Source organism: Bubalus kerabau, chromosome X (assembly GCF_029407905.1).
Source record: "Bubalus kerabau isolate K-KA32 ecotype Philippines breed swamp buffalo chromosome X, PCC_UOA_SB_1v2, whole genome shotgun sequence".
Taxonomy (NCBI): Eukaryota; Metazoa; Chordata; class Mammalia; order Artiodactyla; family Bovidae; genus Bubalus; species Bubalus kerabau.
This window is the reverse complement of record NC_073647.1, coordinates 8,580,457-8,651,795: the sequence shown is the minus strand read 5'-3', so window position 1 is coordinate 8,651,795 and position 71,339 is coordinate 8,580,457. Positions and strand designations below refer to the sequence as shown.

Genomic DNA, 71,339 nt, shown 5'->3' with positions numbered 1-71,339 from the left:
TCTGACTTCTATACTCTTCTGCCTGCATGAAGTCACCCTATAAATGTTCTTCAGTATTCTTAAAATAACTTGAGTTTAGTTCAGCCCAGTTGACGCGAGAGTGAATGTGGTGGCAGTGTGCGTTGTGAAAGATCAAACCAAGGCCAGTTTGTGCTGCACCTCGTTAGAGATGTTAAGCCCTGAATGTCACTGTTCTTCAGAGTGGCTTCATCTAGTTATTCTGATCACGTATCATTATCATTCTGTCCTCAAACTGTTCTGCACCATGAATCATTCTGACCGTGCATTAGTGTGTTTAAGAGACTAAATGGATCTGTCTCCTCACTTTACCTAAATTAATGTCATCCCTACCCCCCAGCCATCCCCTAACTTTAAGTGCAGTGTAGCCATGACACTTGGCAGTCCTTGCTGGATGGTTCTGAGCCCCAGTATGCAGTTCCTCCTATTATCTAGAGCCTTTCTGAGAGGGCATTGAAACATGTATATCACCATAGGTAAAACAGATAACCAGTACAAGTTTGATACATGAAGCAGGGCACTCAAAGCTGGTGCTCTGAGACGACCCAGAGGGATGGGGTGGAGAGGGAGGTGGGAGGGGGGTTCAGGATGGGGGGACACATGTATACCTGTGGCTGATTCATGTTGATGTATGGCAAAAACCACCACAATATTGTAATTAGCCTCCAATTAAATAAACAATTTTTTAAAAAAAGAAATCCTCATTCACATTTGTTGTTGGTTGCTTAGTCATGTCCAACTCCTTGTGACCCCATGGACTGTAGCCTGCCAGGTGCCTCTGTCCATGGGATTTTCCAGGTAAGAATACTGGAGTGGGTTGCCATTTCCTTCTCCAAGGGATCTTCCTGATCAGGGATCGAACCCACGTCTTCTGCATTGCAGGCATGTTCTTTACTGCTGAGCCAACAGGGAAGCCCTTATTCGCCTACTTATTTTCCAGCCATAATGTGCAACTCTTCGCTCCCACCTTATCTGCTCTCCTGTACTCCCTCCTCTCCAGCCATACTGGCCCTCTTGCTACTCCTCAAAGACCCTCAGGGTGTCTTCCCTTCAAGGCCCTTGTGTTTGCTCTGCCTTCTACCTGAAAAGATCCCCTAGCTATCCTCACGGTTCATCCTCTAGTCCCATTTGCTGCTGCTAAGTCACTTCAATCGTGTCCGACTCTGTGCGACCCCATAGACGGCAGCCCACCAGGCTTCCCCATCCCTGGGATTCTCCAGGCAAGAACACTGGATTGGGTTGCCATTTCCTTCTCCAATACATGAAAGTGAAAAGTGAAAGTGAAGACGCTCAGTCGTGTCCGACTCTTAGCGACCCCATGGACTGCAGCCCACCAGGTTCCTCCGTCCATGGGATTTCCCAGGCAAGAGTACTGGAGTGGGGTGCCATTGCCTTCTCCACTAGTCCCATTTAGGTTTCTTCAAATGTCACCTAGTCAGGGAAGCATTCCTTGACCACTCTATAACTCCAGTGTTCCCCCCTACACCACTTCCCATCCCCTTTAGTCTGTTTCACTTACATTACTTACCACCCGTTACCATCTGACATACTATTTATTTTACTTGCTAATCTGTATTTCATGTATGCTTCCCACTAGAAGGTAAACTTCATGAAAGCAGGAATCTGCAATGTTTACTAGGCTGTTCCAGTCTCTAGTGCCTGACACACGGTTCACACTGAATAAATATTTGCTGATGGATAAGTGGTCATTTTTTGTAGTAATAGCTAAACACTAACTCCTTAATACCTGTTTTGTCAAATCTAAGATGCTATCAGTTGTAAGATAAATACTTGTTAAACTGGGAGAGGCCTACTGTTCTCAAAAATGTGAAAAAAAAATGTACATCTTAGAGTTGATATGCATCAGGCACTGTGGAGAGTACTATTCCTGCATTGTAACACCTACCATTAATCCACTGAATGCATCTGGGATTCAGAGCCAAGCCGTAAGCATGCTACCATTACAACCTCCCTTCAGTATGACATACTGCTTCTTGTGTCCTCTTCAATTCCAAAAACAAAAGTCTGGCGGCTATGATTTTCCACTTTAAGGCAGACAGTATTTAATATTCATGTTTCCTTTTTAAATGCTACATAGCATAGCATGGCAGGTATATCAGAGAAGAATTTTCATCCTTGCTCTTGACACACATCAGGGTGATAAGTAACTTGGACAAGTTATTCAACTTCTCTAAGCCTAGGTTTCTCCATTTGTAAGATGGAGATGGTACTGCCTTCTACTTACTATCTTGTAGGGTTTTAAAGGGAATTAAATAAGATAATGCCACCAAATTTACAAAGTAAGCTCACATAAACATGAGCTTTTAAAAAAATCATATAGGTTGGAATCTTCTTCCTAAAGATGATAGATGTCAAATGTTTAGACAAGATCATGGAAAGAGGAAGTGAAGAGAGAATAGGGCTGAGATAAAGCCTTAAGGAGCAGAAATCCACTCAAACTAGGTTATAAAAAGAGCAACGAATTTTGAAGTGATTGTATAAGTCTCACAGAATCCAGTTGAAGAAGTACATTTGAGACTCAGGAATAGAGTTAAATTATAAAGCTTCAACTGAGAATAAACAGGTGATAACTACCAAGAAAATTTAGAAAAAAAATGAGTGATAACTTTACTGCATTTATTAAGATGTGTTACAAAGCTCAGATCAAGTGTTAGATGGATATAATAATAGACCGACAATTTAATGGACAACATATATACACACACTGTATTTGGTATTTGATAAAGATGGTCCTTTCAGATCAGTGGGAAAAGACTGGAACATTGAAAAATGATGCTGAACTACTAGGTTGATTATTTTTGGGAAAAATACATTGAGACCTACCTCATAAGTACCAGTACTTCTATCAAAATGCCACCACACACAAAGATAATCTACAAACAAGGGAAAATACTTGGCATCCTAATTATGACAAAGGGTTAGGTTAATATCCTTACTATGAAATAAAAGCAAGGTGAGTATTCCATGAGTAAACTTAGGACATGAATAAATCATGACAGAAGAAATACAAATGGATAAGTAATTTCAAAAAAATACTCCATCTTTCTATGTAAGCAAAGAAATGCAAATCAAACTAAGATCTTTCAAACTGGTTAAGATTTTTTAAATGATTATATTTACTATTAGGTTTTCTTCTTGTAGCTCAGCTGGTAAAGAATCCACCTGCAATGCAGGAGACCCATTGGGAAGATGGAGAAGGGATAGGCTACCCACTCCAGTACTCTTGGGCTTCTCTGGTGGCTCAGCTGGTAAAGAATCTACCTGCAATGTGGGAGACCTGGGTTTGATCTCTGGGTTGGGAAGATCCCCTGGAGAAGGGAAAGGCTACCCACCCCAGTATTCTGATCTGGAGAATTGCAGGGACGGTATAGTCCATGGGCTCGCAAAGAGTCGGACATGACTGAGTGACTTTCACATTCATATTTATTCTTGGGCATGGTACAGAAGACTCTGCACACTAATATTGTTGAGAGTGAAATGAAAATTTGAAAACAATCTAAATGCCCAGTGAGAACTCCTTAAGTACAATAAATTGAAACACTGACATGACAGAATTTTACATGACCATTTAAAGTTACATTCTCAAATAATTCAGATATGAGACAGTGTGCCCTACTGCTAAGTGAGAAACAGATGCAGGAAGGGAATATGTACTGAGTTAATCTGTTTTGGTAAATAAGTCTCTATGTAATCTGTAACTGCTCTGCCACCCAAAAAGTACTTCTCTCAATTCCTATACCTTCCCGCATGTGGGGTGCAGAGCCCACCATAGAAGGGATCCAAATTTGAGTCACTACTTTTACAGTTGAGGAGGCTTCAAAAAAATATGTACCATACTGTGTCTTGGTGTATATAAATATGTGGTTCTATATATACCTAAGTATGTGTGTGTGTAAAGTAAATACATTATAAACAGTAGTTACCTCCAGGTTTGGGGATTGTACATGGTTTCAATTGCTTTTCCTGCTTCTGTTTTGGTGAATCCAGTTTACTTTGATAGTCAGAAAGGGCCTCAGGAAAATAATTTCCCAAGAGAGTGAGTTATGAATCTCCTTGGTTCTCTCTTGCATCTTGCTCATAAATAAGGGTTGACTCGGTGAGAGGACAAAGCCTCCACTCCTGCCAGGTATCAGGGCTCTGCCCTCATTTGAAACTTGTTTTTATTAGAGAAAACTTGAACATTGCTCACTAGTCTGGCTAGCTGGCATGTGCCATGCACTGGGCACAGCTCTCACCTGCAGAGGGATGCAGCACACCTATCATGGAGCAGTCTTTTGTTGCCTCCTGCAACACCTGCCGGAGAAGGCAATGGCACCCCACTCCAGTACTCTTGCCTGGAAAATCCCATGGATGGAGGAGCCTGGTAGGCTGCAGTCCATGGGCTTGCTAAGAGGCGGACACGACTGAGCGACTTCATTTTCACTTTTCATAAATTGGAGAAGGAAATGGCAACCCAATCCAGTGTTCTTGCCTGGAGAATCCCAGGGACAGGGGAGCCTGGTGGGCTGCCGTCTATGGGGTCACACAGAGTTGGACACGACTGAAGTGACTTAGCAGCAGCAGCAGCAACACCTGAGTGGGGCTTCTCCCCATCCCAACACTTACCACGCGCTGCCTGCAGAGGCCCCCGGAGGAAGGGTCAGCTTGGAGCCACTACTTCTGCAGCTGTATGAGACACAAGTGTTCATGGCAAGGGGCTCTATGGAGGTGGGGCAGGGAGCATAGCAGCCACCCTACGCTGCTCTGCTTTCTGCATCGCTGTCCCTGTAACTTTCAGCAGGCTGACACCCCTAGAAGCCATGTCCACACTCCTTCCAGCACCTTCTTTTGTAGCATCAACACTCCACACCAACCAACCCTGACTCTTTGGCCACCTCCACTCACTTCCCTCTCCACCAAACTGGCTCTATGATTCAGAGTCCTTCCATTATAGTCAGATACATCCAGCAAGGTATTGACAGACCCTGTTAACTGCTAGTAACTGGTAAAGGTACAAGGTTGAGGTTCTGATATAGCAGAAAGGGCATGGAGTTCAGTGCCAGGCAACTGGGGTTAGAACCCACGCTTCACCAACTCCCAACTAAATGACTTTGGGTAATTTACTGAGTTGCCACATTTGTTAAAATGGGAGTAAAACCTCCTTGAAGCACTATTAACAGAGGCATCTATTATACCTATACTTTATAGAGCTGTCACCAATGAGAATAATAGCCATACAGTGTCACACGGTGGCCACTCTGTGGTATGAGAAGTCACACCATGGGCACCCTTTATACCCATTACCCCAGCATCACAGAGATCCTAATGGTGGGGGAAGGGAGCCAACACTTTTTGGGGATCAGAGAAATTCAGTAGCTTGTTTTAGGTTACACAGCTGGTAATTGGTAGAGCAGGTGTATGAGCCCAGTCACCCAGGCTCTTAAACAAATTACTGCCTTTACCTGCGTGTGTCCAGCTTGGGCACAGCCAACTTTAATGATTCTGGCCAAAGATTCATGCAGGTTGCTATGAAAAAAAGTCACCCCTGAAACATTAGGTGATTATATTGAGCTACAGAAGAGTTGTACCTGGAGAGTCTGGTTTCTTACAGTTCTACAGACATTCCAATGGACATCAGAGTGTGTTGTGGAGCCTTAAGTGAGCCAGCCATGATGAGATCCAGGGTGATTTGTTCCCATTACACTATGGGTACAAACAAAGGTTCTCAAACTTTAGTAAGCACCAGAAACACAACTTATGGAGTCAGGAGGTCTGAGGTAGAGCTTGAGAATTTGCATTTGTGATTAAGTTCCCAGTTGATCCTGATGCTGCGGGTTCAAAAGCCATGCATTGAGAACCACCAGATTAAAATGTACTATAATATTCCCATCTCATCTGTGTCCTGTCCTCCCAGAATTCCAGGGAGTAATCAGCATACACAAGTGTATCACAAAACCAGCCTCCAACCCAGAAAACTTAGCTTTGTGATGATGCCCTCGACGGTCCCCTTCCTCCCCAGCACCCTCCCGAATAACCAAGGCCTCCCGGTAACCAGGACCCTGGGAGCGAGGACACTGGTGGGGCAGCTTCATGTCTGTTCTCTGCCCCATGTGTCTACACCAAGCAGGGAGCCAGACTTGACCCCTTTTGCCTCTGGAAACATTTGCCACATTAGCCAACTGGCTAAGCCTGGCTCTTCTCCAGAATCCTGAGCACCTTGATGGGACTGTGCATAGGAGGGAGGGGAGAGTGCCCTGCAGGGCAGAAATTTCTGCTCGAGGCACTTCTGGGAGAAAGGGCCTCAGGGAAATGGCTTCTTGGTGCAGATAGGGAGGCTGGACACATCCCAGCCTAGGCAGAAGCCCCCTCCTCACCTCACCTCACCTCTCCTCTCATGCCCCATGGGCCCAGGACTAGAAGAGAAGCCCACCTTCAAGGACACGGACAGTGAGGGGAGCAGGCACAATCACAATGGACTGAAGGCCCCACGGAACTCCCTCCCCCCAGCTCTTGAGTAACTCACAGGAAGAGGAGGGGCCCTTCCATAGTGAATGAGATGGAATTCTCTAGTCACCTCAATGGGATGGAGGGAAGAGGCAGATTTAAAACACCACTGCTGAGCAAACCTGCCCCTCGGTACACACAGCACAGAAGACACAGCAGGTAAGTGAACACTCTATTACTAGTTAGAAGCAGAAAACCTCGGACAAATGCTGATCCTGGTGAGCTGGAATCTCTTGGAGGAACTTGAGGACGCCTCTTGTTCAGACTGGAGCCTGAACTGACCTCCAGCCCCTGGGTGGACCCTGGCTCCCCTTGGCTTGCAGCAGCTGCCTCAGGGAAGCAGAGCGCCTGAAGACACCAAGTGGAAGAGAAGGACCCAGGGGCATTCTCAAGAGTGCCTATCCCAGTCCAGTTCTATTTTTTTTTTTATTTTATATTTTTTTTTCTTTTTGGCTGCACCCAGCAGTATGTGGGAACTTTATTCTCCGGCTAGGGATTGAACCCAGGCCCTCTGCAGTGGAAACATAGAGGCTTAACCACTGGTCTGCGGGGGAAGTCCCCAGTTCTATTTTTAATTTAGTTCAAGAAAGCACAATTCATAGCACAATGCCTGTCCTAGAAAATACATGTTATTCTTCATCTACTCTTGACTGAAAAAGGGCTTGGGATGGGAGCAGCCTGAGGCTAAGTGTGGAGCAAGACAACCCAGTGGTCTTTTAGAAAACCAGGGAAAGTTGCCCTTCTCAGGGGGGAATCAGCAGGAGTATGAGAAAAGTACTGCTGTACTTTTGTGAGGCTACATTCCCAGTATATGCCCCTGCTCATTTATTTCCACTGGGATTAATGTGATAAGCAGTTCAGTCATTCAAATTCTTCCATGAAAGTCTGATTTTGCTCCCAGAATTGTAGAAATGAATCTTGACTTTATTTCAATTGGATTTACTTAAAAGCCACACTATATGTAAGGCAAAGAAGTCATACCTGATATAATTGATATGCCAAATTAGGCTCTCTCCTGTCATGTAGCCTCTTTCACCCAATTGAGTTAAAATGTGTGCACCAGATAACAACATACAGTAGTAATTACTAGTACATGCTAGGCAATAACTGCTTGTTCAATGAATTAATGAATGCAATTTGACAAACATGCTAAATCCCTAAAATCTACTACTACACTCCCACCCCTTTGAAACTTTGTCATTCATTAAGCTTAACAAAATCTTGTCTGCCCTCCCTTGTTAAAAGATGTGTGTCAGAATATCTTCTTTCCTCTGATTCTTCATTCTTTTTTTCTGCTCCAGCCAGCTGAGATCTCACTGAGGCGAAGGCTGCTGAGAGCTGGAAGGGCATTTCGTGGTGATTCACACATAGGGAGCTGGACTTCCTTCAGTCTCAGATGAAGATCCTGGAGTTTAGAGACACAAAGAACAGGCCCAAACCAATGAATGTTATAAAAACAAATCAAGGAACAAATATGAACATGGCTGCAGTATACAGCATAACGAGAGTATTCTCAAGGAAAAGCAGTGTTCCTAGAATAAAACTTATCTTATGTTCTAAAAACACAGTTATTCTCAGCCAAAGACCTGGTATCATGGGAGAGAGGGGCTAAGAAGAATACAGGAAGGAGAAAAAGAATGTTTAATCACATCAGCTCATATACCTTAAGGTGTCAACCAATCGGTAGCAGCCATCAACAGTCTACCACCTGTGAATTTAAATGCCATTGGAGAAATTTTCCTTTAAAAATTAACATATTCATTAGAATCTCATCTTTCTTTGAAACAATACACATATATACACGTATACATGTATAATATGAAAGTAGGGAAGAGATCCATATGTAGAAACATATTGTTGTGTTAAAATGGTTATGGGTCATTGGTAGGATAATGAAAATTTTTGTTTGATGGATTTTCAAATTTTTTATGATGTAAATAAAATTTTTTGATCAGAAGCAGACCTCCAGAAATTGATTTCTCTTTAGAATATGTCTCCATTCTTTTTCTACATCCCTGAATCCAGTGAGGAGCTTCTTTGGGGCAAGACTTCCCACCTCAGTTAGTATCTAGATTTTTTGCATTCATCGCAAGCCAAACATCAGGAAAAGTTAATCCCATTCTGTACCTTAGGCAGTCCCAATCCCTCCTCCTGAGGATCCCTCTTCCTAGGGTTTAAAGGCTTTCTTACCATCTGGAGTCCTGGGCATCCGATCCTGAGATTGTTGATACATTGGGTCATCTTGGAAGTGCCCCACAGAGTTTCCGAAGTGGGGACCTTCCCCTTGGCCTTCGATCCTCTGGTCCCACGGCAGGGCTACCTCTTCCTGGGACACAACTACAGGCCACATAGCAGGTGCACACATCACCGGAGCAGGCATCTGGGGGGCCGGGTATGCTGCTGCTGTGGCGGCAGCTCCTTTGGCTTCTGAGAGTACCCTAGGTAGGGGAGGTGGTGGGTATGGGAATGGCATGGGGTATGGCATGTGCCCTGGGCATGGCATGGGAGCTGGGGGTTGAACAACCTGGGCCCAGGGACCCTGGGCCCCCTGCACGTACTGCACACCGCCTGCCGAAGCATACTGCGCCTCCTCCCTCTGGGCCTCCAGCTGCCTTCGCTGCGAGGTCGCGACCAGCAACTTGTTGCGCTCCTCAACGGTCAGGGGCCACGTGTCAGCCCGGAGCTGCGGGGATCGAGAGCTGACTGCTCTCTGGGCCTCCATCTGCCTTCGCTGCGAGGTCGCGACCAGCAACTTGTTGCGCTCCTCAACGGTCAGGGGCCACGTGTCAGCCCGGAGCTGCGGGGATCGAGAGCTGACTGCTCTCTGGGCCTCCATCTGCCCTCGCTGCGAGGTCGCGACCAGCAACTTGTTGCGCTCCTCAACGGTCAGGGGCCACGTGTCAGCCCGGAGCTGCGGGGATCGAGAGCTGACTGCTCTCTCGGCCTGCAGCAGCTGCCCGCGCAGGGCCTCGCGCTCGCTCAGCGCCTGTTGCAGGTCTTGGTGCGTGCGGCGCAACTGCACGATCATCTGCTTATGCTCCTCGCGCAGACGCTGCAGCTGCGAGGCCAGGGCCCAGGTGGCCGTCTCGCGCTCCTCCACCTGCTCCTTCAGCCGCTGGACGCGGCGGGCCTGCTGCTCTCGCTGCCTCGTGGCCACCCGCACGCTCAAGGCCAGCGCGCTCCAGGCACAGGCCCTCTTGAGGTTGAGAGGTATATGTATGTCGGCCAAGACGGACTGCAGCTCGTCCTCGATCTCATTCCAGGGCCGCGAGCGGTAGGTCACGTAGAAATCTGGGCCGCCGCCGTTTCTGAGTACTTCTTGGTTGATGAATGTAACTACGTCGCTGTGGCGAAAACCGCTCCTGGGATCTTCGCCGTCCAAGGCCATGACCTCCGCGGCCTAGTCTGCAGAGATGCAGCAGGTCTGGTGAGAGATGGCCGCTAAACCGATCCGCCTCTCGGCTCCTCACTCAATCCTCCTTCAGCCCTAGCTCAGTCCTGGCCTCTTTCGCCTCCTTCCCCTCACACCCACGAGTCCCCTAACGAAGAGCGGTGTGAGGAGTGGCTCCTCACACCGCGTGACTTATCAAAACTGTGGGCCTCGAGTGAGGCTGCAAGGCATGGTGGGAACCCCCGTCCTCGGCATGGCGCCTCCCGTATGACGGGAAGTGGGGCGCCTGCTCCTGGATCCACCGCGGACGCACCTACCTTGGCACACCGCCCCCTGCAGGGCGGGCTGGCTAGTGACTGCAGTGTGTCGCACAGTGAATTCCGGTTCCCAAGAGATTCTAAAGCAACCGGATACTAAAGAATTTCAAATCTGGGAGTCATTTGAGTGGGCCGGGCGCGGGGGTCGGGGGTTGGGGTGGGGTCTTTTGGTTCAGCGCCCTCTCGCTTTACGTCAGCCGTTATCTCACATTTTCTATATGGTTTCAAGCTGTCTATACTCTTCCCTAATCCTAAAGCAGACAGCCTTGGACTTCAGCTAGTCAAGAAAATCAAGTGGTTGAGCCATGAAGCCCCTTGGTTTTCCTTGCTGAACCCTATCTTCAAGCTCTAGATCCCAGTTCCTCCTATTCCTTTTTTTTAGGGACTTCACTACGTCTTCCCACCGCTCCCCCCACCCCCACCCCCACCCCACCCCACCCCACCCCACCCCCACTCCCCGTATTTCCTGCATCTCAGCCAGGCTGCACCACCCCTGTGCTACTGGGTATTTTTCTCCCAGACAGTAAGCCTGTTCAGGTTCCCTATGTGCTTGGAATAATTTCCTCCCTCTAACCTATGTCCTGGACTTTCTTTCTTCTCATTAGAATAGTCTATACTAGGTCCAGAATAGTCTATACTAGGTCCACTTCGCGGTGCTCCCCTTACCGTTCAACCTGCTGCACTTCGGTTTTCACTCTACAAAAACTTGAGTGAAAAATCTCTGATAAGGTCACCAATAGTCACTATCTCACTACAAAGCAAGTGGATACTTTGATAGTTTTTATGTGTTTTTTTCAGTAGGCTTTGAGCCTTTTGACCATTCCCTCCTTGGCACTCACTCTATGCTGTCTTGCTTTCTGTGACATCAAATTCTTCTGATGCTCCTCCTGTCCCTCTGGCTTATCTTTCTGTTTCTTTCAACTGTTTGTTCTTCTCTGCCCACGGCTCCAAAGTTAGTATTTTCCCAGTTTTGTCTTCAGACCCCTCCTCTTCATTCTATATGTTCTCCTTGAATGATCTTATTCACTCCTATACTGTTATTTTATTTTCTCTGAACTTCAACCCCATCGGCTGTAAAATGGGAATATAGGTAGGATCTACCTTATAAGGTTGTGAAGATTAAAATGTTTAGAGTATGTTAATTCTTATTACAATGATTACATAGTTGCTGCTAATAGAAGTCATAATAGTGGTGGGGTGATAGTTTTAACAGTCTATGCCCAGTTGCAGCCCCAGATCCTGTCTGGTTATATATATGCACATATATGTAGAGAGAGAGCTGATTTATAATATGATATTAGTTTCAGGTATATAACATAGTCCTTCAACATTTTTATAGATTATATTCCATTTATGGTTATAAAATATTGGCTGTGTTCCCTGTGCTGTACAATAAATATATCCTTGTAGCTTATTTATTTTATACATAATAATTGGTACCTCTTAATCCCCTACTCCTATCTTGCCTTTCCCCCTTCCCTCTCACCACTGGTAATCACTAGTTTGTTGTCTGTATCTGTGAGTCTATTTCTTTTTTGTTATAATCACTAGTTTGTCTTAGATTTCAGATTTTTTAGATATAAATGATAATATACAGGATTTTACTTTCTCTGACTTATTTTACTAAGCATACTGTCCTCCAGGTCCACCTACGTTGTTGCAGATGACAGAATTTCATTCTTTCTTATGGCTGTGTAGTATTCCATTGTGTGTGTGTGTACCTCAGATCTTCTTTATCAATTTGTCTGTTGATGGACACTTAGGTTGCTTCCATATCTTGGCTATTGTAAATAATTGTAGGTAATGCTGCTATGAACATTGAGGTGCATGTCAATTTTTGAATTAGTGTTTTCATTTTCTTTGGATATATACCAAGGAATGGAATTGCTGGATCGTTTGGTAGTTCTATTTTTAGTTTTTGGAGAAAACTCCATACTATTTTCCATAGTGGCTGCACCAATTTACATTCCCACTAACAGTGTACCACAGTTCCCTTTCCTCCACATTCTTATTTGTGGCCTTTTTGACAATGGCCATTCTGACAGGTGTGAGGTGGTAGCTCATGGTTTTGATTTACATTTCTCTGATGATGAGCACTGTTGAGCATCCTTTCATGTGTCTGTTTGCCACCTATATGTCACCTCTGGAGAAACTATTTAGGTCTTGTGCCTATTTTTTGAATGGGTTGTTTTTTGATGTTGAGTTGTATGAGCTATTTATATATTTTGGATATTAACCCCTTATTGATCATATCATTTGCAAATATTTTCTCCCATTCAGTAGCCTGTCTTTTCATTTTGTCAGTGATTTCCTTTGCTGTGCAAAAGTTTTTAAATTTAATTAGGTCCCATTTGGAGAAGGCAGTGGCACCCCACTCCAGTACTCTTGCCTGGAGAATCCCGTGGACAGAGCAGCCTGGTGGGCTGCAGTCCATGGGGTCGCTAAGAGTCTGACACGACTGAGCGACTTCCCTTTCACTTTTCACTTTAATTCTTTGGAGAAGGAAATGGCAACCCACTCCAGTGTTCTTGCCTGGAGAATCCCAGAAGACGGGGGAGCCTGGTGGGCTCCCATCTACGGGGTCGCACAGAGCCGGACACGACTGAAGCGACTTAGCAGCAGCAGCAGCAGCAGCAGGTCCCATTTGTTTACTAGCCAGAGCTGGTGCCAGCCTGCTGGTAGGTAAAGCCAGGTCCTGGGATCTGTCTACAGGGCCTTGGTGGGGGAGGGGGAGGGGTCCCAGAATTGGTTCCTGACACAGCTGGCAGCAAGACCCAGAGTGTCTTGAAGCTTATATTGACCTGCTTGTGGGTGGGACCAGGGCCCAGTCGATCCTAGTGCTGGTTCTGTCCTGATGGTGATTGATCTGAGTCTGTAGGCTTCAGGACTATGGTTTTCCTGGGGCTGGTGTTCAGCTGTGAGGGGTGAGGCTTGTCTTGAGGCTAGAGGAGGCTTGCTGGTGGGCAGGGCCTGGGCCCATCTAGTACTAGGGCTGGAGCTGGCCTGCTGGTGTGTGACTTGGGTACATAGGTTGGGGGGCTGTGATTTTCATGGAGCTAGTGTCCGAATGCTGGAGGGAAAGTCTAGAACAGGCTTGCTGCTGGGCAGGGCCTGGGATTCTGGGGCTGGTGTCTGCCCACTGTTGGGTAGAGCTGTGTCCCACTATCTTTGGCCACAGGAACCTGATGGTCCCTGATCTATTACATGTGCACTGGTGTGTGGGGCCTGCTTCTGGGCCCTCTCATGGACAGGGCCTAGACTAAGGGTGGCTGTGGGCTCAGAGGACCTTAAGGCAACCTGTCTACTAGTGCATAGGGCTGTGCCCCCTCACAGTTAGTTGCTTGGCCAGAGGTATCCCAGTACTGGTGCCTACAGGCTGTTGGGCATGAGTGGGGCTGGGTGCTGAAGCTAATAAGCTAGAGGGAGGATTCCAAAATGGTGCTTGCCAGCACCAGTGTCCACATGGTAGAAAGAGCTCTCGGAAATGGCTGCCACCAGCGTCTGTGTCCCCAGGGTGAGATATAGTTGCCTCTTGTCTCTCCAGGAGAGTATCCAGATCAACAGGTAGGTCTGACCAAGGCTTCTTTCAAATTAGTGCTTCTGCCCTGGGTCCCGGAGCATATAAGATTTGGGTGCACACTTTAAGAGTGGAGTCTATTTCCTCCAGTCCTCTTTGTCTTCAGAAATTGAGCCCAGCTGGCCTTCAAAGCCAAACCTTCTAGGGGATCATCTTTCCCCATGCAGGACCCCTGGACTGGGGTGTCCAATGTTAGGCTCAGACCTCTCACTCCTTGGGGAGAACCTTTGAAGTTATAATTATTCTCCCTTTTGTGGGTCACCACTTGGGGGATGAGACTTGATTATATTGGACTTCACCCTTCATACCCCTCTTGTTGTGATTTCTTATTTATATCTTTAGTTGTAGATTATCTTTTCTTGTAGGTTCTGGGCTTTTTCACTGATAGGTGTGCTGTAAATCATTGTAATTTTGATGTGCCTGTGAGAGGAGATGAGCTCAGGGTCTTTCTACTCTGCCATCTTGGCCCAATTGCACAATTTTATTTTTTCTAATTTAATTTTATTATTATTTTTGGCCACACTGTGGGGCATATGGGATCTTATGTGGGATCTTAGTTCTCTGACCAGAGATCAAATCCACATCACCTGCAGTGGAAGTGTACAGTCTTAACCACTGGACCACCAGGGAAGCCTCTCTATAATTTAAAATACTACTTGCATCCACCACAAGTCGAAGTATTCCCAACCTAGACATCTCTCTTAAACTTAAGATCCATTCATTTTTCTTCCCTTAACTTGTAGCTATTGAACGCATATAGAGTCACTTTTGGAAAGTAAAATTGAGAGATATTATAGATTGTTTGGATGGGGGTTGTAAAGATTAAGAGGGAAAAAAGGAGACAAGGATGACCCCTAGTTTTTAAGTTTGAGCAATTGTTTCAGAGATGTGGTTTGTGATGTCTTTTAGTGACCAGACTAGAGATATCAAGCAGGCCTTCTGGGATATACAGGTTTGGAGCACAGGGAAGAAATCGATGGTACTTAATAACCAAGGACTTGAATGAGATCTCCTAGGGAGAGAGGAGAATAGAAAATAGAGGACTGAGTCTCAGGGCACTCCAATTTATAAATACACAGTTATAGTATAGTCAGTTATTAAAAGCACAAAAATGAATCTGTGTTAATTCCTATTTAACCTTTCAGTTCAGTTCAGTTCAGTTGCTCAGTCGTGTCCGACTCTTTGCGACAACCAGGTAATTATGATGTATGCCATTTCAACCATAGAAAAATATGAAAAACTCCCCCAGATCATTTTGTATAGCCATTATTATATAATATCTGATGACAAACATATAGTACCAAAAACAATACTATTGACCCATCTCATTTATAAATATAGCTGCAAAGAGATTGGACCAACATTTATATGTTACTTTTGGTTCATATCCAAGAACAATTCCTTGTTGTGAGATTCTTGTATTATATATGAAGGAGTATAATAACTCTTAAAAGTATATTAAAGATGCATATTGTAAGTTAAAGATATATATTCCACACCATAGAAAAAGATGGGCAGCTCCCCAGTTCATTTTGTGAAGCTGATAAAACTAATAGCCAATCAGAAAAATAGTGTGCAAGTTAATATTGTATAAATATACTGACCCATTTGCAAAAATCCTACATATCTGAAAATGGACAGTGTCAACATTCCTAGGACAGCAAACCCTACTTTCTTCCTTGCTGACAGAACCTCTACATTGCTTCGTCAGTGGCGTATGAACCCTGGGTAGGGTCTTGTGATTGACTTAGGGGTGGACATGTAATCCTGTGCTCGTCAGTGAGATATATCAGGAAATTTGCTGGGAGTTTCAGGGAAAGATTTTCCTTTGTGATTAGATAGAGGACCAATGAAGTGAAAACCTTTTACCACGAGTCCTCATCCTTAGGATGCCAGGATGGGGTTGTGTTGTTTGCAGCTGCAACAGTTACCTTGAGACCAGGAGGGGAGACATGGCAGACATATGTTGTGACCATCATGTAGGGTGAGCCTCCATCCCAAATTTGGTCCAGATGTCCAGACTGATGACATCACATGCACAGTAAGAGGGTTTGAAAATGTTTATTCTATTAAGGAGCTTTCTGGGGAGAACAGCCAGACCTCCCGAGTTGGTCCAAAAATGGCTTGAGAGAGCAAAGAAAGACTGGCTGGGGATTCTAGTTGTAGTTAGAGTTGGGGCTGTGGTGACAGTTCCTGTGTGTAGGTGGGGCTTGTGGTTTGAACTCTTGCCATCACCAAGGGAGAAAGCACTGAGGCTTTCTTCTTAGCTTTCCCAGATGAGGGGGTACAAGGGGAGAGTGAGGGTTGAGGCCTAAAAGCTGTCCGCAAATATCAAAAAGTGAAGTCAGACTCTTCATGATAATTCACCCCAATGTTTGAGTGATGACAAAAGTGTATGACACTTCATTCAACTGAAGTTGATTATGGCCCTCTATGTGGCCTGAGGGCTTCCCAGGTGGCTCAGCAGTAAAGAATCCATCTGCCAAGCAGGAGACACGGGTTTGATCCCTGGGTAGGGAAGATCCCCTGGAAAAAGAAATGGCAAACCACTCCAGTATTCCTGTCTGGGAAATCCCATGGACAGAGGAGCCAGGAGGCATGAGAGAAGGTTGCTAAAGCTTCTATTTGTGAAAGGAGTCTAGCCAAGGGGCACCAATGAGAGTGGCTGTTGTATTGCAATTTTGACAGAATCTAGAGCCTTTGTTGGAAGGGGCTCCATTCAAGGTGGGCTGATTTGCAAATAATTGCATAAATGGGCTAAAGGAAAAATTGTAAATAAGGAGTATGTAACCGCCAGAACCCAAAAGGCCTAAAAGATACTGGGCTTGTTTTAACACTGTGGAAGCTGAGAATTCATAACTATTTCTCGACAGTGTCAGGTATGGAGAGGTCCTCCGTTTACCAAATAATTTTCAGGAATTTACAGAGGTAGTGGGGTCTTGCACTGTTTGTGAGGCAATGGCCTAGCCCCCTTTTTGAGCTCCCTATGTGATTGTGTTCATCCTGAATAAATGTGCCTAGTGAATAGCCTCGGAAAACGCAATGGTACCCCACTCCAGTACTCTTGCCTGGAAAAGCCCATGGATGGAGGAGCCTGGTAGGCTGCAGCCCATGGGGTCGCTAAGAGTCGGGCACGACTGAGCAACTTCACTTTCACTTTTCACTTTCATTCATTGGAGAAAGAAATGGCAACCTACTCCAGTATTCTTGCCTGGAGAATCCCAGGGAAAGAGGAGCCTAGTGGGCTTCCATCTATGGGGTTGCACAGAGTCGGACATGACTGAAGCAACTTAGCAACAGCAGCAGCAGCAGCAGTGAGTAGCCTCAGAAGAGGATGTCAGGAGTATAAAGCCATATCTGTGCCCCTGGAGAAAGCTGGATGCAGTTAAGATCATTTTGCAAAGACTGTGTGCGATGGCAAGACCGTTGATGTGCTCCATAGATAACCAGGTAAAGTGTATCATGTACCTTAGGAGGTGAAGGCAAACTACAGTTGAGAGACTTTTGAAATAGAGACTGAACAGAATGTATTAGTCAAATCTGTTACAGAAAAATATCTACCATTTGCTTGGAAAGAGTCAGTAGTTTCAATAATTTTGAGTATGGAAACCTTAATGGGTGGGACCACAGCACTGAGGCTACAACAATCTACTGTGGGGCATCATTCATTCTTTTTTCACTTGAAAGTTTTTAATAATTAATACTAAAAGTTATACATTTTTATTTATTCACTTAAGACTTATATAACATATTTTTTACCCGTGGTGGATAATTGCTTTACAGTGTTGTGTTGGTCTCTGCCATACATTAACATGAACCAGTCTTAATTATTGTTGTTGTTCAGTTGCTAAGTCATGTCCAACTCTTTGCAATCTCTTGGACTGCAGCATTCCAGGCTTCCCTGTCCTTCACTATCACCCGGAGTTTGCTCAAACTCATGTCCATTGAGTCGGTGATGCCATCCAACCATCTTATCCTCTGTCGTCCCTTTCTTCTCCTGCCTTCAATCTTTCCCAGCATCAGGGTCTTTTCCAGTGAGTCAGTTCTTCTCATTATGTGGCCAAAGTATTGGAGTTTCAGCTTCAGCATCAGTCCTTCCAATGAATATTCAGGGTTGATTTCCTTTAGGATCAAATGGTTTGATCTCCTTGCTGTCCAAGGAACTCTCAAGAGTCTTCTCCATCACCATAGTTCAAAAGCATCAATTCTTTGGCGCTCAGCCTTCTTTATGATTCAACTCTCACATCCATACACGACTACTGGAAAACCATAGCTTTTTGACTATATGGACCTTTGTCAGCAAAGTGATGTCTCTGCTTTTGAATATGCTGTCTAGGTTTGTCATAGCTTCTCTTCCATGGAACAAGCATCTTTTAATTTCGTGGCTGCAGTCACCATCTGCAGTGGTTTTGGAGCCCAAGAAAATAAAGTCTGTCACTGCTATCACTTTTTCCCCTTCTATTTGCCATGAAGTGATGTGACTGGATGCCATGATCTTAGGTTTTTGAATGTTGAGTTTTAAGCCAGCTTTTTCACTCTCCTCTTTCACCCTCATCAACAGGCTCTTTAGTTCCTCTTTGCTTTCTTCCATTAGAGCGGTATCATCTGCATATCTGAGGTTATTGATATTTCTCCCAGCAATCTTGATTCCAGCTTGTGCTTCATCCAGCCCAGCATTCGCATGATGTACTCTGCATATAGGTTAAATAAGCAGGGTGACAATATACAGCCTTGACGTACTCCTTTCCCTATTTGGAACCAGTCCATTGTTCCATGTCCCGTTCTGTTGCTTCTTGACCTGAATACAGGTGTCTCAGGAGGCAGGTAAGGTGGTTTGGTATTCCCATCTCTTTAAGAATTTTCCACAGTTTGTTGCGATCCACACAGTCAAAGGCTTTAGCATAGTAAATAAAACAGATGTTTTTCTGGAACCCTCTTGCTTTTTCTATGATCCAACGAATGTTGGCAATGTGATCTCTGGTTCCTTGCCTTTTCTATATCTACCTTATACATCTGGAAGTTCTTAGTTCATGTACTGTTGAAGCCTAGCTTGAAGGATTTTGAACATTACCTTGCTAGCATGTGAAATGAGAGCAATTGTACAGTGGTTTGAATATTCTTTGGCATTGCCTTTCTTTGGAATTGAAATGAAAACTGACCTTTTCTAGTCCTGTAGTCACTGTTGAGTTTTCCAAATTTGCTGATATATTGAGTGCAGCACTTTAACAGCATCCTCTTTTAGGATTTGAAATAGCTCAGCTGGAAGGAATTCCATTACTTTCACTAGCTTTGTTCATAGTAATGCTTCTTAAGGCCCACTTGAGTTCACACTTCAGGATGTCTGGCTCTAGGTGAGTGACTGCACCGTCGTGGATATCTGGGTCATTAAGATCTTTTTTGTATAGTTCTTTGTATTCTTGCCACCTCTTTTTAATCTGTTCTGCTTCTGTTAGGACCTTGCTGCTTGTGTCCTTTATTGTGTCCATCTTTGCATAAAATGTTCCCTTGGTATCTCCAGTTTTCCTGAAGAGATCTCTAACCTTACCCATTCTATTGTTTTTCGCTATTTATTTGCATTGTTCACTTAAGAAGGCTTTCTTATCTCTCCTTGCTGTTCTTTGGAACTCTGCATTCAGCTGTGTATATCTTTCCCTTTTTCCTTTGCCTTTCGCTTCTCTTCTTTTATAATTATGACTGATTCACATTGATGTATGATTTTATATATATATATATATGGCTTCTCTGGGTCAGGAAGAGCCCCTGGAGAAGGAAGTGACGACCCATTCCAGTATTCTTGCCTGGGAAATCCCATGGACAGAGGAGCCTGGTGGGCTACAGTTCATGGGGTCGCAAAGAGTCAAACACGACTTAGCGACTCAACAACAGCATTAGTCACAGCTTAGGCTGGAATCAAGACAGATGATTCATTCTAAGACACACAGATAGGTCTGGGCCAAGACACACAACCCAGGGTCATTCACTTTAAAGAGGACTCTGATCCCATACTTCTAAATGCCAATTAATTATTGAAACTTCTGACTTAGTTAAATCTATAACAGAGCTCTGTAGGACTCAGCCAATGTAACAGAAAAGAGCACAACTCAAAGGGCAAGCTAGCCAGCAGGCATCAGAGTCAGTTAGCAAGCTAGAGCAAGAGAAGACACACCCCTGGTGGTGGTGATCATTGTCTCAGCATTCTGCTCACAGTACTGACTGTGGACACCCTACAGAGACAGCATGGACCCCCACCCCAAATTTGGTTTTGATGTCAACACTGAAATTTCTTACATAATGAGGCTTTCTGGGGCAACCAGGGCAGGCATCTCAAACTGATCTGAAATGATGTGAGAGAGGAAGGAAAGAAAGACTGGCTTGGGATTTTTTCTTTCTTTTTTCTTTTCTTTTCTTAATACTGGAGTGGGTTGCCATTTCCTTCTCCAGGGGACCTTCATGACCCAGGCACCAAACCCGCATCTCCTGCGTTGGCCGGCAGATTCTTTACCACTAGTGCCACCTGGGAAGCCCTGGCTGGGGATTTTTATGGTGGTCTGCGGAGTGGTGGGCTGGAGTGAAGGTTTTTGTCCATGAGTTGGGGCCCGGGGGTTTGAATCTATGGCTGGTGCCAAACAAAGGAGAACCCAGGCTTTCTTACCAACTTACCAAGATGTGAGGCACAAAGGGAAGAGGGAGGGTGAAGCTTAAAAGCTGTCAGCAGTCAAACATTGAAAAAGGGATTCGACTTTATTAGAGCACACTTCTAATGGCAGTATGGAAAAGTGAGAGCGCTGGGTCCTTGATGAGTTTATTCAGCCTCTCAAAGGCCTTGGAAACACCTGCTCCAGATTTCCACTGTTGCTGAATAATTCAGTGTCTTTATGGTTAACAGGCTATTTTTAATTAGGCTTTCTGTTAGTTGCAGTTAATTCTGAACTGATTTAGTGTTGAAAATATTGTATAATCCATTATTATCATTTTAGATATATTCAAGGAATACAAAGGCAGTTCAGTATAAATAAACCTGTACTCGTAATTCATAACAAAGTGAATTAAAGAAGAACATCATGGGTCATATTAGTAATATACTTTAATTGCTTTCATAAAATCCAGTAACTATCCCTAATAAAAACACAAGGTAAAAGAGGAATAGAAAGACCTACCTAAAGGCTCCTTACTAAAAACAAACAACAAATATCATTCTGAAGAATGAAACACTAAAAACATTTCCAAGATAACCAAGAATTACACAGGAATGCTATTATAATTATTCTTCCACATATTCTTATTCTAATCAATGCAATAAAGGAATAAAATGATTTAGTACAATAAATATTGAAAAAAATCATAACTTTTTCTGGTGTGAGTGTATACCCAGAAAATCCAAGAGACACTAATAAATACTAATACGATTGATGACATCATCAAGGTTTCTGGATAAATATTTATTCAGTCATTTGTTTATTTATTTTAAAATATCTATTTATTTATTTGGCTGTGCCAGGTCTTATTTGCAGCATGCAGGATCTTTACTTGTGACATGCAAATTCTTTAGTTGTACCATGTGACCTCTTAGCTGTGGCATGTGGGATCTATTTCCCCTACCAGGGATCAAACCTGGGCCCCCTGCATTGGGAGCACAGAGTCTTAGCCACTGGACCACCAGAGAAGTCCCCAAAGTAAATATTTAAAAGTTAAATTTTCTTTGTATTAGGAACAAATGAGGATAACTAGAAATGGAGAAAATTCTTCATTCACTGAAATAACTTAAATTATAAAATACTTCATAGTAGATTGGTAATGAGTTAATTCATTCAGGTTCAGCTACATTTCCCAGAATTCCTTCTCCTTTATGTTCCCAGCTAGGGTGGGACACAGGAGAGATTATTGTGGGGGACTTGGAGGACTGAAGGGAATCAGTAGCCATTTTGTAGCTTGAACACATTGTTTCTTTCTGCTGACTGACTTCAGTGGTGCAAGACAGCAACTGGGTTTGAAACTGTCCGACCTTGCCCTCAATTCTCCTTTCACTTTTCTGAGTCCTGGGTCAGGTGTGAGAGTTTAGTTTTGTGACAGTGTCTTGGCCTCTACAAGATACACATTCCATTAAGGTCAGAGGAAACAAGAACTGACACAAGTTTCAGTTCATCCTTGGGAATGCTAGCTCATGCTTGTGAGGTCCAGTTTGTTTTTGTTCTTTCCCATACTTCATATCTACCTCCATCTTGCCTTCCTGACTGTCTGCACTGTGGACTTCAAGTTCCAGCATCAGATGTGAAGACAGGAGCCTTACAGAGACTTCTTAACTAGTTCTCATAATTGTGTAAGGTAAAATCTCTATAACGAATGCCTTAAAAACTACACACATACACTCACATGCACACTCACATGTGTGCACATGTACACATACACGCAGAGTAGTCCTACTACTTTAATTGAAGCCTGACTGAAATACTTTGAAATAAAATTTAACAAAAAAGGAGATAGATTTTTGCTACCGGCCAAGATGGTACAGTAGAGACTGGATTCACTCTCTTATTACAAAAAGATTACTACATTTTTACAAATGGACACCAGATATGAAATAGCAGTTTTCAAGTCACTGGACCTTAAGTAATGAAGGACAGTGATCCCTCAGAAATGGGAAACAAATGAGGTGATCCCCATGTTTGCTCAGCATACTGTCTGGAAAGAGTTTCCAGGACATACTATAAGGAGAGGGAATCAGGTAGAAATGGAAAAACTCCATGAGTTGAGGAGAGGGAGTGAAGAATCTGGGGGACACTAAGGCAGCCAGTATTTGCAAGACAGAGTAAGACTGCTGCTGCTGCTGCTGCTAAGTCATTTCAGTCATGTCCTACTCTGTGCGACTCCATAGACGGCAGCCCACCAGGCTCCCCCCTCCCTGGGATTCTCCAGGCAAGAACACTGGAGTGGGTTGCCATTTCCTTATCCAATGCATGAAAGTGAAAAGTGAAAGTGAAGTCGCTCAGTCGTGTCCAACCCTTAGCAACTGCATGGACTGCAGCCCACCAGGCTCCTCCATCCATGGGATTTTCCAGGCAAGAGCAAGTCTATATATATATATATATATGTATATAACTTCAGAGACCTTCAGCGAGTCCTCTCAAGTATTGATGTGCTCACATGTGAAAAAACTACTCAAAGCTAAGGAATTAATCACAAAAAAGGATTAGAACACAAATAGACATGGAAATAGTGCCTGTTCCCTTAGCCAGACTGGTAGTAATCTCACAATTCATGCACCATTGGGTAGAATACTGAGGTTCTGGCCTAGGTAGTGGAGGATATTTAGACTCAAACTGAACACTGCTCTCAACCCACCTAAAATATCATAAAAGCAAGCTCCTAAAGGATTTAACTGTTTCCATGTAATAACTTAAGTGTCTCTGAGGGAAAAGCTTCAATAATTGTAGGATTACAGAGACAACTAGTACTCAACAAGTTAAAATTCTCAGTGTTGGTTATCTAATAAAAAATGGCTAGGCATGCAAAGAAGCAGGAAAACTTAAGTCATAATGAGATGAAAAAAAAAATCAACCCATCAAAAGCAGCCCCAAAACAACAGAGATGGCATTAAAAAACAGACAAGGGCATTAAAACAGTTGTTATAGCTACTAAAATTGTTATAACTATAACTCTGTATGTTCAAAAGTCATAAAGACATGTATAATATAAAAAGACAGAAATAAAATCTATGAAATTGAGAACTATGCAATTTGAAATAAAAATATACTGAATGGGACTAACAGTAAATTAGACATTGAAGAAGAAAAAAATAGTAAACTTGAAAATATAGCAATGGAAACTATCCAAAATGTCACACTCAGAAGAAAAAGCATCCAAAAAAATGAACAAAGCATCACTGAGCTATGGTAAAACTGTATTTGTGTGATTGGAGTTCTCAAAGGGAGTACAGAAAATGGTTAAAAACTTTCCAAAAGTTCATGAAAGCTATGAACCCACAGATCCAAGAAGCTCAAAGAACCTCAAGCACACAAAATATTAAAGAACACTACACCAAGGCATATATGATTAAATTTGCTCATGAGTGAGAGAGAAAATCTTTTTTTTTTCACCCCACTTTTCAGCTCACAGGAAGGATCTTAGTTCCCTGACCATGGTTTCAGCTGGAGTCACAACAGTGAAAGTACTGAGCTGTAACCACTGGACCACTAGGGAATTCCCTGAGAAAATCTTAAAAACAACCAGAACAAGGCATGTTACATAAAAGGATGATAGTAAATTTCACATCAGAAATTATGTAAGATGACAAAGGAGCAAAACCTTTAAAGTCTTGAAATTAAAAAATGATTGTCAACCTAGAATTTTGCCCAGTGAAAATATTGTTAAAAAACAATTTTTACTCTGTAAAAATTAAAGATCTTATTGGCTTTATTCAGTGATTCATGAATCGGACAGCATCCCATCTAGTAGAAGGGCATTTCCAGGAACTGTACAAAATGAAAGATTTTTATAGGCAAAAGGGAACAGGAGCAAGGAAATTATGCTAGAAAATTCACTGTGGCAAGGTCACTCCTTTAGGGGATGGCAGGGGTCTATCAGAAAAATTGCCTTACTAGTAGTGATCAGGTAATTTCTGACTGATTGGTTTAAGATTCCATTTTTGGGAAAGCTGAAACTGTAGTTAAGTTTTGTTTGCTGATGTGAGACTTAGCATAAGTGACTCCATTTGTGACCTGTTGTCTTATTTTTAACAATATCAAGAAAGAAAGTGAAATACTTATTCAGATATACAAAAGCTGAAATAATGCATTATTAGCTGACCCATACTGTAAGTGTTAAAGGGATTTCTTCAAGCAGAAGGAAAATGATAAGATGGAAATGTAGATTTCTACAAAGGAATAAAGAACACTAGAAATTATTACAATGAGATATACATACATATATGATTTTTTCTTATTATTTAAATCCTTAAGATAAAATTGACTTAAAATAATATTAACAATCTAGTGTAGATAAAGCAACCCTAAAATAACAATAGAGAGCAAATGCTAATAAAACCAACAAAGGCAAGAGTGAAATAATAAACAATATGCAATTCATCAAAAAGAAGGCAAAAAGAGGAGAAAAAAGAATAAATGGGGCAAATACACCACGGAAGTTGTACCCCAGTTAAGTCAGAGATTCTCAAGAGAGTGGATTTAAAACCAAGGCCCAATTATAAGTTGCCTGCAAGAAACACACTTTAAATATAAAAACGCAAATAATTTAAAAGTAAAAGAATGGATTTAGCAATGATTTCTTGGATTTGCCACCAAAATATGGAGGCATCAAATTTTTAAAAATATATAAATTGCACTATGTCAAAATTTAAAACATCTTTGCATTAAAGGACACAATCTTTGCATTAAAGGACACATTAAAAACACAGATTGAAAAAAAATAAAATAAAAACACAGATTGAAAAGGAATCCTCAAGGAAAGGGAGAAATATTTATAAATCTGATAAGGGGTTAATATGCAGAATATATAATGAACTTCTACAACTGAATAATTTAGAAAACCTGATTTAAAATACAGGCAAAGGTAACAAGATGGTGGACTAGGAAGTTACAGACCCTCCTTTCCCCACAGAGACACTGAGTTACACTGAGTTAACAGTAATACACAGACCATAATACCTCTGTGAAAACTCTAGAGACCAGCGGAGAAGCTACAGCAACTAGGCCCTTATAAAACCAAAAGGGATTCCAGTGAAAGAGTAGGAAAATTCATGCATTTTGGTTACTCGTTCATGTCACTCCCTCTGTGTAGCATAGTACAGAGTAACCTAGAGGAAAACCTCCAAACCAGAGCACCTCCCCCCAGAAGGAATAAAAAAGGAACATATGTCCAACATTCTGACTTGTTTGGGACTGCCAGAGGGACTAGTTTCTGTCTTGCCTCATTCAGAACACTGATGGGACCAGCACCACGGTTTGGAAGCCACTGAGAGCTGGTTTGGGCTTCTCAGGTGGAGCTAGTGGTAAAGAACCTGCCTGCAAATGCAGGAGACATAAAAGACGTGGGTTCGATCCCTGGACTGGGAAGATCCCCTGGAAGCGGCATGGCAACCCACTTAAGTATTCTTGTGCGGAGAATCACATAGACAGGGGAGCCTGGAGGCCAAAGTCCATAGGGTCGCAAAGAGTCAGGCACGAACGCATGAAAATAGATTTGAAAGTCACTGAGAATAAAGACGGAGAAGGCAATGGGGACCCCACTCCAGTACTCTTGCCTGGCAAATCCCATGGACGGAGGAACCTGGTAGGCTGCAGTCCATGGGGTCGCGAGGAGTCGGACACGACTGAGCGACTTCACTTTCACGTTTCACTTTCATGCACTGGAGAAGGAAATGGCAACCCACTCCAGTGTTCTTGCCTGGAGAATCCAAGGGACGGGGGAGCCTGGTGGGCTGCCGTCTCGGGTCGCACAGAGTCGGACACGACTGAAGTGACTTAGCAGCAGCAGTATAGAATAAAGAGCATGTTAGGACTGTAGTTCTGCAAGCAGACACCAGGGAGAGCAAGAGATCGGAAAAGGTTTGAGAGGTTTCAGAACTTTCAGCAGCGAAGCTTGGAGAACGTCTTCCCTTGCAAGAAGCTAGCGCTTAAAAATTGGGAGAAGTGGTTGTTTTTCAAATGCCCAAAGCCCAGCAAAAAATTACAAGAAACAGAGAAACATGGCCCAATCAACGGAACAAAATAAAACTCTAGGCATCAACCCTAATGAAACACAGATCTATGAGCTGCCTCACACTCATTAGCATGGCTGCTATCACAAAACAGAAAATAACATGATGATAAGGGCGTGGAGAAATTGGAACCTTTGTGCACTGTTGAAGGGGCTGTAAAATGGTGCAACTGCTATGGAATATTATACGGATGTTCCTTTAAAAATTAAAAATAGAACTATCATATGATCCAACAGTCCCACTTCTGGGTGTGTACCCCAAAGAATTGAAAGCAGAGTCTTGATATTTGTTCACCCATGTTCATAGGAGCATTATCCATAATGGCCAAAAGGTAGAAACAGCCCAAATATTCATCAACATATGAATGGGTTAACAAAATGTGGAATATGCATACAATGGAATATTCAGTTCAGTTCAGTCGCTCAGTCATGTCCGACTCTTTGCGACCCCATGAATCGCAGCACGCCAGGCCTCCCTGTCCATCACCAACTCCTGGAGTTCACTCAAACTCACATCCATCGAGTCGGTGATGCCATCCAGCCATCTCATCCTCTGTCATCCCCTTCTCCTCCTGCCCCCAATCCCTCCCAGCATCAGAGTCTTTTCCAATGAGTCAACTCTTCACATGAGGTGGCCAAAGTATTGGAGTTTCAGCTTTAGCATCAGTCCTTCCAAAGAAATCCCAGGGCTGATCTCCTTCAGAATGGACTGGTTGGATCTCTTTGCAGTCCAAGGGACTCTCAAGAGTCTTCTCCAACACCACAGTTCAAAAGCATCAGTTCTTCGGCACTCAGCCTTCTTCACGCTTCAACTCTCACATCCATACATGACCACTGGAAAAACCATAGCCTTGACTAGACGGACCTTTGTTGGCAAAGTAATGTCTCTGCTTTTGAATATGCTATCTAGGTTGGTCATAACTTTCCTTCCAAGGAGTATGCGTCTTTTAATTTTATGGCTGCAGTCACCATCTGCAGTGATTTTGGAGCCCCCAAAAAATAAAGTCTGACACTGTTTCCCCATCTATTATTATTCAGCCTTAAAAGGGAGGAAATTCTGTCTTATGTTACAACATGGATGAACCTTGAGGACACTATGCTAGGTGAAATAAGCCGGCCACATGAAGACAAATACTGTATAATTCCACTTATATGAGGTATCTAAATTCATAGAGACAAAGTAGAATGTTTGTTAACCAGAGGCTGGGAGGAAGGGGAAAAGAAGAGTTGCTGTTTAATGGGTACAAATTTTCAGATTTGTAAGAGTAAAAAGTTTTGAAGATCTGTTTCACAAAAATGTGAACTCACTGAATAGTACTGGACTCTACACTTAAAAATAGTTAAGATGGCAAATTTTATGTTGTGTATATATTTTTTTTGGCCACAAAAAATATCCTAAAGGAATAATCAGAAGTGCACAAAGGGATTTTAGCACAAGAATGTTCATTGATATTTATAATTTTTAATATCAAGGAAAAATAAGTAACAACCTTAATGCACAATTTGGAATTGATTAAATAAATTTTGATGCATCCGTACTCTGGATAGTACATAATGCTATTTAGCTATTAAAAGTCATGTTAAGAACAAAAAAATGATACATGTTAAAGCAAACATAATAGTTATAACAATGAAGTGTGGTGTTTATAACATACATAGAAGAAAAATGTATGATAAATAGCACAAAGATGAAATGGAAGTTAATTGTTGTAAAGTTCCTATACTATACATGAATTGGTATAATGTGACTTGAAGGTAGAGAGTGATAAATTAAGGATTTCTACAATGAAACCCTAAAGCAATGTCTAAAAACACACACACAAGAAATAAATGAAGCAATAATAGCTAATAAGTCAATAAAGTAGAATCATTTTAAAAACAATTAATTCCAATGGAAGACAGAAAAACAAGAAAGGGAGAACAATAAACAGATGGGACCAACAGAAAACAAATGGCAAGATAGTAGATTTAAATACAACCAAATTAATAATCACATAGTATATAAATGGTCTAAACAACTCAAATGGTAGAGGTTGTCAGTATAAAATATATGATAACTACATAATTAAATATATAATAATTTTTTCTTATTACTGAAATCTCTTTAAAAATAGTTTACTGTTTAAATAAAATAATAACAATGTGTTGAGCAGCTTATGATATATGAATCAGTAAAATGTATGATAACAATAGCAGAAAAACCCACAGGGGAGAAGTTGAACATATGGTTCTGTGGTAAGGTTCATATACAATATGTAAAGTGGTGTGATATAACTTAAAGGTAGATTATGATGTTAAAGATATATACTCTAAACCAGTGGTTCTCAATCAGGGGTGATTTTTTTTAAATTTTATTTTATTTTTAAACTTTACAAAATTGTATTAGTTTTGCCAAATATCAAAATGAATCCACCACAGGTATACATGTGTTCCCCATCCTGAACCCTCCTCCCCCCTCCCTCCCCATACCATCCCTCTGGGTCGTCCCAGTGCACCAGCCCCAAGCATCCAGTATCGTGCATCGAATCAGGGGTGATTTTGACCCCTGGAAGACATTTTGGAATGTCTGGAGACATTTTTGGTTTCCTCAACTGAAGAGGGTACTACTGATGTATACTGGGTAGAGGCCAGGGATGCTGCCAAACATTCCAAATGCACAGGATGGTCCCTGAAACGAAGAATTACCTGGACCAAAACGTCAACAATTTTGAGATTGAGAAAACCTGCTATAAACTGTAAAGCAACCATTGAAATAGAATCTTTCTTGCAGAAATTGACAGGCAGGTCAAAAAATTTACATGGAAATTAAAGGTATGCAGAAAAGCTAAAAAAAAAAAAATTTTTTTTTTAAAGAAGAAAAAAGTTGGAAGACTCACACTTCCTGAGTTCACAACTTGCTCCAAAGATTTTGGCAAATCTTGTATTTGATAAAGGCATATAAATAACCCTAACAAATGGAGAGTAGAAAGACAACCAAACTAAAAATGAGCACAGGATCTAAATAGACACCTCTCCAAAGAAAATATACAAATGGCCAATGAGCAGAAGAAAAAAAAAATGCTCTCTGTCGTTAGTCATCAGGGAAATGCAAAATACAAATCAAAACCACGATAAGGGGACTTCTCTGGTGGTTCAGTGGCTAAGACTTCAAGCTCCTAATGCAAGGGGCCCGGGTTCGATTCCTGGTAAGGGAATTAGATCCCACATTCTGTAACTAAGACTCAGAGCAGCTAAAGAAATATATATTTTAAAAAAACATGATAAGATGCCACTGCACTCCCAGTGGGATGGCTATAATAAGAAAAAAATAATAAAAGTGTTGGCAAGGATATAAAGAAGTTGGAACCCTCATACTTTGCTGGTGGGACTGTAAAATGGTGCAACTGCTTTGGAAAACAGTCTGACAGTTCCTCAAAAAGTTAAACATAAAATTACCATATGACCCAGAAATTTCTTTTCCTCTGTATATAGATGGATAGATGGATATATAGATAGATAGATAAGTGATACGTGGATAGATATTCTCATCCCTATTAAAAGACGCTCTCCATTCCCCTTCCTTCCAGCCCTTGGCAACCACAGATGTATTGTATGTTTATGGATTTGCCTATTCTGGATACATCATATAAATGGAATCAAGCATGTGACCTTTTGTTTGGCTCTTTTAGCATAATGTTTTGAGATTCATCCATGCTGTGACATGGATCAGTATTTCATTCCTTTTATGCCTGAATAATATTCCACTGTATAGATATGTTATATTTTGTTTATCCATTCATTAGTTGGTGGACATTGGGGTTATTTCCATTATATATTATTCCAACAATATTATATAGTTTTCAGTGTGTAAGTCTTACACTTGTTTTGTTCATCTTTTCCTAAATATTTTATTCTTTTTTATTCTATTATAAATGGAATTGTTATGTTAATTTCATTTTTAAATTGTTCACCACTAGCGCAGAGAAAGACAATCAATTTTTTTGTGCTGATATTTTATCTCGCAATCTTAGTGAACTTATTCTCTAGCTGTCATAGTCTTTTAATAGATTCCTTGGATTTTCTATATACAAGATGATGACATCAGTCAGAGGATTGGAGGGGAGGGAAAGGATGTTACCCTCATCCTGCGTCTTACTTGTGAACAAATTTGTTCTGATGCAAGTCAAATACTTTTATGATTCAAGTTATTAATAACTATTTTATGAAGATTGTATCAGTCTATTCTGAGAAGAAAACGTTTTATGGAAGCCAGACTTTGAATGCAGATTTAAATTATGGAATTCTCTTTGGTAAAGACAAAGTAGAATAAATCAAGATGGTTTCTTTCTCTTTCCACCTTGCTTTTTTTCCAAGCCAAAGGCGTTGACAAAATGCCAGAGTAGAGTGAAAGGACTGTCTTTGGAGACCTTAATGGTAAAATTTTGAAAAGATTTTAGTCTAAAAGTACAAGAACAACCATAAGCAGATGTAGGGTTTGACAGGACACTGACAAAATGCAGTGGACAGCTATTCTATCTTCCACTCATTCACCTTTCTTTGGTAAAATCACTTCAGTTTTCCTCAGGAGGATCACCTCTCCCTGACTTTCATTCCAGGCAAGCTGAGTGGTATTGATATCATCCCAAGCTCCAGGGCTGGGCATGTGACTAAAGCCTGGCCAACTAGAGAAGTTTCTCCTTGTGGCCACAGAGGTAGGTTCAGGGATGGACACAGAATCCAATTCAAGCCAATGAGAGACTCAGAATTTTTATTTGAACTATCAGGGAAGAGAACCTACCTTTTCAAAGGGAAAGTGAAAGTGAAATAAGTTGCTCAGTTGTGCCAGACTCTTTGTGACCCCATGGACTGTATAGCCCGCCAAGCTCCTCTATCCATGGGATTCCCCAGGCAAGAATACTGGAGTGGGTAGCCATGCCCTTCTCCAGGGGATCTTCCCTACCCAGGGATCAAACTTGGGTCTCCCAAATTGTGGGCAGATTCTTCACCGTTTGAGCCACCAGGGAAGCCTTTCGAAGGAAAATTAGCCTTTGAGGACATAGGCCTGATAGTGCTGGCAGCCATTGTACATATCTTGATTTGTGGAGCCTTAAAATGAAGCCAACGTGATGGAAAGCAGTATAGAGAGATGGAGAAAGACTGGTTCTTAATGACATAGAGTTCCAAGACTTGGCTATGCCTCAAACCAAAGTAACCAGAACCTGGACTTTTTAGTTATATGATTCAGTAAATTTCTTTTTATCCTCAAGTCTATTTGAGATCGTTTTTATTCATTTGTTTTGTGACTTACAAGCAAAAGAGTTTTAAATGACATACTAAAGGATACCAGATTAGGAAAGTATGAAGGAGGAAATTGGAAAAGGGAATGAATATTAAAGAACAGAGAAAAGAGTTTCTATCATGGGAAAGCCTACTGCCTCTGACCCCAAAGCTGTGGAGCAGAGTATGCATGAAGACAAAATGCCCTGGTCACTGGAGTCGGTTCAGTAGATGGTTCTAGCACTCTACCAGGCTCCCAGGAGTCTGTGCTCAGAATCTCAAAATCTTGGTGTCTGCATTAATGTTTTGTGTTTGACGCTCCAAAAGTAGTCTCCCCTCCCCTTTCCACCCTGCTTTCTTCCTTGGGAGACTGACCTGTATGGACCACACCAGAGGGCTTACTTGCCCTCTGACTTTTGGTTGGGTTTGGGCAATGAGAATTACCAGCAGGAGATCAGAAGGAGGGAGGAAGATTAAGTCAAGGTATTTATTCTCCTGTTTCCCTACCTACTAGGTCACCTTGAGATAGCTTAGTTCTCCAGCAAGTTCATCACTTCTCTCAAGGTGGTCAGCTGTACCCTCTCAGTCCTTCTGGGTTTTGGAAACCACTTCCTAACCCCATCCCTTAGGGCCTAGGGAAGGTTAAGAGTTTAGCTTGAACTAGCCTGGGTTATTGTGCTATTCTTTATGGTTCCCTACATTGACACATTTATAATTAATATCTTTGTAAATAAATCCTCTACCAATTATTCTATTTTGTCAACATGCTGTCTATTTCTTATTGGAATCCTAACTGATGCTACGGCTAATCAGGGGCCTGCAGAGAAGTATATCTTGAATACAGGGCTGTCAGATTGAGAGCCTACCACATCCTTCTTAAAGCTTTTCGATCCCTCTATCAGCTTTTCTTCTTTCCTAGCCTACAACTAAAGAACTGTGTGAAGTATGCAGGGCTGTTCTGCATTTCAACTCCATTTTCCTTGCCCTTTGCCTCCATCTATCCTAGCCCCCCTCAAACCCCTTAGTACATACACAGACACCCAAAATTATTTTCTGCCTGGATAAAATCACACTGTAAATCACACTTCTGCATGATTTGGTTAAACTGCTTTATCATGTTTGAAGTTAGTAAGGAAACAGGACTCTAACACAGAACCTAGATGGGGGAAATACATTGGGATCATAGACCGCCCCCCAGTCAAACCATATCTGCCTAGTAGACCTTAGCCCAGGGCAGCTTGCAAAGAAAGAAGGGGTTCCTACTGCAGCCTAGCCTCTGAGTCAAAGAAGGGAATGGAAATATTTATGTCTTTAGCTGCAATCACCACTAGAGATTTGCTCTGGGAGACAGTCTGTGGTCAGATGTGCCCTGAAGTCACTTAACTTGCAGTTTCTCTTTGAATTTCTATTCCTTTTCCCTGCCTCAAAGTTTCTCGTCGCGTTCTTCTCCTGTGCGAACAAACAGAATAATTAATACCAGAAACTCAACCTTGATGAAGAAAGGCAGTTTACTCTGACAAAATAGTCTTCCAAGAAACTGGAGCATGAATGTTGCAAAAGGAAAAACACTTAGAAATGGAACAACTTTTAGTCTCATTCTCCTGTGGCCGAATCCCAAGAGTCAGGAAAAAAAGGTGGGAAGGAGAAGAAAAAACAGTTTTAAACTAATAGGCTGTCAGTTGTCAAGTTTTCCACCCACATGTCTGCCCAATATTCCTGTGGGGAAATCAGTGGTACAGTTTAGAAAGAGGAAATCATACACTCCTTTTTTATTTTAATTTATTGCTGTCAACATCTCCCCAAGACAATATTAATGTTTTCTACATGAAGATTCCAAGCAAACAGATGCCTAAGAAAGGTAACGTTAGAATAATAATTTCAAGGGCTAAGAAGTACAAAATCCTAAGTCTAGCATGGACAAAAATCATGAAGGCATTTGGAAGTAGTATTTCTCATTGACAATCAAGTAAAACCAAGTGCAGTGCAACAGATGGTGTACAAATCAAATCCTGATACAGCACCATTTAGGGGACTATTTACATTAGTCCACTGGAAGTTTCTTCAATTGTTAGAATCCAGTTTTAATAAATATAATATCCAGTTCTGTATAATAAAGCTATTTTTAAATGTCCTGGCTGACATCCCCAAGTATCCTACTTCTATTCAATATTGCTTTGAAACTGTGGAAATGATGGATTCCATTGAATGAGAAATACTGTATGACAAAAGATTCATAATTCCTTGTCTGTTTAATAGTCAACGTATTTAACAGGATAATGTATTATGTATAATATATAGCACCAGTTGAATTCCTGTGAAATGTTAACTATTCTAACTCAAATTTGACATATGTTTTAAAATGTTTGGGATATCTATCAGTCATCGATTTTTTGAAAGATGGTACCTCCTGGTGAGCAGCGGCTCAGAGTAGAGAGAGCACTGGACCTGGAGTCAGATGCAATGCCGCTTGTTTTCACTAAACGCTCTCTAAGCTTCTTTCCAGATCTACTGTTCTATTACCTGTTACTACTAAATCTTGAGACTTTGATCATTTGAGCTGATTGTTAGGTTTTCAAGTTGTTATCTTCAAGTTGGTTTCTTTTTAAAGGTTAGTTCTGAAAGTCGAATTTGGTAAGGAAAGGAGTTGAGGGGAGACAGTTTCGTTGTTTTTTGTGTTTTCCACAGGTCTGCTGTTGCATGTCTTTGAATCACTTGTTAATAGCAGTCAGCCCCCCTTTACTGTCACTAAGAGTTGGAAAGGTGTGTGGGAAGGAGATTCCAAAGAGCAGCAGCAGTCCTTTCTGCCATAAGCCAAGAGAGAAGCACTACCTGAGAGACCAGATTGCTGTGATATGTTTACATAAGTGGCTCAAATTCCCATGATTAATACCGTGGACTTTCTTAAGAGAGTTCACTTAAGCAAATGTTGCTTTTGTTCTCAGATTTCCTTCTTCGCCAACCCACTTATATTTACAGCTCCACATCAGTGTCTGACAAGTAGAAATCACAAGCCTAAAATGTCCAGAATTGATCTCAACATCTTCCTCTCCAATCCTGCTTCACTCATGTATTCCCAGGCTTAATCGACAGTATCACCATCCCAGGGGTTCTTGCCAAGCTCAGAACCTTAGTGTCACTCTTGATTCCTTCTCCCTCACTGCCCATTCCCCAGTCTTGTCCCTCTGCAATGCACCCTTCACAATGTGGCTGCCAAAGTGCTTTTTCTGAAAAGTAAGTATGATCACAAAGCTTCCCTGCATAAAATGCTTTTGTTTGTTGTTGTTTAGTCACTAAGTCGTGTCTGACTCTTTGTGACCCCATGGACTGTAGCCCGCCAGGCTCCTCTGTCCATGGAATTTTTCAGGCAAGAATACTGGAGTGGGTTGCCATTTCCTTCTCCAGGGGATCTTCCCCACCCAGGGATTGAACCCGTGTCTCCTACGTGTCTTCTGCTTAGCAGGTGGATTCTTTACTACTGAGCCATCTGGGAAGCCCATAAAATGCTTTAATGACTCCTTTTCTCCTACTGGATAAAACTTGAAGGCCTCTTTCAGTACCTGTATGCCTTTCTAGCCCAGTCCACTGCCCCTCCCTGCTGTTGCTCTGAGCCCTTTACATTCAAGTTACATGAGCTGCTCCCAGTTACCCAAACACAGTTGCATGTGAAACTTCCTCTGCTACTTTCTCAGCTTGAGTTATTTTTCCTCATGTTCCCATAGCATTCCCACATACTAATATTAAAACTCTTGTCACACTATATTGTAGTTACTTCTTTACTTGTTTGTTTTCACTACCAAACTGTCAGTTCCCTGTTTTGGGAGAAGGTAAACACTGTAGAGGAGGTTCCGACTCTGGATATTTCCAGGTGGCCTTTAAGCTTGCTTTGGACCCTGAGACACTATACTCTTCTCTGACACTCTCTTTTTCTCCTGGTCCCAGCCCTCCCCCTAGTAGAGACAAGCAGCGGAATGGTCATATGGCCAAAGATAAGACAAAGCAGCCTGGCTGATCCACAACCTGGATAAACATCTGCCTCGTACCATTTTTTTTTAAGAAAATGAAAAGCTGGCTAATGGGACTTGAATATAGGGTGGCCTGGCAGGAGATTTCTGTCTTACCATGTATCAGTCGGGAGACCCTGACTTCAATCTCCAAAGGTGTAGCAGAGGGTGTGAGGGTGGTCAACACATCCATCCCTGAGGTCTCAAAAGAACATCACACTACTTTCAGACAAATAGCCCAAGAAGAATTAGGTGGTGGAGATCATCCTTGTCTTTTCCTTTGCCTGAAGCTGAGACAACCTTTCTGCGGGAACATTTGCCTTTGGATGACTACACCATAAAGCAAGGAATCTAATAACAGTCACATCCACGTGGTAGGTGTTCTCCCCAGTTGCACTGGGCCTCACTCCCCAGAGAAGTCATAGGGAAGGTCTATGTTCTGGTCTATCCCAGAACAACATCCAGTTATCAGTGACTTCTGTTCCAGTTGGAGATAACCCAGTTGGTGAAGCAGTATTTAGTTGCCCAGGAAAGCCTATTTCACAAGCACCCTTGGATACAGACTTCCTGGGCATGATGGCCCTAGGTGTATTCTGGATTGGTCTGCTTGGTGATTCTCAGGGCAGGACCTTGCCAGGCAGGTTAACAAAAAGGGTTAGTTATCAGCCTGGTTGGGAGGAATCTCACCTCTAAAAACAACACATTTTTAGAAAACATGATGAATTTATAATCATTACAGAAATTGTCCTTCATGGCTACTGTGAATTTTATCAGATACTATGTTTACACTACAATGAGACTTCTAGCAGCAAGTATGGGTTTTGGTTTTAAGTGGGGGAAAAGGAAATGAATATCATCTATTTGTCATCAGGAGAGACTACCTTTAAAAATGAAATAGTTCCCACAATGCCATTTTGTACATATGTCAAAGGCAAGGAAAAATGGTCTACTGTCTCAGGTGTCCATCTGGCTGTGTCCTGATTGAAGAAAAGAATTCAGGTGCTACCAGGGTAACATGAAATAAAACAGAAACAGAACTGGTGGGAGTGGCCCCCTGAAGTTCTTAGGTTTCTATGTTTAGAGTAAAGATTACCCTACCCACAAAACGATCATTGATGACGTCATTTATGATGCCTTTGCCCTTCAGTTGGCACTGCACAGGCACCGCTTGGTTCTTCACTACATCTGTAAAGTGCATTGCCACCAGCGGGGAGGTGTAGTTAACCTGTAGGTGGAAGAACAATGAATTCTAAATGGGAGGAGGGGCAGGGTCGTGGGGAAGGATGGCAGGATGGATGTGATTGGATGGTCAGTGCAGGATGGAATAACCTCCACAAAGGGAACTGTGTAAATCCCATGATGCCAAGTCACAGGTGGCTGAAGCAACTGAGATGCTCTCTCTGCCCTGGGACTTGGGGGAAATTACACGTTTCTCTCATAAGTCAACGTCAGTTGTCAGACTGTCCTCTGGGGAGAAGCAGTTCTAACTCAGCATGATATGGTTTTCTGGGTATCAGACCATGAATCAAACCAGAACTGGTATTTATTAAGTCTCCATGCTGGTGTTGAAGCCTTCACTGCCCCAAGACGCCAAGCAGGAGAAAAAGGAACCCAATTATTTGGGCATCATTGAGTGCAATGGTTAAGTGATTAGTCTGCTCCTGGCTCTGCCACTAATTAGCTGTATGACCTTGGGCAAGTCACTTCCTCTCTCTGAACCCTCATTTTTCTATCTGTAAACTGAAGGAGTGAGGCCACACCATGTTTGAGATTCCTTCAGATTTGGCAAGGAGTGGTTGGGATAGGAATTGGTGGAGTGAACTCCAGGTCTGGGCCAGCAGCTGTTTACCCCGTTGTTATTATTACCTGCTGCTCCCTGATTCTCACTGATCCCAGTCAGCCCTGCCTCTGAGCCCTTTCTGACAGCAAAGACTAAAGGGGAGTACAGACTTACATGAGTCAGTTTGCCATAGTAAGGGTAGTAGCGGAGGTCAAAAGAAGCCGACTCTGGGTAGTAATTGATGGATCGGATGTCGTTTTCATCACCTCTCTGTAAGTAGAAGCAAGTATGTATCAGGTGGTGGGTCCCTGAGTTGGAGCCTGAGCTAAAGGGGCCTGAGGCCCAGGTAGAAACACTGTGTGTCCATCTCAGGAAGATCAGGAAAGCAGAGTGAGGCATAGCTCAGGCCAGACTTATTGCCAGAGGAGTGTTTCCAGGGAGAGACTGGGCTTTGGCTTTGCAGTTCAAAGAATTCTGAATAGAAGGCCCAGACATGGGAGGCTGAAGGTTCTCAGTGTAGCTCTGTGCTGGCTCCTAGGAGACTCAGGCGGAAGGGTTCCGAGGGGCTCTAAAGGGCTTGCAGTACCTGGTGTTGCTCTGGCAAGAGGGCCTACCATGCCAGTCCCTCTGCAAAGAATCATACTGGACCTGGCACCCAGCCTTGGACTCTGGAGCCGAGGCAGGTGTAAATTAGAACATGCTCGGTAAATCCCACTCTACAACACCATGCACGTGGTGTGCTCGATTCTGGTGGAGGTCAAACCAGGTGCACAGGGACACAGCCTGGATGTGGCTCACCTAAACGCATGTCTCTGACCACATTCTCTGAGGGGCTTCATTACAGGGGGTGGGGTCAGGAGGATAAGCAAAGGGGGAATGACTAAATAAACAAGTCTACCCTCATTTAACTTCTATGTAGAGTACATCATGTGAAATGCTGGGCTGGATAAAGCACAAGCTGGAATCAAAATTGCCGGGAGAAATATCAATAACCTCAGATATTCAGATGACACCACCCATATGGCAGAAAGCGAACAAGAACTAAAGAGCCTCTTGATGAAAGTGAAAGAGGCGAGTGAACAAGTTGTCTTAAAACTCAACATTCAGAAAACTAAGATCATGGCATCCGGTCTCATCACTTCATGGTAAATAGATGGGGAAACAATGGAAATAGTGAGAGACTTTATTTTCTTGGGCTCCGAAATCACTGCAGATGGTGATTGCAGCCATGAAATTAAAAGACGCTTGCTCCTTGGAAGAAAAGCTATGACCGACCTAGACGGCATATTAAAAAGCAGAGACATTACTTTGCCAACAAAGGTCCGTCTGGTCAAAGCTATGGTTTTTCTAGTAGTCATGTACAGATGTTGAGAGTTGAACCATAAAGAAACCTGAGCACCGAAGAATTGATGCTTTTGAATTGTGGTGTTAGGAGACTCTTGAGAGTCCCTTGGACTGCAAGGAGATCCAACCAGTCCATCCTAAAGGAAATCAGTCCTGAATATTCATTGGAAGGATTGATGCTGAAGCTGAAACTCCAATACTTTGGCCAACTGATGTGAAGAACTGACTCACTGGAAATGACCCTGATGCTGGGAAAGATTGAAGGCAGGAGAAGGGGACGACAGAGGATGAGATGGTTGGATGGCATCACCAACTTGATGGACATGAGTTTGAGTAAGCTCCGGGAGTTGGTGATTAACAGGGAGGCCTGGCATGCTTCACATGGGGTCACAGAGAGTCAGACACGACTGAGCAAGTGAACTGAACTGACCCTCATCATAGTATGTCAGGCAGGGCTTTCTGCCCATGCATTAGGTTTGCCCTAGATAGCCGAGGTCTGGAGGTAAGAGACAAATAGTGAATCACTACTAGCAAATCACTCACTCGGGTCGTGTGATTACTTCTATTAATATACTATAATGGCTTAGTATAAACTGAACTCTCCTTAATTTATTCTAGTAATTACTTCATCCTGCTTGACTTCCACAAGTGGGTGTGGATTTGACCAGTATTGATTATTATAGAATGTATAATGACTCAATTTTTTTTTTTTAAAGACAGTTCTCAGCAAGGTTCGATGTAAGCTAAAAAATGAATGACTTCCACTAGGGAACTCTCAGTTCATTTCAGTCACCCAGTCATGTCTGATTCTTTGTGACCCCATGGACTGCAGCACACCAGGCTTCCCTGTCCATCACCAACTCCCAGAGCTTGCTCAAACTCACAGCCATCGAGTTGGTGATACCATCCAACCATCTCATCCTCTGTCGTCCCCTTCTCCTCCCACCTTCAATCTTTCCCAGCATCAGGGTCTTTTCCAGTGAGTCAGTTCTTCCTATCAGGTGACCAAAGTATTAGAGTTTCAGCTTCAGCATTATTCCTTCCAATGAATATTCAGGACTGATTTCCCTTAGGATTGACTGGTTCGATCTCCTTAGGGAACTCTATGCTATGCTATGCTATGCTATGCTAAGTCACTTTAGTCGTGTCCAACTCTGTGAGACCCCAGAGATGGCAGCCCACCAGGCTCCCCCGTCCCTGGGATTCTCCAGGCAAGAACACTGGAGTGGGTTGCCATTTCCTTCTCCAATGCATGAAAGTGAAAAGTGAAAGTGAAGTCGCTCAGTTGTGTCCGACTCTTAGCGACCCCATGGACTGCAGCCTACCAGGCTCCTCTGCCCATGGGATTTTCCAGGCAGGAGTACTGGAGTGGGGTGCCATTGCCTTCTCCGAGGGAACTCTAAGCAGGACTCAATCCAATTACTATGCTAGTTTAAGACTGAGTTCATCTTCATGGTTTATTTATATATTCTAAAAAGTAATGAAATTTATTTTTGGTGAATGGTGTGTGGAATCAATTCCACCGTTTGTAGTCACACCTCTCATGTGTGTATGTTTATACATGTTCACGTATATGTGAACAGAATGAATGTCCTTCCTACCTTGGTCACTGGGCAAGCATGGCCTGACCTTTCAAAGCTCATCTTCAGTGTCATCACCTCCCATGTGGAACTAACCTTTCCTTCCTTTATGTCCCCACTGCATCTGTATTACTTGACTGCCTTGATTTCAGAGACAGATCCATATTTATCTTGGCACTCCCAACACCAAGCAGAGTACCTGGTACTTAATAAGTGATTCATAAATTCTTGTTGAATGTGAATTGCTGCTGCTGCTGCTGCTAAGTCGCTTCAGTCATGTCCGACTTTGTGTGACCCCATAGACGGCAGCCCACCAGGCTCCCCCGTCCCTGGGATTCTCCAGGCAAGAACACTGGAGTGGGTTGCCATTTCCTTCTCCAATGCATGAGAGTGAAAAGTGAAAGTGAAGTCGCTCAGTCATGTCCGACCCTCAGGGACCCCATGGACTGCAGCCTACCAGGCTCTTCCATCCATGGGATTTTCCAGGCAAGAGTACTAGAGTGGGGTGCCATTGCCTTCTCCGTGAATGTGAACTACTGCTGAATAAATGCCACCTTTTGTTGCTTTCTGATCTGCCACCATCAAGACTGGAGTTTTGAGCGACATTTCTGGTACTGAGAATGGGATTCCCTGGTTTCACTTATTTGTAAGACATCTGCCCAGGACTGGGGGTACAGTGGCTGTTAGCAAACAGGAGGCAGCTACTGCCAGTTTAAGAAGTAAACCCAAGATCTAGGGCTTTTTCCTACAAGGGAGCTAATTGGCACAGATGAGATAGGAGTTAATGGTCCCTTGAAGGACAGTTAATTAGCATATTAATGGAGTTCTGTTTATACTTCCTTTGTAGTCATTTGTTACTGCAACACCCAGTGCCACTGGTCATTGCTGCAAAAAGTAAAATTCAGTTTTAAAACCAGGGACTAATGAGTCTAATGAAAGCCGCTTGTTTAGTTCAAAGAAACAAGTAATTAGAGCTAAAAGCAAAAGTGTAAACAGAATCCCAATTAATGACTTGGCACATTGTTGTTCCCTGCTGTGGCCCTTAGCTGAGGTTCAGTCCTTGGCTTTCACAGGTATAAATCAGCACACACACACACAAACACTACACACACGAATACACATGAATGGAATGCTTTCTGGAAACAGGGAGGACTGAAGGTATAAATGGAGGCGTAGTTATGAAAAGATTAACCCTTTCCCTGACCCTTAGCCAACCGTCCATGGTAAAGCCCTTGGAAGAGATGACCCACCTTTTTGCACGAAACAGGTGTGCTAACAGTACTTATTCAAAAGGGCACTTTACCTGAACTTTGCAGGAAACCTTCACAGGGTCTCCACGCTCAGGACGAAAGCCAACAATCTAGCAAAAGAAAAAAAATTAACAGGTTTGACAGTAAAAAAGTAGGGCTTTTCTAAATCCCCCTAGAGTCATCACTTCTTTAGGCACAAACGTGATCTATTTGTCCTCTCAGAAATGTTACAGAAAGTAGAACATGCAAAATATCTTCAAAGCTACACAGCTCAGCTTACTCCTTGTTTTATTTGTGGCTGATATTCATACAATGGCAACCGCAGCAAGATTATCTTGAAGGTGTAAAGAATGTACTGGTGTCAAGAGGAGAGCATGCCTAATAAGGCTCTGCCACCCCAAGGCATGGCAGGAGAGGAGGAAAATGCATTTCTTGTAATATAAGAATTGCCCCCCACACCACCTTCATGTCAGTCCCCTGTGCCAAACAGCTCAAGATCTCATTCCTGATACAGGCATCGAAGGGCAGGTTCAGGGGTGCTGGAGAAGAATCCAAATAGAAAGTGTTCAGGGAGAAAAGGAATTATTACTTGGTAGGTTTATCCAGTTGTTTGTATTACTGATGCTCTTGGTAAAAATGGCCAAGCTTAACAGTGTATAAAGACAGAACCCAAGAGACATGGAGTGGCCAGGGCCTTCCTACCCAACTCATCCACTTTTCATCGCCAGAGTATCATGGGCCAATATACCCGGTTCATCTTTAGAAGGATGCAAGGCTGTCCAGTAGAGTAGCCAAAAGTTGGGTCTTCCAGGCCAGAGCAGTTCTTCAGGAAGGAGCGCTTAAATTGGCAGGCCTTCTTGTCTTCATCCTCATCACCGTCTTGGATGAAGTACTGGCCTGGGGGACAGTCTACATTCATTTCCTCTTGAAGACTGTCATTGTAACCTAAAGCATGTAGGGGTGGCAAAGGGTCATGTTAGGTGCTGCAGAGAGGGCCAGGTTTTCAGTAGTTCTCCCTGGTTTCCTTTCCCCAGCTTACTTGTGCTCCTCTGAAAGCCCACTCAGTCTTAGACCCTGTGACCTGGCATCAGGGGCCCCAGGCCCTTCAACAACATCTCTCCCAAGAAGCCTTCTGGGCTAGTCCCCCTAGCCCACTTGGATTGCCTGTCCCCTTGCTTCTCATTCTCTTGGAACTTCTTCCATATCCGTCTCTGGATTGTATTATGTTTGTCGCTTTATAACTCTTCTCTATTTTCCATTATTTCTTTTCTGACATGGTAAATTGTAAACATGGAGGGCTGCCTCTTCTATTAATACTTCTGGGAGAGGAAGAGGCACATAGTAGGCAGATTTTGGAAGAAGGATTGAGTCATATCAAGGCATGGGATATACATAGAGGCAAAACACGGGGGTTATATCTCTTTAAGTTCAGTCTAGGAAACCTCTCTTTGAGGTTGATCAGAGGCACCCAATGCAAAAAGGTGAAAACTGTATGTTGTGGAACAGGAGGAAGCAGGAGGAAGAAGAGGAGGAAATAAACCAGCTCATTCTTTATAGAGGGAAGTTAGCACTGAAAAATAGAAACTTAGGTTGAAAGACAGGAAACAATGACAAACGTAGGGTCTCCACTGAGAGGTTGAGGGGTGAGGTCTTGTCTGCTGAGACCCGAGGCACTCAGAGTTAGTGTCCCTTTCCCTTGCATGGAATTTAGCATGTGCCCAAGGTACACATGGCTTTCCTGGTGGCTCAGTTGGTAAATAATCTGCCTGCAATGCAGGAGACCTGGGTTTGATCCCTGGGTTAGGAAGATCCTCTGGAGAAGGGAAAGGCTACCCATTCCAGTATTCTGGCCTGGAGAATTCCACAGACTGGGGTCCATGGGGTCGCAAAGAGTCTGACACGACTTAGCAACTTTCACTTTCAAGGTACAGGTATCAGGGAGAGGGCTGAAAAGGTCCATCTGTGAGTTGGCTGGGCTACTAGATGCCATAGAACTGGGCTTTAGAAATGACTACATTATTCCCAGTTTGGTTCTCAATGATGAAATCCAGTTAGTCCTTTTAGAGCCAGCCTCCATGCATTTATGTTCCAAGTAGCTCAGTTTTTCAGAGGAGATTGTGCCACCAGAGGTAAAACTCCAAAAGTACTGCTGGACCCTTATCTAGACAGACTGTGACTTGGGCTTGATATTAGAAGCAACTGGGAATTTTAAATCTATTCTATTAAATTTTAAATCTTAGTTATGGCTAAGCTTTTATTTTTCCTTTGACAAATCTACAGTCAATTCAAGGTTTTGTTTTAATCTCTCTCTTTTTTTAATCTTTTTTTGAAGAACAAGAACTATGTTCAAATAACTTTCTAAATAGAAACTCTAATCACGTGTTCTTTGTTTCTCTTGAGGGTGTTCCTTTAAAAATAATGTGACATGGGCATGACCCTTATTGCAAAATCTCTGTCCTCACAGGAATGAAATTGATACTCTGATGTCTATTTCAGAGATGTGTTCCTTTTAAACAGGGCATATTATCTACACTTAGGAACTAAAAAAATCCAATGCTTTTCCTAATGTTCCCCACCTCTGTCATCAGGTCAGAATTGATATTTCTGCATCTTCTCTCTTCTCAGAGGAATTTCCTCAGCAGAGATTCTGATAGTACATTTGCAATAGCTCACAAGCATTTTGAAAGAAGAGAAGATATTGTGCTGGCTATGATGCCCAAAACATTTTGGGGAGCCAAAAATGGGACTCCATGGATTCAAAAAGAACCATGCCCCTCTCATTTTACAGGTGAGGATTCTGAATCTCAGACTTAATCAAAATGACACTGATACAAAGCTGAATTTCTAATTCCTGGTCATATGGCAGCAGCAAAGAATTGTGAAAAGCAGCACTTCTCAAGCTTTAAAGGGTGTAAAGACCACCTACAGACCCTCATTCAGCAGGTCTGGGTAGGGCCTGAGATTCTCCCTTTCCAGCAAACTCCAAGTGATACTGATGTTGCTGGTCCCTGGATCACACTTTGAGTAGCAAGGGTGTCAAGAACAGAAACAAGGGTTTAAATGGAAATACTGGTTCAGCTACTGGAAGACTTTGATCAGATTTCTTCCCCTTTCTGAGCCTCAATTCCCCCATTTGTAAAATGGAGACAATAGACTCTGCGATGCAGGGTTAAAGTTCAGTGACAACATTTATGCATTTAAACAAGGCTTCCTATCACGTAAGAGAATCCTCTTCGTTCACTGCCTGTTCTGTAGGCCACCCCCATCACTTGGCTTCAGCCAGGCCAGGACAACCAAACCAGTCTAACTGGCTTTTCCTCCACAAATAATAGGTGTAGTTAACCCATGGATTTACTTTGATAGCTGGAGAAATACAGAGACTGTGGGCTCTATGTTTAACCTTAACCAAGCTGCTGCCTCAGTTTTCACTTGCCCCTGAGAACATTATCTGATGATACTATAGAGATAGGCATCTTGAAAACACTGGCTATCAAAATGTTGGAGTGACTGCCACCCAGAGGTTTATCCTCCAACTCCCTTTTGGACTGCTATTTAAATAAAGAGACTTAAATAAAGGCTCTTTAAGATGGATCATCCTTTAAGATGGCTCATCTCCAAGAAATGAATTCTCTCACCTTGAGAAAACACAAGAGGTAAGAGTCTTCCAGTTCTGGAGAACACTCTCCTTTTCTCATCACCACCTGCCCCCTGCCCCGGAATTATCTTTTATAATTGATCATTATTGAGCCATCTGGATATGTCCAGGACATAACTAGGTGCTCTAGGGTATTCCAGAAGAGAAAGCAAGTTCTCTGTCCTAATGAATTTATCACCTTACTGGCTTATATGCTTTCATATAAACATGTAACTTACCATCTTTGGCTTTATATGCTTTAAGGCAACATACAATCACAAACCACAGTAGTTTTGATTGTATCTACAGGTGCTGAGGGGGATGCAAGGTAAGGAAAAATCAGAATGGGCAGTGTTAGTTAAGACTGGGATTTCAGAGCCAAGTGATTTTTGAGTTCCCACCCATCACCTTTCCAAAGATATTCTCACCATTCAGAGGCACTTACCCTGGAGAAAGCCATTTAGACTAATCACATAATGCTGCCAAGTGTCAGGTTCAGAAACGTTGAAGTTGAAGTTAAGGCTATGGGCGAAGGGTCTGATCATAACTCCTGGCAATGAAAACAAGTCTTGGATATATTAACCCATTCTTGGGATAATTTTTGTATCAATTCCCATGAAACCATTCCCCCCAACCCCACCCCAGGCAATCAAAATGAAAAGGACCATAATCTGCCAAGTACCATTTTACTTTTACTCCTAATAATTGAATCCCTAAGTCATTACCGGGAAAAGCCAAAGTTAATTGAGGCTGAACATGCCGTGCAAGCAGATTTCTGTCCAGGGTGTTCGGACAGCTCAGGGTATTTGGGCACTCACCAGGAGGCTTCACCCTCTCAGTGAAGGTTGGCATGTAAGGACTGATGGTCAGAAATAGCGTGTACATGCAAAGGGTGATCACAGCAGCCAGGGAGGCATAGAAGAAGAAGTAAATGACTAAGATCAGGCCTGCAGAAAAATCAGAGATGAGGGTGGTCAGTGCTGGCCAATAAGCCCTGCGTCTGCATTTGAACTCACGAATCAGAACCAGCGCAAACACGTGACATGGCTTTTTTTGTAATTCCCCAGATTCAGTATGTCCTTGCTTATTCAGATTTCACCGATTTGAAATTGGTGAGAATTGCGTCAGAGGTCTGATTGCAGTTTTACCTTTACAGCATCTCCGATGGAAGGGCTTGCTGAGCAAATGATGACCATGAACTAGATTATAGGGGAACAGAGTTGAAAGTACTGCAGAGGGCAAATTGCTTGGGAGTCCTCTGGGCTATGGTCGATGTCCTATGTACAAATCATTCTCTGCTATTCATTAAAGCAGGTGTCCTAAAGAGTTCTAGCCACTTGGTTCCAGTGATTATATATATTTGCAAGTGATGAAAACAGCATTTCTTTTCACATAGCCCATAATTCAAACTTTTGCTTCATTTCCACTGGACTTGCCTCTAATGAAGGCAAAGCAAGGTTTCACTTTATGTACTTCAAATCTTATTCATGTTCGGCAAAAGTTTAAGTGACTCTGATTTCAAAAAGAACACTAACACAGGATGGGGAATGAAGGAGGGGGCAACTGTACTTATTGATACCTGCCACCTGTGAGCTCTAACTGTGCACTTGGGCAAGTTATAGAACCTTTGGGCACCCCCCGATTCCTAGCAGATAAAATGGTGATAAGTTTAGCACTTCCCTCATATTCTGATCTGTGTCCCTAACAATATTTGAAATTCAGCCTTTCCTTCCATCCTGTGCTGATGCTACTACCATTTCCTAGCTGTTGGATGTTAGACATGCTATTTACCTCTCTGGGCCTCAATTTCCTCATCTGTAAAATGAGGATAATAATAGTACTGACTTCTTAACATTGAATGATGCATATAAATAGCATAGCACAGGGCCTGGCAGACACTCAGTGCTCTATATATGACACTCTTCATCACTGTTAATATTATTATTGCCATAGTTTCCAGAGGCACAGTTGTGTGAATTCTCCCTCTGTGGGCTGGATCAGGACCAGGTTTGCCCCGGGATTAGGCAGCACAGAATGAGTGAGTAAGCATGCCCCTCTTTGGGGCCGTCTCAGAAAATAGCATCTAACTCTTCTCACAGCAGTAACATGATGTCAGAACTATGGATTTGAACCATATCATGAGCTGGAAACCAGAACAAACTACCTAACTCTGCTGTACCCCAAACCAAATCCAAATGTCAATTTTTAAATTGAACCATGAACCGAATAAAATTAACGGCCCCCAAAAGGAGTCGGGAAAAGGAGAAAAAAATTCCTTAGGAATTTAACTGGAGGTGAACCTTTATGTTTTCTAAGATGCACTAAAGTGGAACTGGAATACAAACACCTCACTTCAGCTGGAGTCCCCAGAGAAGAAACAGCAGCGCCTTGTGTGCCTGTGGTACTTGGCTGCTGCCCACTGGCTGGCCCGATGGGATGTGCCCTCTGCCTCCTCCTCCATTCTCCATTGCTCTACCCCTGTCCTCATCCTGGCAACCCATCCACAGCTGGAACCATCCTGGGGGACCAGAAGGCTCAGTTTCATGGATGAAAGGAAAGCAATAGAAGACAGGTACATTCCTCGGGAGACATCTTCCTTCTTGCCCGGGATGTGTGGCTGGGAAGCTATAGATGGGTGAATGGCACTAGCAATGTGTCCCCTCAGCTTTGCCCAAGAGTCTGTGCCCTGGAGCCTATGATAGGCTGTCTCAGCTACACTGTACCACCCCCACCTCCGGCAAAGCCAAGCACTGTACCCACCTGAACCCATTGATCCCTCCAACCTTTTCTGCTCCAAATATCCAAATTTTACTTGGGCTGCTCCTCTAGGTAATCCAGGGTTCACCCCTGAATGCCCCACCCAAGCTTGGATAGACGATTATATCTTGAATAGACAAGATACCCTCAATCCCAACTCTTCAGTCCTTCCACTAAAACACCCCATCAGGTCCTGAGGCCCTTACCCATCAGGGCCTTGCTCACTGCTAAAGTTCATGAAGACAGTGTGGTGTTCTGGCAAGAGAAGGAACTCCAGTGTTCATCCAACCTGGGTTTGAATCCCAGTCCTGCCACTTATTAACTGTGACTTTAGGTAAGTTACTTACCCTCTCTAAGCCTCAGTTTCTGCATCTGTAAAATGGGGACAATAATATTACTACCTCATAGACTCTGGTCAGTACCCAATAAAATAACATATAGCTCCTATGAATAGAGGTTGCCCAGCTATAAGAGAACAAGCCCAGAATACAATAACAGAATGGGTGAATATGTCTGTCATGTTGATGTTCAGGCTGGACAGGGTTAGTAAGTGCTTAATTGGCACCTAGTTCTCAAGCAAGAGGACAGCAAGGCATGTGGTGACCTGGGCATTAACATCACTATTTGCCCTTTTCCCAGGGTTAGCCTTCTGAGACCCACTTCCCAGAGGCCTGGATATGCAGTGTCCCCACTGGCACATCTCCCCTGGACACTCGAACCTTCCTCCCTTGTCCCCACGTTTTGGCTTATGGATTCTTCTCCGCAGGCACAATTTGGATCAGCTCATCTGGTTAAATTCCAATGGCTGTTTAAGGGTTAACGCAGGGCTTCCTCTCCCAGAACCACACTTGGATTTCACAAGGCCTGTTTTTTCAGTCCTCTTTAGGCAAGCCAGAGACAGCTGTGCCCCCTTTGGAGCCCCAGTGAGTGTCCTGCATTTGTCTGCAGCTTCCAGAATGTTGGAATGTTCCTTGAAAGGTACATTTGTTCCAGTCAAGAGTTGAGAGTTTGAGGGATGGGCAGGGGTGGGGTTGGGAACTGAAGAGGGGTGAAGGGAGGTGGGTGTTGTTCGGAGCCCCACACCTGCTATTCCCAATTCCAGGAAGCGGGGCTGGCCGTTTCACCCTGACTGAGCTGAACTAGAAACATTAGCTACAAAGGAGAGAATTCTCAGTTAAAGGGGCCTTTAGAAGGCATGAACGTCGACTTCAGCAATGTAGACTCTTGGCACTGGGGGACTCTTATTTCATCCATAGACTTATCTGTTTTTTCTTCCATGGGGTAACTGAGTTCAGACCAGCAGCTGCTCTTTTCCTGGCATGTGCAGAGAGTGTGGCGAGTGTGAATTTTACCATAAGCTAAATCTCCTGAGAAGCATCAGCATTAAGAGTTCAAGAGGTGAGTAGGAGGGACCCTGGGAGAGGAGTGCTGGGGAAGCTGTGAAGTAACAGAGGTGGCTGCATATGGACCGCAGTTCTGCCATGGATCGAGAAATACAGGAGCTGGGGCTTAACTCGCTAGAAATGATCCCTTTAACCCATTTCTCTCTAAACACCCTGGAGCCGTAAAGCACCCACAACCTGGGGCCAGCGGCAGCCCTGGCTATCCTTCTCTGATGTTACGGGGTGAACTGATGAGACTCTACAAACCCTTGGTCAGGTTAGCAGGGACCTGAGTCTCGTATCCTAGGAATAGTCTTCTGCATAATACTTTCGGTTTTACCATGTTCATATCTTACCCGAGTCTCAGGCTGCTCCTGTGAGAGAGAAAGGGAGATACTGCTTCCCCTGTTTATCAGGTGAGGAAACTGAGGCTCAGAGAGGATAAGTGATGAGCCCAAAGTTACAGAGAGAAAATGACAGGGCTGGGGCTTCCATAAAATCTGTGCTTTTTCAACTCATTCTTCCTGTCTTTCTGCACTACAAAATACTGTTGAGCCCAGTGGATTTCAGCTACACAATTGTCTGTTCACCCACTTGGAGTTTGTTCTGATGAGATCTGCCCATTATTTCCCTAGGCGTTGATCCAGTTACGTGAAGAGCTAAGAGAAGTTTGCAGACAAGCCCATCCAACGTGTGGTAAAGGAGTCCTGGACGCCAAGCCGAAAGCAAAGGACACCCGACTGGGGCATTGGGACCACTGGGACTTACTCCAACTCTGACCTGTTCGGGCCAGAGATGTCCTTTTCTCCGGATCCCACAGGTATTCATTCACAATCTGCAGTTTCTGCCACCAGGCACTGTCTGTTTCCTGACTGTGACTATCTTCCTCCTCCTTCTCCTCCTCTTCTTTCTCCTCCTCTTCTTCCTCCTCCTCCTCCAAATCAGGTACCACCATCACCCTAGCCTCCTCTTCTGCTTCTTCCTCTTCATCCGCTAAGTAGTTCTGGTTCACTTCATCCTGATCATCCTGAAACAGTGACAACACACAACCCCTTTGTTTGGAAAAGAAAATTTCCCATGGCACATCCCACCAGCCAAAATAAATGAAAAACAACTCATTATTTGGAGATGTTTCAGATGTCCACTTACCCAGAAACATACCTGTTGTTACAAGAGGCAGATTTCTTTCTCTCTTGCAGGAAATATTATTTCTATGACCCATTTTGACCCAATATTCTTTCCATAGAGGTGCAAGTGTTATTCTCAGCTGCAGGCATTTGGGCTGTTCCCCTAGGACTGTTCATGTCATTACTCTGTCCTGGGGCCATGGCTTCCTGTTAACTTTGGCCTGTCAGGGCAGACTGAGCTCAACACTGGAGGATGGAGGAGTTTTAGACACTTGTGTCTGTGATGGCACATTCTCAGTCCAAGGCAGCTTTGTCCTAACACTCTGGATGCTTTCAGCTGCTCACCCTCACCATCCTAAGTTGTGGCTAAAAATAGCTTGGAATAGACATCAGGAGGAAAAGCCAGCTGCTGTACCCCTCCTCAAAACTTAGACTGTCTTCCCCACAGAAACAAGAGATTGGGGGTGCAGTTCTTTGCTGCTTCTCTGACTATTGCCCACGCTGGAACCTCTGCCAGCCAGAAGCAGGTTAGACAGGCCACCTGAGTGCTGGGATGGCAACTGATATTTCCTTCGTCTTCCCCACCCCCAAGCCCGTACCCTTGGCAGAAATCTGGGCACGTAGGAAATGCTCAGCACATATTTGTTGATTGACTGATTGCAGCCATTACTTGAGATCTGAAACTGTAATCTTCTCCAAGTGGTTCTAAGAAAATTAAACAAAAAAGAGAAAAACCCAGACTTCACCAAATGGTATTTCAAATGCCTCCCAGCCACAGGCTGGCGAGTTGGATCTCTGCTCTTTGTGGGTCTGCCAAGGCTCATTGCAGCAGCAGAAAATGAGGCCACCCTCCCTTCTCTGTGCTGTCCAAATCTGAAGAGCGGCAGGGCCTGTGCACCTGTTGGGGGGATGTATCCAGTGATAGAGGCCAGGGGCTCCGTGCCGCCCTCTCCCTGCCTGATTCCTCAAAGGCCATTTAGAGGACACTCAGCTGAAAGGGCTGACGTGGGGGGCGGGGCGGGCCAGAGAGCTAGATTGTTCAGGATCTGTAAAAGTGATACAGAATGACAAGGCTCTACTCTCAGCATTCAGTCTGCCCAGTGCTGTCTAGCTCTTGATTACAAGCTCTCTTGAATTGCTCTCTAATTTGTTCAAAGGTACAGTCTTATGTCACGTGTGTATCAGACCTGACAGGGGCCTTGAAGAGTCACTTGTCTACGTGAGGCCCAGAGAGGCAACAGGATGTAGCCAGAATCACGCAGCTAGTTCAACGATAGAGCAGACAGTCTCTGAACCCATGTCTCGCAATATCCCTGACAATGATGTTTCTCTCCTACCACTTTGAGTGCAAAAGCTGAGAGGTGGTTGAGCAGATTGACAGAGCACAGCAATATGCTAGATTCTGTGTTCCCAAGAGGCTGAAGGTGCTCACAACTGGAGATTTCTAACTCTGACAAGGACTCACGGGATAAGGCTTAGGAAAATAACCCCCCATCACTCAATGTTGAATGGATTAATACATGTTCTTGAATCTCTTTCACTTGTGTGTGAACATAGGTACCCCTTTGACCTCCAGAATTACATTCTGAGCACCTGGGGTGGGGGTGGGTGGGACGGGGCCGTATTTTCTAACTCCTTGATGACCCTCCACAGCATGGAGCCCGCAGCTAGGTAACCAGTGGGCACCGAACAAACATCAGTGATAACTGCCTGACTGAAAATTCCTGAGCCATGCCCTCGCCTAGGCTCTCATCCGGACTGTAGTGGGTAGTCAGTCATCCTGGCCTCCAGAGAATCTGATCTAACTGAAAATCTCAGAGAATTTGAAGTATAACATTTCAAGGTGAAGGAGTTTCTATTCCCTTTATATTTTCGGGAAAATCTCCTTTCCTCTCCTAGTCGCCTGTTTTGCCTGCCCTCCACCCCTGCTCCACAGAGGAGGCAGCTGGCTTTGGCCTCTGCCTGATCTTATTTGTAGATATGAGCTCCCACGATAATCCCATTAAAGATGGCTTGTCATTAAAGCTTTACCCTCCCGGGAAGAATTAACCTTCTCAGAGCTAATTTCCCCACAGCTCTCACACTGCCTGGGCTTCAGGAACCGCAAATATCTTCCCCCCTTGCCCCAGCTTCCAGGTATAGGAGAGCCTCACACTGTACAAGAGGGGCGCTTTGGGGGCAGCTCAGTGTTTCATGGAACCCAGTAGGGGATCCTTTTGTAATGAGAGGGCCTGTTTTTGTCTGTTTCCTAAAGTGGCACTGACCTCCTGTGATAGTGTGTGTGAGTGTGCAGAGATGGAAGAGTGGGTGTGTGCTGGGGCCGTGGTGTTGCCCTAAAAGGAAAGAGTCTGAAGGGCAGAACGTGGCTCCATTTTGAGCACTCTAAATATATAAACATATAAACAAATACATAAACAGTATGACCCGGAAGATAAATTTGTGCCCTGCATTGAGTGACACCCTGTAAACATTCGAATGGTTGATTAATTTTGAAAGAGACATTACCACACAGTTATTCAATGCATCAAATCCTCTCTTTGTAAACGTGATCAAGTGTTCCCAATAAAGCAAGATCCCCTGATGCATTTAAAATCCAAAACGAGGGGCAGATAATTAAACTTGTACACAACACTTTAGCAGCATTATAGAGAAAAGAATCCAAATAAGGAATGATTTTATATGCCCTACAGACGATGACTGCTCTGAGAACTGGAAGGGACTTTGGGGAACGTCAAAAGAGAGATTCTACAAACCATGGCTAGAAAGTTATGAGAAGCCCTCCACAGGTTGGTATGGGGTTAGAATTTGTGTCTTCCTCTGCCGGCTGTTGAGAGTCTCCAGTTAGCTCCTTGGTTGGGGAGTGGCCATTCCCCAGGAAAAATGGATTAAGCTTTGTTTCTTCCTGAGGCTCGGATCACAGCCCTCTCGGGGGGAGATTTCAGAATATACTTCTCAGCAAAAAAACAAACAAACAAACAAAAACACTGCATGTGGCATATACTCATGATTTCTAGCAAAGTAAGTGCAAGGAAACTTTGGGTTCAAAGAAAATTTTAATGCACCCTGGAGATAAATGGTGACATTGCAGGTGGGGTGTGTGAGTGTTGGGCAGGGTGGGGTGGCAGGCAGGAAGGCCATGGGTGCTGGAGGGTTAGGGAGTTGCATGCTGCAAATATGAAAGAGCATAGGATGAGAAGCGAGGAAACCTGCATTCTGACTTCAGCTTCTCCAGTAAATGGCCAGTACCTCCCGTGCCCTGAGCCACAGCAGTCTCCTTACGCGATGAGGGATTCTAGAGAAACGATGTCTAGGACTGCTCCCAGCTTCTATCTAGTATTCCAGGATTTTAGCTATAGCTTGGAATTTCAGCTTTAGAAAAAGAGTAGCTGGGTTCCTCAGAAGCTCCCACCCAAAGGGACTGAGACAACTGGGTAGGCAAATGCCTTTCATTTCCTCTTTCCTTTCCCTTCTCTCTTGGCTCCATTTCTTGCTGTTGGAATGAAACCTCTACTCCCAGACTCCAAAAGGTCTGTTCAAATTCTAGACTCCCACAAAAACATTGTAGAAGACCCCCTCATTCTCTGGCATCTCCCCTGACCCTTATCTTTGTTGCACAGGAGAAGAGCTTCCTCCTTCAGTCTAGCCATTCAGGGTGCAGTGGGGTCCCGGGAGTCACTGCTCATGCTTGAAACCCTGGGCTTCCTTAAACTTCACTGTTTCTGCCCATCCTAAAGAGAAGCAGCCGTGAGTCATGACCTACACACCCCACACCCACCCCATTCTAAAGGGACAGCAAAAATATTCTGCTTCCCGGGACTCACAAGTCTGTAGCGATAACCGTAAGGCAAGGCCGGAGCCCTTCTGGACCGGAGCTGCCTTCTCATGGCTGTGCAGTGGGCAGAGGCGCGGCAGAGGCAGGCCAGTGGGGGAGAGCTCCGGAGCTGCTGCTGGTACAGGAGACACTGGTTGCTGGGGCTACTTGGCGCCTAGTAAAAGTGAACCCTCCTGGCATGAGCCCTTCCCCAAAATAATCTAACATGCCCCTCTCTCATTGGTTGGCCCCTTCTCTGAATCAAAGGAAAGCCCTTATGGAAAAGCAAGCTCATCATTACAGGGAGGGGGAGATATTCTGGGTCACAAGGATGAGCGACTCACCCCCCCACAGCTTCACGTCTTCCCACTCCCTGCCCTTCTCTAGCGCCTGAGCTACTATGGGCCCAATGGCAGTCTTCAGTTGTGTCCTTCTCAGTTGAGAGCTGGATATCAGTGCATGCAGGGGGTGGGGCCTGGGTGGGAGTTGGGGGTGAGGGGAGTTGGCCAAGAATAACTTTCTTTTTTCATAAGGCTGATCTCATGCAAAAGGATCTAAGGTGTCAGGAAAGATTCCCTTTGCTCTCCCCACCTCCCCTGCCCCACACTAAGCCACATATAATATTCCTTATTTGTGTCAATCCACCAGCCCCTTAAATATGGATTATTCATTTTAGAGGCCAGGCTCCTGCTTGGCCCCTCCCCCCCACCAAAGAGGGCCTTGGATATAAAGAAACCTTTTTTCTCTCCCACATGTCAGAATGGCCCCATCAGCACTGCCCCTCACACACACACCCCTTGGAATCCTGGCCAAATTTCTGTAGTGGTTGAGATCTATATTTATCCCTTAGCACCAGGGCAGGGAACAAGCCAGAACTTTGCAGTGTCGGTTTCCCAGACATATATAACTCCTGAAGCCAATGTGGGATCCACCAAAAGAAAAATTAGTAGAAACAGCCAAGAACATTATATAGCAGTTTTGGTTTGTTTGGTTCACCCCACTGGAGCCTGGGTAGCTAAAAGGCCTGAGAGGAATATATGATCCTTCACAAATCCCCTCCCCCTCCCATCACACCCAGGTGACTGAGAATGTTGCAGGCATTGAGATTCTGGGCATATTGATAACCAGGAAAATCAGCCCAACCACTTAGAAAGATCGATTTATTCATAATGCCAAACCTAGGCTGTTTTGATGAAGACAGCTTCAATAGTGGCTAATTTAAAATAAAGACTCCATTTACTAGAACGTTACTACTCAGGATTCTTTTTTAACAGAGTCTCCTGTGATACCCTCATTTGACGAGAAACAGAGCGCTGACAAAGAAAAGAGAAACTCATTCCTCTTTTGGGATTTCAATGAAACCAAATTTTTTCCAGGGGTTACCCTGGTCTCAGTAGACATTGAGCTTTACCTCTTATGCTTTCTCCACTTGAACTTTGTGTGTGATTCCTGATGTTAAATATATGAGAAACTTGAAGCTCTTGGAAGCCTTAAAAACCAAACAAAGGATAGATACATTGGTCTTGTCTTACTAAGGCAGAAAAAAAGTGTACAGTTATGTTCAGTTCAGTTCAGTCACTCAGTCGTGTCCGACTTTTTGCGACACCATAAATCGCAGCACGCCAGGCCTCCCTGTCCATCACCAACTCCCGGAGTTCACTCAAGACTCACGTCCAATGAGTCAGTGATGCCATCCAGCCATCTTATCCTCTGTCGTCCCCTTCTCCTCCTGCCCCCAATCCCTCCCAGCATCAGAGTCTTTTCCAACGAGTCAACTCTTCACATGAGGTGGCCAAAGTACTGGAGTTTCAGCTTTAGCATCATTCTTTCCAAAGAAATCCCAGGGCTGATCTCCTTCAGAATGGACTGGTTGGATCTCCTTGCAGTCCAAGGGACTCTCAAGAGTCTTCTCCAACACCACAGTTTCAAAGCATCAATTCTTCGGCACTCAGCTTTCTTCACAGTCCAACTCTCACATCCATACATGACCACTGGAAAAACCATAGCCTTGACTAGACGAACCTTTGTTGGCAAAGTAATGTTTCTGCTTTTCAATATGCTATCTAGGTTGGTCATAACTTTTCTTCCAAGGGGTAAACGTCTTTTAATTTCATGGCTGCAGTCACCATCTGCAGTGATTTTGGAGCCCCCCAAAATAAGGTCTGAGACTGTTTCCACTGTTTCCCCATCTATTTCCCATAAAGTGATGGGACCTGATGCCATGATCTTCGTTTTCTGAATGTTGAGTTTTAAGCCAACTTTTTCACTCTCCTCTTTCATCTTCATCAAGAGGCTTTTTAGTTCCTCTTCACTTTCTGCCATAAGGGTGGTGTCATCTGCATATCTGAGGTTATTGATACTTCTCCCGGCAATCTTGATTCCAGCTTGTGTTTCTTCCAGTCCAGCGTTTCTCATGATGTACTCTGCATATAAGTTAAATAAACAGGGTGACAATATACAGCCTTGAAGTACTCCTTTTGTTAGCAAAATTTAAAAAATCAGGAGTAGGGAGTAGCATTATTCACGGTAGCCAAGGTACGGAAAGAGCCTGAGTGCCCTGTCAACAGATGAATGGACAAGGAAGGTGTGGTGTATATACATATATATGATGGAATATTGCTCAGCCATGAGAAAGAAGGAAATTCTGCCATTAATAACAACATGGATGGACCTTGAGGGCATTGTGCTAAGTGAAATAAGTCAGACTGAGAAAGACAAATACTGTATGATCTCACTTATATGTGGAATCAAAAAATGCCAAATTCATAGAAATAGACAGTAGAATGATAGCTACCTGAGGCTAGGGAGACATGGAGGAATTGGGGAGATGTTGGTCAAAGGGTATAAACTTCTAGTTTTGAAATGAATAAGCTCTGGAAATCTAATGTGTGACATGGTAATTGTGGTTAACAGTACTGTGTTATATACTTGAAAGCTGCTAAGAGAGTAGATTTTTCGTGTTCTCATCATAAAAAAGAAATAGTAATTATGTGATGTGCTAGAGGTATTAGCTCGCCCTATGGTGGTAATCATTTTGCAATATATATGTGTATCATGGATAAAATCACATTGTACACCTTAAACTTACATAATGTTGTATGTCAGTTATATCTGAATAAAGCTGAGAGGAAAAAACCCACAGTAGGAGACAAAAGGGGGTTTGGATTAATGTGAACTCAGGTAACAAAATATTCCATTCTCCAGAATCTCTCATTCCCTAGCATTCTGGGTGATTTTGGGTTTGCCATATACTTAAGATATTTGCAATGTACTTAGCCCAGGCTGCCTTCTGGAATGCCAGCTGTTGGGTGGAGTACAATAACAAAATCCCATAGGATCTCAAAGACAGAAATCTGTCTGAGCTCACACTCAGAAGACTAAAGGAGAAACCATTCCTGCCAATTTTGGAAAAAAAGCAATCTGCTTAACAGAACAGCAGAGGAGCCAGAAGTGACCAATGGAGCTGCAAATGAAGCAGTGGCTACAGAGGCGAGAGAGGAGGGAGAAAGGAGAGGCTTTGAATTTGATACCGAGTTCAGAGGCAAATGATTCAAGTCAGTCCTTGTGCACAGATGTTAGCAGCTGCTTCTGTAAGCCCCTTTTCCTGCTTGCCTGCCTCAGTCAAACCACATGGTTGCTGACGGGGAACAGAAACAATCTTAGGACCTGATCGTCCTGTTCCCAGGAAGGAAGAGAAGGTAGCACTTTTGAGAGATTGTTTCCTTTTGCCACTAGAGAGGCTAATTTATGGCATCTGTTCTTGTGAGCTATTTACACAGTTGGGTGCGGTTGGGGAGTGGGATGTGTCCCCGCCTGGAGTTTGGCTAAGTCCTTGGGGAGACTCTAGAAGGTCATATGCAGTGGCATTATGAGTACTGCCTAGAACCCCAGTCTCTCCCAGTGACCTTGAGGACTCTGAAGTCACGGGTGAGGGAACTCCAAGCTGGCCGAGGAGCTGAGGCTGCCATGAATGCTGCCCAGCATAGGGTGTCAACTTCAAAATTCGTGGAGGAGGGGAAACTCATTCGAGACTGCAAAGATCAGGGAAGGCTTCCCAGAATAGGCGGGGTTTGGGCTGGACCTTGAAGGGCAGTCCTTCTAGCTGGAATGGCTACTGCTCGACTTTGATGATGCCAGTATGGTCCCGGGTGCCCAAAGTTCCCCCTCCCGAACAACTAACCTCTGAGTAGTGGCCAGCAGGCGTGGCCAGCGGGCTCACTGGCTAAGGCCAAAGGGTTTCTTTGACCTGAATGGTCCAGATAATGGCCCCGGATCCTTATTTCGCTGGGTTCCAGGAAGAACCCTTAGCGCATCACATTCCTGAGCAGTTTCCATCTGTCGAGTACAGTTATACAGTGAGAGATGCTTTCATTTCGAGGGACTGAGGGCCCTAAGTTGGTGACTGTATCAGCCTAGACCCCTGGGGGAAAAATGAAGGCTTGGGAAATAGTGAGGTCCTTGTGGAGTTTCAAGCCTATTTCCAGTGGCTAAAAGGCACTAATGAGTATAATGCAGGCAAGAGACGTTGGTTCAAACAAACAACTAATTGGAATTAAGAGAAGAAGTGTGCAGAGGCCCCTAATGAATGGATATGCTAATTGGTCTTCTTTGCTAGCCCCTTGGGCTTTGGCTGTGACATAGACTAGCCTATTAGACGCCTGCTCTGTAATAGCTGCTGAATGCTGGGGCCCTTTATTGCCATGGTAACATTGATGTCGAGAGTCTAGCTGAGCCCCGGATCTCTTAATTTACTACTCAGGCGGCTACAATTCTTTGGGTTTTATTATTCTTCGTGCCCCGGGTGCCAGAGTGGCAGTGAATCATGCTTATTCATCCTCTGCACCGCCCACGGTGTCTTTGAATAAGTCAGGGTGTCTCTTACTGTGGGTGATGAGCAGATTATTAAGTTCGAGCCTATTTCTGCCTTAGCTGCACTAGTGCCTCTTAGAAACCAATGTACCTCTCTAACCACTTGCTTCCTTGCTGTGTCACATGGCTTTTGGCAAGCTGAGTGATGGCACTGCAGTGGGCTCACAGCGGCCCAGCCTCCCAGGAGCTCTGTGCTTGCTTGCCAGGTGGGGTGGGGTGGGGGTGGGGGAAGCAGAGCAATGCAGGTGGGACAGTAGCAGCTGGGAGAGTGATCCTTGCAGACCCATGCCATCCAAAGGGGGCAGTCAGAGGGGGAGGACGGTCACTGCAGAGAAAATCCTGTCTGGGCACTGTGGTGCTGGAGGTTTCAATCTCTCTAGGGTCGGGGGACAAGCCTGTATAGAAAAGGAGATCCCTTATTCTGAGTGACTCCAGAGGAAGGGAGCAGCCCCCTAAAGCCAGGAGTTACTAGGAGGATGTATTTCGCTTTATTTTATAAGAGAACTTTGTGGGAAAAAAATGCTGGTCACAGGCACCAGCTGCCTCTGAAACTTTTGCATAACTTTATCTGCATTGTTGTTGTTTAGTCTCTCAGTCGTGTCTGACTCTGTAGCCCTCCAGGCTCCTCTGCCCATGGGATTCTCCAGGCAAGAATAATGGAGTGGGTTGCCTTTTCCTTCTCCAGGGGATCTTCCTGACCCAGGAATTGAACCCAGTTCTCCTGCCTTGCAGGCAGGCAGATTCTTTACCTCTCAGCCACCACGGAAGTCCCAACTTGTCAGTGGAGCTGCCCAAACCTTGGTCTCTGAGTAAGAGCTGTTCTGAGCATTGCGGCCAGCGGGTGAAGAGTAGGATGGAAGGTTTGCTAGATGACCTCTTAGGACTCCTCCAACTATGGAATCTTTTGTGTCTATATATGATGTTGTTTAATTTGTCAGGACATATGCTAAACTTGGATGATACTTTATATGTATGTGTGCTTGCTTTAACAGCACATGTGCTAAAATTGGGATGATATTCTATATGTGTTTGTCTGTGTCTATCTCCAGCCAGAGATGAAACCTTGCAACAGGTGCAGAAATATTTTCCTGACACCCCTGTCACTAAGAAACGGGAAACCTGAAGCTAAAGATAAATCATTCAAATAACCCCCCTCCCCAATTACAAATGCCTCTTACTAGCAGGAGAGAGTCTTGGTTTCTGTAGTTTTGTTTTCTTTTTTTCATTTCACTGCAGCACTTGACTGGGCATCCTCATGGGAGAATTGGCAGACTAGAGAAAACTGTGGGCTACACAAATTTGGAGCACCTTTACAAGGTTTTTTTTAATTGTTGTTGTTCCTGTTTATTGGGAATGGAGGGTGTAGGGTGAGAGCGAGAGGTTTTCTTGACCTAACTAGAATCTAAGAGGTAGCATTTTCCCGTGACAGGCTGGACAGAGCACTGTAAACCTAAAGGCAGTCAATCAAGTGTGCAAAGCACAGAAAGGGGCTGTTAAGCAACACTGGTCTTTTCCACCAAAGCCTGCAAGCCTGTTGATTATCAAGCAGCAGCCTTTCCCCACGCAAAGGACAATGATATTAATCCAACCTGAACCCACTCTGGATTCAGCAAGCACCAGTCAGAAATCACAGGGGCTCTCAGCTGCCTCTTAAATCAAAATCAAATTCATAAGCAAGAGCTTAAGTTCCCTCCATCAACATCCCTGTTCGGTTACTCACTTGCTGCAAGACCACAGGAATGCCAATTGATCTCACTGTTCTCCATCTTGAAAGATAGTAAGTCCAATGTCCCTGCTTCCTCATGCTTAGGGATGCTGTGGGCCTAGAACTCTTCAGAGGAAAATGGAAAGAGAATTCTGAAGTCGGTGGGATTCTTGCTCATTAGGAAATAGAACTGAGTATTTAAAAGCATATGCTTTTTAATTGGTACTGGATTTGAATCCAGTTCCCACTTTTTTTTTCTACTATGTTTTAATTTATTAATTGAAGGATAATTGCTTTACAAAACAGTTCCCACTTTTAATAGCTGTGTAACTTTGGGGAAGTTGCCTCACTTCTCTGAGCCTCATTTTTCTCATCTGTAAAGTACCTCATTGGCATAGGATCAAATGATGTAATTTACATACAGTGCTTGGCTTAGTTCACCCCGCTATTATTATTATTTATAATGATAAATATCAAACAAACAAAAATACATTGTCCATTTTCAAGGACTCTTCCTCACAAGGCCAGTGACCTGAGTAAGGGGAGCAAGCTCCCTTGGGTTGTAGGCAGTGCCCCCATCTGGTTTACCAATGTCTCTCAAGCTAGGGATTTGGAGCCAGGCAAGAGGGAGAGGGTCTTTGGAGGTGGAGTGAGAGGTGAAAGGTGAAGGCTGACATGCTAAGCCTGAGGTATTTTGGAGGCAGAGCAGGCCTTGGAGGACCCTCATTCACATCAATCACACCATGGAAAACAGTGGTTCAAACTTCAGTGAACTCAAGAATCACCATAAGAGCTCGTGAAATATGCTTATTCCCGATTACTCCTCAGATTACTTATTAACTGCAAAGGAAACATGTACCTTTTCAAAGAAGAATTCTAGAAGACACCACCTTAAATAAGGGATCAAATTTAGCATCACCAATAACAGGGCAACGGCATATGAACCTCCCGATGTGACACGCTGGGAAGTAAACAACATTAGTCCTGTAGTATTCTTGCCAGAGATGTTTAATATGAATCTAATCATGAGGAAACAATCAGACAAATCCAGACAGTAAACAAGGCAGCCAACCTGGACTCTTTAAAAATATCAGTATCATTAAGGAAAAAAGCCAAATGTACAGTTCTAGAATCTAGATTAGCAGAAACAGAAAAGACAGTAAAACAAACTCCATGATTCTTGATTGAATTACAAATAGCTAGGATGTTTGGGAGATAATTTGAGAAATTTTGATATGAGTCAATATTGAATAATGCTATTTTGTCAATGTTACATTTCTTGGATGTGATAATGGTATTATTATTTTGCAAGGGAATTAGAGAATGCTCTTGTTCATAAGAGATACATGCTGAAATTTGATGCAATTTTAGATGCAAAACTTTAGATGCAAAGTGGCATGATACTTGCAATTAAATTTCAAATGTTGTAGCCAAATACATACAAATACATACATGTTTTTATGTGTGTATATGTGTTTATATAGAGACAGCATATGTGCAAATCTATAATGTTACTGTCCTGGTTAATTTCCAGGAAGGATATGCTGTTATTCATCATAGTTTACTTTCAGATTTTTCCAAATAAAAAGTTGGGGACAAAACATAAACCGTTTCCTACAATTCCATCCTTCCCAGATATGCCTTCTCATATCCCCAACGTCCCTTGAATCCAAGTTTTTAGATGCCTAGTATCCTCTACCCCATAACACCAGGAGATAGCTGCAGTTAAGGAGACATGAAATCAGGGAAAGCATCATGAAGGCAGCTACACCTGAGCTTGGCCTCCAGGATTGGAGCAGGATTTTGCTAAACAGAGATAGCAGGAGAAGAACTTTCCAGAAGGAGATGATTACTTGAATGAAGCTTGAAGAATATAGAACAGAGGTCCTCAACTTTAGTGGACACAGAGTTATATGAGGAGATTTTACCTATGCAGACTCTCTGATCCCAACTCCAAAATTCTCATTCTGTAAGATTGAAATAGAGCCCATAAATTTGCAGTTTTAAAACACTAAGATGGGTCTCCTGCAGGGGTCTGAGAACCATGATTTGGGAAAGACTGGCACGGGCAGCTGCCTATTCCACACGCACACACAGAACTGGCCCTGTCTCTCTTGTGTTCAGTCGAATCTCTCATAGGTGGATTGTCACCAAGGCTGATGTAAACCTTCAGGGGAAGTGCTCTTTACTAGACCTGTCAGTCATGGTGCCTGCCGTGTCCACTATTGTACTCACTGCCTCCTGGTCAGGAAAGCAAATCCAGCTAGTTGTGGCCTGGGGTGACCTTGACTGTAGCAGGAATGGGCCCCCACAATTTGGTGACAGATAAGCATGTATGTGCATGCTAAGTGGCTTCAGTCATGTCCAACTCTTTGAGACTCTGTGGACTGTAGCCTGCTGGGCCCCTCTGTTCATGGGATTCTCCAGGCAAGAATACTAGAATGGGTAGCCATGATCTCCTCCAGGGGATCTTTCTGACCCAGGGATCGAACTCACATCTCTTATGTCTCCTGCATTGGCATGCAGGTTCTTTACTATTAGTGCCACCTGGGTAGCCAGGCACTGCTGCTGCTGCTGCTGCTGCTAAGTCGCTTCAGTCATGTCTGACTCTGTGCGACCCCATAGATGGCAGCCCACCAGGGTCCGCTGTCCCTGGGATTCTCCAGGCAAGAACGCTGGAGTGGGGTGCCATTGCCTTCTCCAAGCCAGGCACAGTTCTGTTCAATAGGATTGACAGTAAGAAGCTAAAGCAGTCAGACCAGCAACCTGTGGCACTGTTCCTATAGACTACAGAGGGAGAATTTCCCAGTCCCTGGCAAGAGAAGACTAGAACAGACTTCCAGAGGGAATCAGGGATGTTGTATAATAACATGATGCTGATGACTAAGCCACTTTGGAATCTAGTGGTTCTCTATGCTGTGTGTATCTTCACCATAATCTTTTCTCAAGGTCTCCTAAGTAGACCTCTGTTATCTAATGTAAAAGAAGTAAATTAATGTGCCTTCTCTGAGGTTTCCAGTTCTTGGAGAATTGCTAATGCCCATGCTAGCAAGAAGGAAACTGTCTCTACAGCACGTTGCTGTTCACCTGAGGAGCATGCAGGACTGAAATAAACAAATTGTTTCCTTGTCTCTGGCCTCTTTCAACAGACCTACAACTCAAGAGAAACCCTGAGCCCACGTGCTGGAGACTCTCCTTATCTTACGGATGCCTGCATCCCAAATGCCTCCCTTTCTTGTTCCCAGTTGTCCGTGCTTGGTTCAGGATGGTGGCAACTCCAAGTTGTGTAGCCCTTTTCTGAACTGTTCGCTTCCCACCAACCCTGGCTCCAACCCAAGCAAAGCCCAGCTTGGTAAATCCACGCCCAGAAGTCAAGGAAGTGAAACAGCCCTCCTCTGTTCAGATAGAGCAACAGCTGCTAGAGGGGGTCAGGCAGGGGATAGCTGAAGACTGTGGGGAGGTTTTGTCTACTACTCCGCCAGGGGGCCATTTGGCCAGGAGGACCGGTTATCTGGCTGGACTCTTAGGCCCAAAGACACCTATATGTCGATTTTGCATGCAGAGAATTCATGCAAAAGAAGAATTTATGGTCCAGTCAGACTTTAGGACACCCAGTCCCCAGCTCTGTGCAGTGCACCAATCCTTACATCACCCTTCTACCCTGTCTCTGTGGAAGGAAGCATGACATGTCTAGGCATGGCCCTTTCTTCTGGTAGGATGACAGAAGCTGTCAAAAGGAAGAATCCTCATCCTACCCTTCATCCTACTCTTCTACCTCCTGGAAACTAGGACACCAGCCTCTGAACTCACTAAAATATGCAAGGTATAGAAAGGGATGCTAGCCCCAGATCTGCTATGAGTGCACAGCAGAATGTTGAACTGCTTAGTCACTTAAACTTTTTGGACCTATTTCCTCAAAGGGCTCTTGTGAGGATGGCATATGATCATTCTGGTGCAAAATCTAGACAAATCATCAGGTCTTCTGGTAGACCATTCCTCTGGGGACATGATCAGGGGAATGACCTCACTGCTCCCCAGCCTCTGATTTCCCCTCTCCCCAACCCTGTGCTGGCAGCCGTAGCTCTAACTTTAGTGAATACAGAGAATGATGGCCTGACATGCCAACATTGTTGAAGATCAAAAGAGTTTGTAGATAATAAGAGCAAAAGACCTATATGAACAAAAGGGATATTTGGGACTCCTGAGATTAGGAATGTCTACTGAAACCACTTTAATACAATTATTTCAGGGGTTCAAAACATATGGAAAATGGGATCTTGGGGTGCCACCATTGTATACCCTCTGAACTACTACCTAGATGGCCCAGCAAGGATATAGGAGCCCCAGGGCCTTGTGATGTAAAGTTTGGCAAGTATCCTCCAAAGCCCTAAACCTAGCTGGTTATTTATTTAAATTTATTAAAATGTGAATGTTAATTTACTTTCTTTTTAAAAAGTTGTTTATTTATTTTTGGCTGTGCTGGGTCTTTGTTGCTGGGAGGGCTTTTTCTAGTTGCAGCGAGCGGGGACTACTCTCTAGTTGTAATGCATGAGCTTCTCATCATGGTGGCTTCTCTTGTTGCAGACCACAGGCCCTAGGGTTTGTGGGCTTTAGTAGTTACAGCACTCGGGCTTAATAGCTGTGGCTTGCAGGCTCAGTTGCTCTGAGGCATGTGGGATCTTTCTGGACCGGGGATCGAACCCATGTCCCCTGCATTGCAAGGTTTCTTAACCACTGGGCCACGAGGGAAGCCCTAGTTGGTTATTTATGAAGTATCTAAGTTGTTCCAGTTGTTGTGTCCTCTGGGCATTTTTGTTCATTGAGATGAATATGCCTGACAAAAGCCTGACTATCATAAGAACCATAACCGTGGGCAAATAGTATGATTAAGAAGATGGGATGATAGATGAAGGACTTCCAGTCACCTGACAGGAGACAGGAGACAGAGGGAAAGACAATTATAATCAGATACTTTAAACCTCTTTGCTTCACCGAACAATCCAATCATCCAATTTGAAAAGTAAAGTCAGACTTAACACACAAAGGTATGGGGGAGGGGAGGGCAGGGAGAAATGACATCATATGATGTAGCAACTAGCCCATGTATAGCTCAGGAAGCAGCAGCATCCTGGGAAAGAGTGTGGGTTCTGGAGTCAAATAGGTATGGGTACCATTCCCATTTTTGACGCTTCACCCGTGTGACCATCAGGACCTGTGATGGTTCCGAGATTTTATCTTACTTGCAAGCTACCAACTTAACCTGCCACATCTTTTCATGAATGCTGGCAGAAGATATGAGACTCCTGGGTCAGCCAGAGTAGAGGCCAGAGTATAAGCATTTTCCTGTGTCAGTTCCCTCTGCCCTCAAAGTCTCAGAGGAGCCTCTCAAAAAGGGCCAGGTGACACTTGCACATGCTGTGGGTTGTGTTACAGGAGAGCAACAGTGACCTTAATGAGTCTGAATCTTCTAGGGTGAGCAGTAGATTTGCCTTTCCATGGCCCAGAGGGAGACACTGGATCTTCCAAAGCTGTTTACTGTACAAATATCCTGAAAAAATAGTCCAGTACAGGGTCAGTCACTGTCTGTTCATAGGATGTGCAGAAACAGGAGAGATCCATGAGCAATTGTCTCACAATAACGATCATCAACAACTTATTGAACCTCTTTGAATCTCTTTTTTTCATCTATAAATGTAAAACTGTCATATTGCCTATCTCGAGGAGTCATGAAGATTAAATGAGTTCAAACACGTTATAGCACCAGATACCTAGAAGATGCTCAACAAATGTTAGTGTCCTTTTACTCATGATCACTTTCTCACCACTGTTATTAGAAGGCCCTACTATTCCACACTTCCTGTTTCCCTCCTGCAGTCATTTCATGGCTCCCAACAAAGACTTCAGTTCATTTCTCCCCACCTTTTCTCACTCATTTGCTAGTTTCCATCTACATCCTGTCAGGATTTAAGTCCCACTTAACTGATTAATTATGTACCAGATATTTATAGGACACTGACTACGTGTCAGATGCTGTGTTGGGTGCTAGTGATAAAACAGAGAATGAGAAAGACATGGTCAATAGCTTCATGGAGTATTCCCTTTTGTTGGGGAGATGGACATTAAACAAATAAATTAGAAATGATTGGTCACCAGAAAGCATGGCATATGGGAGAGAGGATTATCCCCATTTTTCTCATTTGACCTGCCCTGACTGCAGCCATGAAATTAAAAGACGCTTACTCCTTGGAAGAAAAGTTATGACCAACCTAGATAGCTTATTCAAAAGCAAAGACATTACTTTGCCAACAAAGGTCCGTCTAGTCCAGGCTATGGTTTTTCCTGTGGTCATGTATGGATGTGAGAGTTGGACTGTGAAGAAGGCTGAGCGCCTAAGAATTGATGCTTTGAAACTGTGGTGTTGGAGAAGACTCTTGAGAGTCCCTTGGACTGCAAGGAGATCCAACCAGTCCATTCTGAAGGAGATCAGCCCTGGGATTTCTTTGGAGGGAATGATGCTGAAGCTGAAACTCCAGTACTTTGGCCACCTCATGCGAAGAGTTGACTCATTGGAAAAGACTCTGATGCTGGGAGGGATTGGGGGCAGGAGGAGAAGGGGATGACAGAGGATGAGATGGCTGGATGGCATCACTGACTCGATGGACATGACTCTGAGTGAACTCCGGGAGTTGGTGATGGACAGGGAGGCCTGGCGTGCTGCGATTCATGGGGTTGCAAAGAGTCGGACACGACTGAGTGACTTAACTGAGCTGAACTGAACTGACTCACTGAGAGAGCCTGTCCACATAGGATCCTATCTCTCACCACTTTTCCTTGATGGACTCAACTTCACTCCTGGGCCCTAAGTAGGTGAAAGGTCAATCTAAACTTGTGGACCAACTAGGATGTAGAACGGTGTCCAAGGAGTGGAGTCCTATTACTTTCCAAGACAGGCAGCAGCACTGGTGATAGAAAAGAGAGTCAGAGAAATAAGGCTTCTGTAATGTGCTGAGGACTTGAACACATCCCAATTGACATTAGCAGACAGTCTTTTTATAAAACTTTTTCTTTTGTATTGGGGTATAGCCAGGCGTGCTGCGATTCATCGGGTCGCAAAGAGTCAGACACGACTCTGATAGCCAAGAATCTGATAGATAATTAACAACGTTGTGATAGTTTCAGGTACACACCAGACCAGCTCAGCCATATATATATATACATGTATCCACTCTGCCCCAAACTCCCCTCCCATCCAGGCTGCTGCTAAGTCGCTTCAGTCGTGTCCAACTCCGTGCGACCCCATAGATGGAAGCCCACCAGGCTCCTCCATCCCTGGGATTCTCCAGGCAAGACCCGTCCAGGCTAGCAGATGTTATTTAAGAGAAAACACAGCTGCCAAAGCTTTTGCTTTGTTGTTGTTGTTGGCTGCACTGCAAGGTGTGTGGGCTCTTATTTCCCCAATTAGGGATACAACCCAGGCCCAGCAGTGAAAGCTCCGAGTCCTAACCACTGGACCACCAGGGAATTCCCCAAAGATGTTTTTGAACGCAAATCCGTTGGCCTTCACTTTTAAGGAATCTACATAGTGCCCTCATTTTCCACAATTAATTAGCAACACAGCCCTCCCTCCCCTTCTTCAAAGGTCAGCCTCACCTCTGGCATATAAAGATATGATCATGCACTCCAAACCAGTGAGATATTTTCTCTTCTTTCTCCTAGCTGAATATTGTTTCTCTCCAATAGGATTGTAAGAACCTTGAAGGCAAGGCCTGTGCCTTCTCTTGTAACGCATGTCCGCTGCTTCCCTTCCCAGCAAAGCCTGCATCTGTTCAGTGACACAATCTGTTCTCAAAAAAAAAAAAAAAAAAAAAAAAAAAATCGAGCTAAAAAAAGGAATGATGCTGTGGAATGGTATGGTGTTTACAAGCATATTCGAGGTTATTTTATTTATAAAAATTCCCAGACTTCTCTGGTTAGTCACTCTTATGGTATCAACAAAAACATTTTTCCCCTGAGTATTTTGTTAGCCCAAACAGATTGGTCTCCCTAGTTTCACAGATAGAAAGTCAGGTGTTCATTTGAACCAATCCCATGCTAGTACAGTACTGCTAGGAATAGAAGCAAGGAAACATTATCCCTAACTCTCTCTTTAATCATTAGCTCGGCCTCTTTCTTAGTCTAATCCCCTTGATCAGGAGTCAAGGACCTTTCCAAGCAGTTTGCCAAGACTTCTGTCACTGTTCCTCCCCAGGGCAAGGGGCAAGAAGTGATTAACCTCAGGGGAGGGCATGAGGGGGAAGATGGTCACCTCTCAGCTATTGTAACTTGGAGGTCAAGGGGAGAAGCCAACTCTCTGCAGAGAATGAGATTGGAATGAACTTTCAAATGCTTGTTCTGAGGAGGCCCTCATAAGATGGGAAGAAGAAGCCATGACAATTGCAAAGATGAGCCCAGGCACTAAATCTGACTGTTTACTTATCAAGAGTGAACCTAGAGATCTTGGAAAGTCAATAATTCCTTACTTTGTTCTAGAGAGAAAGATGGTGTAATAGGGGAAGGCATAGAATTTTCACTTTGATGGCCCACAATGCTTAATTAAGTCTAAAGTTAATATATTGACATACCTTCTAAAACATGTGAGAAACTTAGAGCACTGTAACTATAATCACTTCTCCCCAGACATGTCTTCCTTTCAAAAGCTGTGAAATATCATATGCATACAGATTTTAAAATAGACTTTGCTTTTTAGAGCACTTTTAGGTTGATAGCAAAAATGAACAGAGTACAGAGAGTTTCCATATACCCCTTGCCCCCAACAACCTCCCCCACTATCAACATCCCATACCAGAGTGATACTTTTGTTACAATCAATGAGCCTCCACTAACACATCACCATTAGCCAAAGTCCTTCGTTTACATTGGGGTTCCCTCTTGGTGTTGTACATACTATGCATTTTGACAAGTGTATAATGGCAAGTATCCACCACTATAGTATCATACTGCTTACAAGTCCTCTGTCCTGCATCTATTCATCCATCCCCCTCCACTAACTCTTAGTGACCACTGACCTTTTCACTGTTCCCATAATTTTACCTTTTCCACAATGTTATAGAATTGGAATTGTACAGTAGGTAGCCTTTTTAGATTGGCTTCGCTCACCAAAGTATATACATTTAAGTTCCGCCACATCTTTTCATGCCTTGATAGCTCATTTCTTGGTAGTACCAGTTACATACAAATTTGTTACATAAAATATTATCGTGCAGTGTAATGAAAAAAATGTAAAAAGCTAATGCCATAGGAAAACCACTACCCAGGTCAAGAAATAAAAGATTGACAACACTCAAATAACCATCCTGCCATGTGGACTTCCAAAAGTCTGGACTCTGCAAAATATAAATAACATGAAAAGAAACATCGGGAGGTTTTAAGTTAAATGAATCTAGAGAGACAAAGCAACAAAATGCAATATGTAAACTTTGGTTGTTGATTCCCGACCTCCACCACCCCAAAAAAAGACCCATAAAAGACATTTTTGGAGGGATTTAAATATGGACTATTTATTAGATGATATGTAGATTTATGTTCATGTATTCAAGAATGTAATTGTATTGTGGTTATATAGGAAAATGTCCGTATTTAGTGGAGATGCATACTGAAGTAATTAGGGATTTTTCCTGATGTCTGAAACTTATTTGGTATGGCTCAGCAATGGCACCCCACTCCAGTACTCTTGCCTGGAAAATCCCATGGATGCAGGAGCCTGGAAGGCTGCAGTCCATGGGGTCGCTGAGGGTCGGACATGACTGAGCGACTTCACTTTCACTTTTCACTTTCATGCATTGGAGAAGGAAATGGCAAGCCACTCCAGTGTTCTTGCCTGGAGAATCCCAGGGACGGGGAGCCTGGTGGGCTGCCGTCTATGGGGTTGCACAGAGTCGGACACGACTGAAGTGACTTAGCAGCAGCAAAAACTATACATGGATATATATGGAAGTTCCACTCTGGTAGGACAATGTGAAGAGCTCTGTGGACCAGCTCTCCAGTGAAACTGGTGAAAATTATGAAAAAACTCTCTGGAAATGATCCTAAGGACATACAGAAAATGAAGAAACATCTACTTAAGAAAGAGTCTACTAAAATTTGATTAGAACATGGGGAGTATGTGGTATTGGAACCAAGACCCATTCTCTTCCTCCCCCTTTCCTAGCTCTGCAAGAAGGAAACTCCTCTCCTGATTGGTGCAAGTAAGAACACAGGGCTCCAGTTTTCCCTAGCTCCCAGTTGGAAGGTTGCCTTCTTAGGAGGTGCAGGATGTGAGCTTTTCT

The 71,339-nt window shown here is 43.7% G+C and overlaps 2 protein-coding genes and 2 long non-coding RNA genes across 5 annotated transcripts; 1 reads left to right on the top strand and 3 right to left on the bottom strand.

Annotated features, from left to right (window-relative positions):
• The first annotated feature begins 5,199 nt into the window (after positions 1 to 5,199).
• Positions 5,200 to 8,482, top strand: LOC129639472 (uncharacterized). The gene is made up of 2 exons (XR_008708425.1): positions 5,200 to 6,681; positions 7,824 to 8,482. It is a non-coding gene; the product is annotated as an uncharacterized LOC129639472 (long non-coding RNA).
• On the bottom strand, positions 7,068 to 10,235 carry LOC129639471 (putative testis-expressed protein 13C). The gene is made up of 2 exons (XM_055564627.1): positions 8,713 to 10,235; positions 7,068 to 7,927 (listed from the first exon to the last, which is right to left on the bottom strand). Exons 1-2 carry the CDS (start codon positions 9,908 to 9,910, stop codon positions 7,884 to 7,886), a joined length of 1,242 nt encoding a protein of 413 aa, XP_055420602.1. The 5' UTR covers positions 9,911 to 10,235; the 3' UTR covers positions 7,068 to 7,883.
• An 18,305-nt stretch (positions 10,236 to 28,540) lies between these two features.
• ATP1B4 (ATPase Na+/K+ transporting family member beta 4) lies at positions 28,541 to 54,815 on the bottom strand. Of its 2 annotated transcripts, none has more exons than XM_055563092.1 (8): positions 54,451 to 54,815; positions 50,283 to 50,529; positions 46,182 to 46,310; positions 45,809 to 45,913; positions 42,478 to 42,674; positions 41,783 to 41,839; positions 37,730 to 37,825; positions 28,541 to 37,000 (listed from the first exon to the last, which is right to left on the bottom strand). In XM_055563092.1, the coding sequence occupies exons 1-8, from the start codon at positions 54,511 to 54,513 to the stop codon at positions 36,839 to 36,841; spliced, it is 1,056 nt and encodes a 351-aa protein (XP_055419067.1). In that variant the 5' UTR covers positions 54,514 to 54,815; the 3' UTR covers positions 28,541 to 36,838. The 2 variants fall into 2 exon arrangements, with proteins under 2 accessions (XP_055419067.1, XP_055419066.1); XM_055563091.1 differs by having other exon boundaries at positions 50,271 to 50,529; positions 54,451 to 54,814.
• A 591-nt stretch (positions 54,816 to 55,406) lies between these two features.
• On the bottom strand, positions 55,407 to 68,854 carry LOC129638564 (uncharacterized). The gene is made up of 3 exons (XR_008707907.1): positions 68,665 to 68,854; positions 61,030 to 61,140; positions 55,407 to 56,863 (listed from the first exon to the last, which is right to left on the bottom strand). It is a non-coding gene; the product is annotated as an uncharacterized LOC129638564 (long non-coding RNA).
• Positions 68,855 to 71,339: the final 2,485 nt, after the last annotated feature.

Bases quoted from the DNA above. Each gene is read 5' to 3' on its own strand.
- LOC129639471 (XM_055564627.1), bottom strand. From the start codon at position 9,910: ATGGCCTTGGACGGCGAAGATCCCAGGAGCGGTTTTCGCCACAGCGAC. The intron at 7,928-8,712 runs GTAAGAAAGCCT...TCTAAACTCCAG, and splicing joins GATGCCCAGGACTCCAGATG to GATCTTCATCTGAGACTGAA.
- ATP1B4 (XM_055563091.1), bottom strand. From the start codon at position 54,513: ATGAGAAGGCAGCTCCGGTCCAGAAGGGCTCCGGCCTTGCCTTACGGT. The intron at 46,311-50,270 runs GTAAGTCCCAGT...ATTTTTCTGCAG, and splicing joins CCGAACAGGTCAGAGTTGGA to GCCTGATCTTAGTCATTTAC. The intron at 37,826-41,782 runs GTAAAGTGCCCT...TTCTACTTACAG, and splicing joins AGGTTTCCTGCAAAGTTCAG to AGAGGTGATGAAAACGACAT.